The following is a 71,027-nucleotide window of genomic DNA, read 5'->3' as shown; positions in this document are numbered from 1 at the left end:
TCAAAGACAAAGGTCAGTTGAATCTGGCTTCCAGTTTAGTGGACTAGCGAGCGCTAGCCTCCTCCACGGGGAATTTCCAAAGACACCGAATGCATGGTTTCATCCAACAAAATGTGAGCAAGGGAAAGCTCCGGACTCTGGATTGGATCAGCAGATAAACTGCCTGTAACCCGGAAGACATTCTTTACTTCAGAAGCCTCCGGAAATGGTGGAGAGATGCAACTGTCCCTCAGAACAATGTATTCCTTAAACTATAACCCCTGGAAGATTTTACTAGTTACCAAGCACATTTAGATACGGCCATAAGAAAAACACATACTGGCAACAGGTATTTGGGGGAAAGGACGATATATGACCGTGAAGCTGAGCAGCTGGGGATGCCCGGCTTGCTCAGGGCGGAATGTCACCCGCTTCCTGGAAGCCGAGCAGCTGGGAACACCCGGGCCCACTCAGGGCGAAACGGAACACCGCCTGCTTCCCTTTTCCGTTGTCGCTCCTTCCTCCTCCCCAAAGCGCCCGTTAGTTGGATGAGTCCTTTGTGCTTGGTTAACTATAAACTTTACCCTCCTTCTTGTTTGTCCACAAGCCAGGTGACTGATGTTTGACCTTCATCGGCTCTTCTGTGGGTTATTGTTTCTATCCAATAAAAGTGAGACTGAGGAGTTGCTCGGGGCAGTGGTCTTGTCGACTGTTGTCCCCTCCTCCCTTTCTCTTGCAGCTGACTTGTTTGTGCCTAATTCTTCTCCCGTTTGCCGCCGACTGGAAGTGGCAGAGAGAGCTTGCAGGAGCTCTTTCTGTTTTAACACTTGGAAGTCCTTATCCACTGGGCTGCTGTGCCCGAGACTGGGGAGGAGAGATGCAAAGAAGGGCATGGCCATGGTGGGCCCTCACTGCTCCCCAAGTCCCTGTTCTGGGCTCTCTGCTTCCTGTTTCCGCTGGTCTCTGTACAACTGGATCTCACAGCCCCCAAGCTGTCCTGGCTTCTAACCCGGAGGCCATTCTCCTCCCAACAGGGTTAGGGACACTTGCTATTGCTCTTTCTGAACACTGGCTGGGCCCTGGCTCTGCCACTGGGAGGCGGCCACGTCGGAAAACTTGGGACAGACGCAGATGAGCTTGGACAAGACAGCACTCGGCCTTCTCGTTTCAGTCCCTGTGCTGAGCACAAGTGTCCTCTTCATGGTCTATCTGTGCCACGTTTGTCAGATTTTTGTGGTTTTTGTGGGTGATCTCTTTGTTTCAAGTGGCCCCAAAGCCTAGTGTTTGGTCTAGTGCGCCTAATGGTGAGGAGACTAGGATGTACCTTCCAGAGAGAGCGTGTGCTCGATAAGCTTCATTCAGGCACGAGTTCTCGTGTTGCTGCCCGCAAGTTCATACATGAACATTATTTACTACATAAGGTATCTTTAAACAGAAACAATGCAAGGTCATGGATTGCTCAGCTGCCAAAAATGTTGTTGCTAGAGGCTGGCAGGAACTAAGTCTGCATTTCCCTGGGGAGTCATGGTTCAGTATTTGTTATTTTGGTGTTCTTGGCAACTTTACGGGATTTACCGCCAAAAAAAAGGGGGGGGGCTGTGTTTTCCTTTGTCTACTCAGTGGTTTGTCTTTCCTCCCCATCCTTCAACGGGGAGAGCTGGCTTGGCGAAACTAAACCACTTTCAAGCCTTGCCCTCACCCATTATCCAGTTTTTGTCCAGAAAGTTGCTAATGACTAGTACTGTTAGCTCTGGTATAAGACCCTGCCAAATCTGCAGGCCATCTGCTAGCCCTGTCTTGTCTGTGGCCCAGAGTTCGGAGTGTCATTCTTCTCCCAGCCAGGTTTCTGCACTGGTGGTTACAACTGATCGAATGCACCGGGAACTGTATATCCAGCCATTTCAGACTGTCATTTCTTTTTTCTCTGATGTACCCAATTGCCTGGCCCCTGGGGAGTGGCGGATAGATTCGGAAAGCAAGTGCACTCCATCCTCAGCTCAGTGCTTTCTGAGTCCTGTGCCAAAAGGGGTCTGGCCCCTTCTGGAAGTCCCTTATCACCCCTTTCCCTTGAGGTGCTCCTGGGTCTCTCCCAGCAGCAAGACCTGGTCTAGAGAATGAAGCTGATCTAGAGAACTAAGAAGTCCCTGGGCTCAGTCCTGTGATGCTCCACCGTGTAGAGATTCAGAAGAGGAGGGTGATCCAAGAAATGAGATGTCAAGTTTCTGCAGTTTCTGCATCAATTCCACAGGAAATCGAAATCATCTGTGTGACATCACGAGGTGCTGACAGATCCCATATTAGTCTCAGTTTCTGTGTTCCAGACACTAGGGTTACGGAGGCAAATAAAACAAAGGCTACCCTCCCAGAGCTTGTGTTTTATTCAGATGGGGAGAAAGACAGTGACCCAGTAAGCAAGCAAATGTTCAATGTCATGTCAGGTAGCCATGAGCGCTATGGAGGAAAACAGCATGGCAAGGGGCTGGAAGGAGGAACGGCATGGGCGCATGGGCAGGGTGGCAGTAGGGACAGCTGCTCTAAGTGGGTGGTTATAGAAGGCTGCCCTCTGAGATGACATTTGAACCAAGACCAGTCTGAAGTGAAGGACTGGGCCAAGCATATACATGGGGGGAGGAACAGTCAGATCAGAGAGGACAGCCTGTGTGAAAGCCCAGAGGTAGAAGTGGGCCTGGTGTGTCCGTGGAGGAGGAGGGAAACCAGGGTGGCCAGAATTTAGTGAGCGGAAAAGGAGTACATGAGGTTGGAGATGCAGCTGAGGGCTGCAGGGCCTTGTAGGATTTTATTCCAAGTGTGATGGGAAACCAGTGAAGAGTTTGGGTACGAGAGTTAGAAGGTCTGATTTTGCGTTGTTATCTTGGCTGTCTGACCTGTCCACTGAAGCTCTCTGCTGTCTCGGCACTGAGGTAGGGAAGGAATGGCTGTGCTTAGTGGGTCAAGGACAATGCAGGGAAATCACCTAGAGTCTTAGCTTTAAGAGCATTTAGGTCAAAATAAGACTCTTCTCTTTCAAACTTGACTACATTGGAACCTCTGAGATCTTATTCCCCAAGGAAATTGCTAAGTCAAGTTTAATTAAAATGACTTCCACTATTTTTCTTTGATTTTGCACTGTCCTTCTGGGGACTGCAAGCGCGAAAACCAAACCAGACCAGACCAAAACTCCATAAACTGTTAGGTCCATTATTAAACGAAACGAGACTGAGACAAAGTGAAAGTTATTTAAAGCTTTATTTTATGATAAGTATTAGAAGTTAGACTGATCGGTCAAGGGAACGAGACTGAGACAAGGTGAAAGTTATGCAAAGCTCTATTCTATGCTAAGCATTAGAAGTCAGACTGACCGGCCAGGGCCATCTCTGAAGAGAGCGACCACCCCCAGCTTACAGGCTCAAGAACTGACTGACTGACTGGTTGGGGCTGCCTCTGAAGAGGGCGACCCCTCCCCATCTTACAGACTACCTTTTATAGAGCAAAAGTCTGGCCACACATAGGTGGCCAATGAGATTGTAGTCATGTTAGGTCACACGCAGGTGGCCAATTGAATTACAATTTACCCTATAGTAGCTGTTTGAACTAACCTATTACTCTGGTCAGAATTGGTGCTCAAGGTTGGCGCCCACACGGTGGGGTTTACGTTCTTTGGTGGTTAGGGTATAAGGATGTGTGTTTCTTACTGATTGGACGTCTCCACCTGGCCCGACTCGTCCTTGTATTCTGGGCTCTGTTATCAAGAACTGGCCGACCTGGCCTTGTATTCTGGGCTCTGTTATTAGGAACTAGCTGACCATATTTTACTGGTTTCCCAGACTTGCTTCGAAGTAAGTTTCTCTGGGGGGAGGGGGACAGGGTCAGTTTAAGTTTTACTGCACAAACAGGGGCACCTGGGTGGCTCAGTGGGTTAAAGCCTCTGCCTTCAGCTCAAGTCATGGTGCCAGGGTCCTGGGATCGAGCCCTGCATCGGGCTCTCTGCTCAGCGGGGAGCCTGCGTCCCTTCCTCTCTCTCTGCCTGCTTCTCTGCCTACTTGTGTTCTCTGTCTGTCAAATGAATAAATAAAATCTTTAAAAAAAAAGTTTTACTGCACAAACAACAAAATGGCTTTTAACCAAGATGGAGTTGCTCTGGCTAAATAGGTCCTTGCAAAACCAATTTAGTTCCTCCAGAGACTGATAAAACCGTCATCAATCTCCTCATCACCAATTCCTAAGGACAGACTATACCACCCTTGGGACTTGGGCAAATTCTGTTTGAACCACTGGTTTTATTATTCAACAGAGTATTCTTTACTTCTACCCAACAGATGACTTGCCTTCTATATGATACGTTTCCATTACTGGCTATCTGTTCACTGAGAGAACTTCATACCGGAGTTCACGTTCATTGCCTGGCCCAGGGCTTATGTAATGAAAAGTCCAGAATCAGCATGAGACCCTGTGACTTTAGAAGCCTGGGCCGGACCCCAGGAGTCTCTTCCGGGGCACAGCACGTGGGGCAGCTCAGGTGGAGGCCCCTAACTTCTGGATGGGAAGGTGTACAAGCTGGTGCAGTGCCCAGAGGTGCTTGAGGCCATTGAGGATGGAGACCCCCCAGGGTGGACAGTGATCCTCCTGCGCACACTCTGTCCTCTCATGCTGCATCTTTGAGTTCCAAATTTGTTTTTAAAATTAAAAACAAATTTGTTGCTAATGATGAAAAAAGGGTTTAAATATATATATATATTTTTAAATATACATTGTTAGTAAACCGTCTTACAGTGGTGCCCCGCCGCACCTCCCCCAGGCACCCACAAAGGGGTGTTATAGGAAGGCTGGTGCACTGAGGGCGCCCTAAGTGGAGTACCGAGCCGCAAGGTATCCGGGTAGCTGGCTTCTGGCCTCGGCGATCCCAAGTGGGGTTGCCACACGACACAGCTTCACTTGGGTTTGCACTTCAGCTTAATTCCAATTTCAGTAACAACGAATAAAAAATATAATTAGCGAATTTTACACTACAATTAGTATCTTATACTAGGAGTCGATTCATGCTCATCTGAAACTCGAATTTAAATCGGGGTTCCTGGTGCTGGCTTTGGGCTGCTAAATACGACTGCTATCGTGGGGGGCGGAAGGTGCGGTTCGGGCCCCTAGCTGTGGCTCGGAAGAGAGCTCCGCCGGCTCCAGGAGGTGGGCGGAACGCCACAAGTCTCGTGAGAACGGGAGCCGACTAGGGGCGGGCCGGAAGTGTGTTGGGCGCGGCTGGGCGGGGCCGGAAGTGTACTAGGGCGCGGACTGGGCGGGGCCGAGGGACAGAGAGGCGGAAGTGGTAGCTGCTCGGGAGTGTTGTTCGGCTGCCAGGCCAAGCAAGGCCCCTCACTTGGGACCGAGTTAGACGAGTAAGAGTAGCAGGACCCTTCCAGTGATTTGAAGTACACGCTGTTGAGATTAGACCCAGAAGCAACGTAAAGGAACAAAACTCTCCCGTGTAATAGTTCAAGTTATTCAAGTTTGGGCTTGTGTCCTCTCTCCCCCCAGTATATAGTTCAAGCTTCATGGCGAAGGGAAAAAGAGAAGGCAGCGACTAGGTGACCTGCAGTCCTACTTGTTACAGGCTGAAGAGTGACGCCCAGGATTTAAATATCTCCTTGATAGTAATCCCAGTCTCACCCCAAATGGAGCATCTCCAGTTCCAGTAAATTGTCTTGAAGTAGAACAAACAAAAATAAAAATTTTTTCACAATTTTTTTAAATGAAAATGAGAACTATTAAGGCTAAATAAAGGGGATTTAACCATGTTCTTCCCTGATCGGGAAAGGAATAAAACACTGCAGAGAGAGTGAAAGGTATTTTACAGTGTTTGGTTAGGTAGGGAACTAGCGAAGTGGGAGATGAGCCAACAGAGATGAGCAATATACACTCCCCAGTCCACTGTTATTGGTCCTGGAAAGTCAGTCCACTTTAATCTTGGATATATTTCGTTCATCTTATTCTAAATCTTTTTAAAATTGCAGTCACTGTTGTTGTCCTAAATACTGCTAAAATGTACCCCTTGTTTAGACCATATTTTAAGAAAATAGGTATGAGGGCATTCTTTATACCATTCATATCTATCTTGGCTTCTAAGATTTTTGACTTAAAAAATCTGTTCTGCAATATACAGACAGAAGAATAAGACATATATACCAGCATAATGAGTAATTATAAAGCAAATATTTGTAAAAATAACCTCCAAGTTCAAAAAATAGAATATTGCTATTGTGAAAATGAATAAAGGAAATCTTATTCAAAATAGAGTTAGTAGTGGGTGGGGAGGGGCACCTGGCTCAGTTTGGTAAATGGAGGACTCTTGATCTTAGGGTCATGAGCTCGAGACCCATATTTACGTTAAAAAAAAAAATTGAGTCCAGAAGACATGAAGGGAAAGTGCTCATGCACGACCACTCTCACAGCCTACATAGTCCTGCACGAAGAAAGAATAGAAGAAGGAATATTTCCTGATCCCTCAGAAAGAGCAAGCTGTGCTTGCCTGCAGTCAACGAGAGGCCACCACCACTTCCAACTCTCCTTTTCCTCCAATGACCTTTTGTTCAAACCAATCTCTCCCCAAATCCTTCTTTCTTCCTATAAATGGATATTCTCCTCCTTTGTTCTCTGGACTTGTCTATTGGTCACCATAGTTTGCAAGTCCTGAGTTGCGATTCTTTGCTATTCCTGAATAAACTCATCAGGTAACCTTCATTGTTAAATTTTGAAGGTCGACACCATCATTCTAAGAGCCCCCTGGCCTCTCTAGAAGTGACCACTCTCCTCTAACTTTGGTGTAATAATTACCACGTGTGTGTGCAGCTCTATTTTAAAAAATTTTGTCTTTTAAAAATGTCACATAAATAGAATCAAACTAGATGTATTTTTTGTTTTGCTTCTTTTAGTTAAACGAGGCCACTGATAGAGATGGCTCTAAAGCTTTGGTAGCTTATATAGCCAAACTGAAACCTAGGTCAGAATCAATGCATCAGAACCCGAGAAAATGAAACTTAAGGACAACCAATCATAGCCAACCAGACTTTCCCAAATAAGGTTACTGTGTAAGCTATAGCCGATCAAATAATTTCCTTGCTTGGCTTCTCAGTCTTCTCTAGAAAAAAAGATGTTCCCTAACTCCTGTGGGTGGAGCACACCTAGCTGCTACTTTTGGTCTGGAGCTGCCTGATTCCAATTGGTGAAGGCTGAAGTAAATTCTTGAAAAATGTTACTGTGCCTCAGTTTATGTTTTAATGCTTCTTTACCCGATAGTATATAAGTTTTACCCATGATGTTTCACACTGCAGTAATTTATTGATTCTCAATCCTGTATATTCCAGTGAATGAAAACTACAGTGTTTTTATCCATACTGCTGTTGTTCCCTGTGTGAGTTGTTTCCAGTTTTTGCTTATAATAATGAAACTATCCATATATTTAGCCACATTTGTTTTTGTGCATTTATATGCCTTTTTGTTGGGTTTATAACTAAGAATGGAAATGTGTGGTCAATATGCATATGTTAACCCTCAGTAGATAAGCCAGTTTGGGAAAGTTTATGAGTATTTCAATTACTCCATTACTCATCAATACTTGATATTGTCACTATTTTAAAATTTAAATTTTCTAGTGACCATTTAAAAATATTTCCCTATGACTTAAATTTATGTTTTCCTGATTATTGTTGAAATAAGAGTATTTTTTCATAATGTTGATTGACAATTTGATATTCTCATTTCTGAAGTACTTGGCCACGTCTTTTCCTCATTTTAAAAACTGAGTTGTTTATCTTTTTATATTGGTTTGTTGGAATTTTAAAAATACATTCTCTGTATTGATTCTTTTTCAGTTACTTGTGGGACAATTGTGTGTTTCATCTTTCTACTTTGGAGAACTTTACGATGATAAATTTAAATAAAATAAATACATATTATCTAAAATACATAAAATAAGAGAAATAGAGGAAATAAATAGCTTGTTAAAATTATGAAATAGTATAACTAACATCTAAAATATCTGTAATTATTAAAGAAAACTACAAAAACTGGGTCTAAGTTGTGATCTAGTTTTGTTTTCTAGGTGAGTGCTATAAAACACTCAAGGAAAAGATAATTCTAACCTTACACAATATTTTTACATGTATAGAAAAAGAAGTCATACTTGATAACTCATTTTATTAGCATATTATAACCTTGATTTAAAAAAAAACAACCAAGAAGACAAATTATAAGTCAATGTCATCTAAGAACTTAATATCTATATTTTAAAAAAACACAGAATAACAAAAAACCCAGCAAAGGCAATCTAGCAATGTATTTTAGTATATGTGCTGCCGAAGCGAGCACTAGCAATGTATTTTAAAATGTATCTCGACCAAGTTGAATTTATGGTAGGAACACAAGAATGTCTTAACAGAAAGTTTTTATTGTAGCTCACTATATTAACATATAAACTTCAAAATGTATTAAAAAAAAACAAACACAAATGGGGCACCTGGGTGGCTCAGTCGCTCAAGCATCTGCCTTCAGCTCAGGTCATGATCCTGGGTTCCTGGGGTAAAGTCCCAGGTTAGCCTCTCTGCTCAACCGGGAGCCTGCTTCTCCTTTCCCTCTGCTGCCCCCTGTCCCCGCTTGTACTCTCTCACTCTTTAAAAATCTTTAAAAAAAGATTTTGTTTATTTATTTGAGAGAGAGAGAGAGATCACAAGTAGGCAGAGAGGCAGGCAGTGCGGGGGTGAGGGGCGTGGGGAAGGGGGTGCAGGCTCCCCACTGAGCAAAACACCTGTTGCTGCGGCTGGATCCCAGGACCCTGAGATCATGACCTGAGCCAAAGGTAGAGGCTTAACCCACTGAGTCACCCAGGTGCCCCAAATAAATAAAATCCTTAAAAAATAAAAATAAATTTAAAAACCCAGTAAAAAACAGTGTTTGGCAAAATCCAACATCCATGTAAGACGAAAAGAAAAAAAATCTTAGCAAACTAGGACTAGAAGGGAATTACTTTGTTTGATGGAGTATCTAATAAAACCCTACAGCAAAATCATTCCACAAGGTGAAACAATAGACGTTTACCCTTAAAAATTCAGAAATGAGACAAGTACACCACCATCATTTAACATGGGAACCTCTATTCAGTGTTGTAATACAAAATTGTAATGCAGCCCAATAAGTTGTTAACAAAATGGTTATAGGGATTGGGAAGAGCAATTATTCACAGACAGCATGAAAAATCCCTAAGGGATCTATAGATAAATGATAAGAATTATTAAGAGTTCAACAGGTTTCTACATATAGATACATAGACCAAAATCACATGCATTTCTATACACTAACAACAAACCATTAGAAAACAACAAAAAAAATTTTTAAGTGACATTTTAAAAAGCAATAACAATAAAAATTAGGCAACTAGGAATAAATCTAACAAAAGATGTTAAAACATTTATGGAAAAATCCTATGATTTTATTTTATTTTATTTTTTTGGGGGGGGTCCTATGATTTTATAAAAGACATTTTAAAAAGACCCAAATACTGCTCACCCTAAAGGAGAACTATATCGTGTGCATAGGTCAGGTGAATCTGTATAAAAATGTCAGTATTTTTCAAATTAATCTAAAAGCTCAATGCAGTTTCAATAAAAACTCCTACAGGACTTTTCATAGAACTTCACAAGTTCTATGAACCTACCTAGAGATATAAGAGAAAGATAGCCCTAAAGATTATTAGGAAAAGGTGGAGCCATTATTCCATTTTTCCAATAAATTCAAATCCCTGCCTTAATTTCCTATAGATTAAGAACCTAATATGAAGAGCAAAATTTCCAAAACCTTTTCAAGTACATACTTAAACAAGACACACAATTTATACATTTAACAAAATGTACTATACATCTAACAAAACTTTCTTCCTTAGAAGACTCTTAAAAATGGGGAAAAGCCACAAAATGGAAGAAGGCATTTTTAACACATCTGAACAAAAAGGAGTTAATCACTATATGAAGAACTTTCACAGATCAATGAGAAAAATATAAACAACTCAATAAAAAAGCAGGCAAAAGGTATGAATAGGCAATTGACAGAAGAGAAAGTGTGAAAGATCCATGAACATTTGAAAAAACATTCAACCTCGCCTGTAATCCAGAAATGAACATGAAAGTCAAAGCATCACATGCCAGCCGGATTTGCAAAACTGGAAACATTGATATACCAAGTGTTTGTAAGCACGTAGCCTATCAGGTATACATATACACTGCCAATCTTAGTAGAAATTAGTATGCCCACCTTGGAAAGCAGTTCAGTATTAAAGATCTACATGCCCTATTCAACCATTGGCAATTCTTCTATGTATTCTACCCAGAAAAACGCTTACACGTGTGGTGCACAGATATAAACTAGATGATTTATAGAAGTATCATTTTAATATCAAAACAACTGGAACTCCTTTATCCTCTGTGAATAAATAGATGAATGTTTTAGAGTCATCCAATGGAATTTTTATGTATGTATGTATTTTATTTTATTTTTTTTTGAAGATTTTATCCACTTATTCGAGAGAGAAAGAGAGAGAACAAGTCGGGGTGGAGGGAGAGGCAGAAGGAGAGGGAGAAGCAGACTCCCTGCTGAGCAGGGAGCCCTACTCAGGCCTCAATTCCAGGACTCCAGGATCATGACCTGAGCCGAAGGCAGACGCTTAACTGACTGAGCCATCCAGGCGCCCTATATTTATTTATTTTAAAAGATTGTATTTATGGGGCGCCTGGGTGGCTCAGTGGTTTAGGCCACTGCCTTCGGCTCAGGTCATGATCTCAGGGTCCTGGGATCGAGTCCCGCATTGGGCTCTCTGCTCGGCAGGGAGCCTGCTTCCCTCTCACTCTCTCTGCTTGCCTCTCTGCCTACTTGTGATCTCTCTCTGTCAAATAAATAAATAAAATCTTAAAAAAAAAAGATTGTATTTATCTAACTGAGAGATAGCACGCACAAGGGGAGAAGCAGAGGAAGAGGGAGAAGCAGGCTCCCCACTGAGCAGAGGTCCTGATGCGGGGCTCGATCCCGGGACCCTGAGATCATGATCTGAGCTGAAGGCAGACGCTTAACTGACTGAGCCACCCAGGCGCCCCCACCCAGTGGAATTTTATAGAGCAGTACAAATGAATGAACTAGAGTTGGGGTCAGCAAGCTATCTCTTGCAGCCAACTCTGGCCCAACACCTGTTTTTGTACAACCGAAGAACCAAGAATAGTTTATAAAGATGAACAGTTGCAATAGGAAACATTAACTTTGATGTTAATCAAAAAGAATTTCAGTCTTCTTGTTATTAGACTTAGACTACAATTTCCATCCTATTATTATTATTATTATTGTTATTATTATCTTTTGAATTTCATCAATAAAAGTTTTGTGGCAATTTGGCTTCCTTCTTGTTATGTAAGTACGTAATACCCTCAATTTTGCCTCTTGCTTCATAAAGCCTGTAATACATATTACCTGGCTTTTTACAGGAAAAGGCTTGTCGCCTTTGACCTAGCGCTACCTATATCAACAGGAACGTATCTCCCAATCACAGTGTTGAGCAAAGAATTCAGGTTGTTGGAGAATAGTATAGTGTAATACCACTTACATAAAGAACAGAACCGTAGAACGGTACTCTATGTCACGGAGACAATCACCCACTTGCTGTTAAGCATAAGAAGATTCACAAATATAAGAGAGGGTTGAGGCAATCAAGGAGAGGCACGTGGGGGCATTGTCTCTATCGATGATAGTCCATTTCTTAAGCTACAAGGTATCTGATTATTCAATCTTTCCGTATTCATATATGTCTAAAGTATTTTATAATAGATTAAAAGCACAAAGACATCAGATGAGGGAGGGATTACAGAGTCTCTTTAAGGACTAAACTGTGCTTTTTGGCAGGTCCCTGGTCCCCATGCCCTGATTCAGACCTTTCTTCAGGGTCTTTGGAGAGCCGATGGTTGTGTTGGGGTCATGAGATGCCCCTGCTATGGCCCCGGACAGTGTTTCCATCTCGGGCTGAGGAGGGAGCATGCACGCTTCTAAATGCTGCTGGAGCATCTCTGAGCGAAGGGTGCCACGGCAGCACAGGGAACAGAGAATGCACTGGACTCAAGTGAGAGAAAGCTTATTTGTGACCCTGGGGTCTCTCTGAGCCTGGTTTCCTTTTGGGTCCTACCCCATATTGCTAGAGGCTGTGCTTAGCCTGTCTCTGAGACCAGCCTGACACAGAGCAACCCACCTGGTTCAGGAACATCAGACACACTCTCACCAGCATATATAAAGCCAGGGAGAGGCACCCAGGAGGGAGCCCTGCTCAGTGCCCCCACGGCTGAGCTCCTAGTTTATGCTTAAGGCTGGGGTTGGGGAGTGGGAAGCTACCCAGACCGGATGCTCCTGCCGTCAGCCCAGAAGCACAGACCACCAGCTCGAGTCTGCACTTATCATCCCACTGGCTTTGGTCCCAAGGTGCCATCATTGGACTGCTTTATTAAATTAAGACTCATTCCTTTGGACTGAGGCCAACCTTCTCTTCCAACGGGAGTGTTCCTAGGGTAGCAGAGAGGCTGATAAAGAAATTTGAACTAGACTACAAGACTAGGGGGTAAGGCCACTCTATATGGTGCTGCAGGGCCAAAGGAGAGCTCAAGGAAAGACACACTTGGAAGGGATCATGGGTCCTTGGCACTGGCAGGGACAGGAAACCTTCCAAGTGCCTAGGCCACATGGAGGCTTGTACATTGGGCTGCAGGTGAGCCTGTGACCCTTGGGACCATAAGCCAGTGTGTGCAGAGCACGGGGAGGCTTGGAGAGGGTGTCTGGGCACCAGCACACAGCAGGTGCATGGGTCAGGCAGGCTGCGCAGGGCTCCAGGCTCCATGTCAGGGGGGCTGCTGAAAGGATTAGCACCAGACCCAGGCTATCACGCTGTAGCCCGGATGCCCGTGCTTGTGTAAGGACGTATTTAGCTAGAGCGACTCCATCTTGGTTAAAAGCCATTTTGTTGTTTGTGCAGTAAAATTTAAACTGACCCTGTCCCCCTCCCCCCAGAGAAACTTACTTCGAAGCAAGTCTGGGAAACCAGTAAAATATGGCCAGCTAGTTCCTAATAACAGAGCCCAGAATACAAGGACGAGTCAGGCCAGGTGGAGACATCCAATCAGTAAGAAGCACACATCCTTTTCCCCTAACCACCAAAGAACGTAAACCCCACCGTGTGGGCGCCAACCTTGAGCACCAATTCTGACCAGAGTAATAGGTTGGGTCAAACAGCTACTATAGGGTAAATTGTAATTCAATTGGCCACCTGCGTGTGACCTAATATGACTACAATCTCATTGGTCACCTATGTGTGGCCAGACTTTTGCTCTATAAAAGGTAGTCTGTAAGATGGGGAGGGGTCGCTCTCTTTGGAGGCAGCCCTGACCGGTCAGTCAGTCAATTCTTGAGCCTGTAAGCTGGGGGTGGTCACTCTCTTCAGAGATGGCCTTGGCCGGTCAGTCTGACTTCTAATGCTTAGCATAGAATAGAGCTTTGCGTAACTTTCACCTTGTCTCAGTCTCGTTCCCCTGACCGATCAGTCTAACTTCTAATACTTATCATAAAATAAAGCTTTAAATAACTTTCACTTTGTCTCAGTCTCGTTTCGTTTAATGACGGACCTAATGCTGGCATCAGCCCCCCTTCCCCAGCCACACACTGCAAACAGCAGCAGGGCCCCTTTCTCCCGCCACGTCCCTCCAGCGCCCTCTACCGAGAAAACGTACTCTAAAATAACCTTGCTCGCTGTAAAGTATACTGAAGGGAGGGCCAGAAGTTCTGCTTTAGGAGGGACACAAACTTTGCACAAATGCAGGACATAACCACACTGACGTGGCTGGGGAGACAAGGTGCCCATCCCACTAACTTTGGAAAATAACCTTTGGCCTGGACCCGGTTGGGCTAAAGATGAAAGGATCTGCAAATATCATACTCTAATTAGTAAATTCATTTCCCAGAGGGGTTGCCACTTTTTTTTTTTAAAGATTTTATTTATTTGAGAGAGAGCGAGAGAACGAGCAGTGAGAGAGAGAGAGAAGCAGACTCCCCACTGAGCAGGAAGCCTGGTGCAGGGTTTGATCCCAGGACCCAGAGATCAAGACCTGAGGTGAAGGTCAGACGGTCAGACGGTTAACTGACTGAGCCCCCACGCACTCCCAGAGGACTGCCATCCTGACATTGCTCCACAGGTGTGCCGGGGTTGAACAAGTAATACAACGATGACAGGGGTGGGCCAGGTTGTCCGCACCATAGCAGAGGGAAGCAGCAGGTGCACGGGAAAGAAGGCTAGGATGGATCCTGAGGGCTGGATTGGAACTTCAGACAGCCGCAGGGAGCTCCATGTAGGCACAGATGAGTAGATACAGAGACAGCGTCAGTCTGTGGACAGACATACGTATGTTCCCCATACACACACCCACCCAGCCCTGTCTGCCAAGAGGTTCTGTTCGCAACAAGCACACTCAGTCCTTACAACTTAGTTTCTAAATATCATTCTCTCGGAAAGGAGTGAGGGCGCCTTGGGGACACAGCAGGAAGAAATACGAGATGAGCCGGGAGCGTCTTGTAGAGCCAGAAAGGGAAGGAAGGGCTCAAAAGTCAGAAAGACGGGGGCACGTTCAAGGGACTCCAGGACCAACCTGACCGAACTCCCGGATGGCCCAAGTTGGAGCAGTCTGAGCCACAACATAACATGGTATGGGATTATAACCCGAAGTATAACATGAGCATACACGAATTCATGATGGCTGAGTAAATGAAAAGTAAGAAGGGAAGATAAATCTTTCTAGAAGAATTCCAAGTAATCCATGTAGAGACTTCCCACTCGGGGAAGTGAGCCTTGGTTTGGTCCCACCAATCTTCTTCTGGGTAGGCTAGATTTGTTTCCAGGGAATAGACCCTCAGCCCTTCTTCGGGGCAGAGCACAAAGTCGTGACTGAGAAGGCCGGCATTCTAGCCTATTGTCACCCCGTTTGCTGTGAGCCCCAGGATCCGCCACACTCCTCCGGGTGGAAGGAGATGCTGAGTGAGCCTGGGGAGACACTCTGTGCGAACCCTGGTTGGCAGCATTATTAGAGACAAGGAGACCACTAGTCCGAGGGAGCTCCTGTGTTGGGGGGCCCCTACCTACACTATCCAAAATCTAAGCCCATAAATGCCTCAAGGTTTCAAAATGAAAATGATAAGGACGACCGCTCACAAACAGCCAGCGGGCCTTTAAACTACAGCCACTCAACAGTTTCCTGACTTGGCTTCTCGCGCCGGTCTCCGGAGGACTCCTGGGCACTGTTGGCCGGGCGTGGCCCGATTCGCGTGCATTTGTGCTCAGATAAAAGTGTGAGTCTGTTTCATATGCCTGAGATTATCTTGTGAGGGTTCCAGTCCTGTTTCTGCCCTTGGATGTTGGCATTAGCTGCCCCTCCCCACCTTGCTGTCCACTGAGTATCCGTAGGAGGAAAGGGACGCTGGTATGTCGCCAGCCCAGCCCAGGGCTTGAGAAATGCCCCTGGAGGGAATGGATGGCAGGAGTCCCCCGGCTGCGTCTGAGCCCCTGGGAAGGAGAGCAGGTGGCCAGCTGCCGGGGTCCTCCTCTCCACCATCAGGGAACTGGCTGAGCTGGAGAGGCCTTCCAGATCATTAGTGCTGGGAGAGAAAAGCCTTCCTGAGCTCTGGCTGCCTGAGCCTCCGACTCCTCTGCTGACGCACTGGGAACAGGACCTCTGCTTGTCCTTCTAGAGATACGTTGTGGCCGCCCTTCCCACGGGGCCCGGGGCTTCTAGGGCCTACAGCTCTCTTCTTTGGGGGAAGGGTGCTTGATTGATTAGAGAGAGTGGGGAGAGAGGCAGAGGAGAGGGAAGGAGGGAAAGGAGAAGGAGGGGGGGAGGGGGAGAGTTGTAGTTGTTGAATACTTCCACAAAGCAGACCAGACAGCCTCCTGGGCCTCATCACTCAGGCCCTTGTCCCCTGGGGCCAGTGATGGAGGGGAAGAAGCAGGTGTCCCTTCGGTCAGGGGCGATGCAGCCTGGCTCTCACAGGAAACTCCTCCAGCCCCTGGAAAGTTCAGCAAAGTTTTCAGGCCTTTGGGTTGCAGTGGGGTGGAGGGTGGGTGCGGGAGATCCCTGTCCTTGGGGTCCTGGCTCAGCCTGGAACCTCCCAGAAAATCCCCTCTGAGGAATTTGGGAGATCTGTATTGGTTGGCATTCCTACTATCTGCTGTCCCCCTTTCCCTGCTTGTCCCCCTTCCCTCCCTCCCTCGCTCTCTCCCTGCCTCCTTTCTCTCATTCGTTCATTCCGTCACATACCCAGTGATCGTAGTGCACTAGCAGCTTTGGTGGGTGGCAGACAGGACAGAAAGGAAGACTGGAACCAACCTTGCCTTACTGGGCCAGACACCATGTTCAGCTTTTTTTTTTTTTTTTAAAGATTTTATTTATTTATTTGACAGAGAGAGATCACAAGTAGACAGAGAGGCAGGCAGAGAGAGAGAGAGGGAAGCAGGCTCGCTGCTGAGCAGAGAGCCTGATGCGGGACTTGATCCCAGGACCCTGAGATCATGACCCGAGCCGAAGGCAGCGGCTCAACCCACTGAGCCACCCAGGTGCCCCCCATGTTCAGCTTTTTAAAAAGATAGATGATCAAATCCCCACCACAACCTTGGAGATTATTGCTCCCATTTTAAAGATGAGAAAACTGAGGTTCAAACTGGGTAATTGGAAATGCTGCTCCTGTAGGCCCATGCACGGCTGGAAGCTGAAGGCAGTCATTCATATTGTGGCTGGTTTGTGTCACTCTCAAGCTCTGGGTGACCGCCCTGAGATCACCCCCCCCCCCCCTCCGCCTTGGTATCATTTGTCTCTGGGGCCTTCCTGCTACTCAGCCCACAAGGGCACTGCCCGTGGGTCAGGAGGCAGGAACTTCCTTGTTCCTGCCCCAGGGGCAGGGATCTGAAGTGTGGCGTGCAGGAGAGGGGGATTTCTGGGCACAGACGCGCTGTTGCTCCTTTCACAGTGCCCACACACCTGTGCTCTCTCCCATCACTTCTAGAGGACAGGCTGCTGCCCTCTCCCCTCACCTACCTGTCCTTCCTCTCCCAGGGCTGCACCAGCCCTCCAAGCTTCCAAGGACAGTTCTCCAGGACACCTTGTCTCCTGAGTTCCTTACTGAGCCTTTGTGTGGTCAGTGGTGGTCCTCATGTGCCTTATACGCAAGGCCTCCCAGCTTCTACTCAGCCCATGGTCTCAGCTCCCTCCTCCGCAAAGTGAGCCCACAGTGTGGACCTGAGCCCACCTCCCACGTATTCGCAAGGCGGGGGTCCTCCCGTAGTAGCCAAGCACACACCGTGACCCTGGCCCCAGCAAGGACGGGTGGACAGCGACCTGACTGTCCTAGCCAATAGCAGCCACAATTAATGTGCCACAAATTGTCAGCATTACCGCAATGAGCCCTAAACTTTTTGAGGAAGAAGTTGTATGAAAAACCACTTTCCAGGAGTGACTGCCAACACCCACGGGGAGTAAGGGCGCTCGCCAGCATGGGTGGGTTCTGCAAAATCAGGGGGAGGGGCTGGGCACGGGGAAGGCTGTGGCCGGAGGGCCTTCTGGGCCGTGGGCACCTCCTGGGACCTCTTTTCTCTGAGAAGGACCCATAACTCTCTCTAGGAGCTGTGTTGGGTCCTTGGAACCTAGACCTCCACCCCCACTGGCCTTGCCTGTGACCTCAGCATCTCTGTGATTGACACTAAGCAAGCAACGGTCCTCCATGGAGACCGAAATGTGAGTGGACATCCTGTACTGCCCAACTCCCTCTTTCCCACCAGGCCTCCTTCCTCACCCCGCCATCCCCACTCCTGCTCATTCCTGCTCCCCAGCAGGGAGCCCCGGGGACGGTGGGTAGGCTGCTCTGGACCCAGAGCACAGCTGCAACCTGGGACCTGGCCGAACAAAGCCTGTAGCTCAGTGAGCAGAATCCATCACCACCTTCTGGACTGCCCGCCTCTGGCTCAACCAGCTCGTGCCCTTGAGCTTTCTGCTACCACTTTCCCTGCGCCCTGCAACTCCAGCTGGGTCCTGGGCTGAGGTCGGACTTGACTCAGAGTTTGATCAACAAAGAATGGCAGAAGGCATGTTCCTCCTGGAGCTGGCAGGGGCTTGGGAGAGCAGGAGGCTGGCCACGGAGGAAGTATGGCCCAGAGGCCGGTCCCATAGGTCATGGTGACTCGTTCCAGTCTGGAGCCCACACAGCAGCCCTCAAGTGTGTGGAAGGCTTGTCCTCTCTGCCCCAAGGTGCGGGCTCTTGCCCTGCCCCATGAGGTAGGCCGGGGTGGGCGTGTGTAAGGAGACTGTGCCTTCTGGTCACAGCTTTACCTGGGAACAGGTGGCAGGACCGGCTGGGAACATTTGACTTGATTTTTCATTTATTTCCTTATTCCTCCTGTGGGCCCCTTTGAAGTCCCTGCTCCACCAACCACAGTTAATCTTGATGAACAACAATGCGCTGGGGGCCCCAGATCCTAAGGGCTCAGTGCCAGTGTGGGAGGAGCACAGACATTGGCAGAACGTTCTGGGGCAGGACGTTTGGGCCCTTCTTGGCACTGCCTTCCCCGTGGGGACATGTCATTTTCTAGGGGAGTAGAGGTAGGGTATGGGACCTGCCGTTGCCTAGAGGGCATTTTAGCTTCACCTAACCCCTAAGACTTGACCTCTTCAACTGTGAGATGGGCAGATAGAGGACAAGATCCCCTGCACGGGGTTGGCCAAGGACCCAGAGAGGAGTGCACGCACGGTGTCAAGAACGGGGTCTGACATTGTGCTCAGGAGGTCGCCAGGGTCTGCCAAACATCTTTGTTCCTTCTCTCTCTCTCTCTGTCTCTTCTTTCCTTCCTTCCTTCTCCAGGGCCCGTGCTCTAGCTCAAACACCTCCCCCACTGTGATGTGGGTAACCGTAACTCTTGTCCATTTACAAATATTCAACCCCAACTTCTCCCTCCCATCCTTTCTCTCTTCAGCCCCTGACAAGGGTTGACATTTGAGGGAGAGGGTCATTTTTCAGGAAAAGCTTTGTTCTGCGGTTTCCAGAGGGTCCCCGGAGGAGCATTTCTGACACACCCCCAAGAAGGCTGGCACCTCTGGGGGTGCCCAGGAGGCCATTCCCAGGACCACAGCCATTCATTACATGAGTGTAATGAATGTATGCCTTCATGTTGGTGGCTTTTAAAAATAAGCTTGTTATGCACAAATAACAAACCTCCAGAAATTTGCATCGTTAATATTTTGCAGAGCTAGATGACTTACTCCGAAATGAACCCCCTCATGGAATCACCACCAGTAGCCCACATTACCAGCACCCCAAAGCCCCATCCCTGTCCCCCGACAATCACTTTCCTGCCTTCCTACTCCCCAAAGTTACCATTCTCCCATCCTGTGACCTCAGAGGCTAATCTGGCCTGTTCTTGAGTTTTGTACACATGCAGGAAGGCGGCAGGGCTCCTCTGTGTCCCCCCTCTTCTGCTCAGCTTTATAGTTGTGGGGTTCAGCTATGCAATAGTGGCTCACAGGGACGGGCTCATTTTCCTGGCTTGGTTTATAATATTATTATTTATTGTGTTTATTTCTTTATCATTTATTCATTTATCATTTAGGTATTGTGAGTCTACCTCTCAGACATTTGGGATGTTTAGGGAAGCACTTTTTTTTTTTTTGAGATTATTTATTTATTGAGAGAGAGAGTGGGAGGAGGGGCAGAGGGAGGGAGAGGAAGAAAATGTCAAGCAGATTCCCCGCTGAGTGCGATCTCACCACCCTGAGATCATGACCTGAGCCAAAATGGAGAGTCGAATGCTTAACTGACTGAGCCACCCAGGCGCCCCTAGGGAAACGCTCTTATGCACATTCCTGTTTATGTTCTTGGTGTTCATTTCAGTTGGACGTAGTTCTGGGAGAGGAGCACCTGGTTATAGGCACACACTCAGGAGAGCCGGCTATTAGATTGTCAAGAATTTGCAAAGTTCTGCCCCATTCTGCCCTTCCTTCTCTTGCATTCCCGGGTCTCCCGAGGTTGTATCTATAATGGTGGGAATATGGCACAATGTGATGTACCTTCTCTCTTACCAGCTCCAAGTTCAGTGATAACTGTCCATGTTGGTAGCATGACATCAGTCATAGGGGAGTTTTTACAGCATGGAAATGTTACAGATTGAGGCTTAATAGATTTGTTTGGCTGATGGGCTAGGATGAGCCTGAAGGAAGTGACGGAGAACATGCTGGTAATGCACGATGGGCTCAGAAGGGTTCCCCTCTAAATAGAGCAAAGGAACTTAGGCTATATTTCTCCAGTTTTGTAAAACTATGGACTGATCAGGGGAAGAAGCTCGTTGTTCACACCACTGACGAATGAGTGACGTTCAATGTTGTTTCTCTTCCGTGTTACTCTTTAACATCAACAAAAATATTAACCCAAAGATAATTTTGGTGCAGCTGCACTCCCAGAACTAGTTAGGAAGCGCTGATCAGCCCGGCACTGGCCGAGGGCGTGTCGTGCCATAGCTGGTCCCATCAAACCATTCTCCAAAGTGGTCTCGCCGATTTATACATCTGCTGGTGGGTTTTTAAACAAAATTCAGTTGTACTTTGTACTCCTATCCCAGGACCAGCACTTTCCTAGAAACTAAGGTTATGGCTGAGCAAACAAGCTGACATAGGCTTGTTGATAATTATTGGCAAGAGATTTCATAAGCAAATATTACTTCCATAGGGCCGCTATCTGAAGTGTGAGCCCGTTAGGGCGGTGGGTTGAAACTGCAACTACTTGGCTTCCTGGTGGGGGCTGTACTCTGAAGGCCCCACAGCTTCAAGTTCGAGTGGGTACGGGAGGCAGCAGGCGCGGGGCAGGGTCAGCCTGTGAGTGCTATGGGGTAGGCAGTAAAGCTGGGGCGTAGAGAGCTGGGGGCATTTCCATGGGCAGATGTGTCCCTCCTGTGCAGGTGTCCTATCCTCCATGCCTCAGCCCCACTGCCCACCTGGAAGGAAGCCTGAATCAGGCTGTCGCTGGGGCAGAAGTTTCACTTGAGGAAGCTCTGCTCCCCTCTCAAGGGAACCCCTCTCTTACCGGTTCAATTCTCACGTCTTGTATATCACTGCTCAGATCTAATCTCAATAAATTCTTTTGTGCACTGACATCTGTGGGCAGCACCGAGTGGCCCATAATATAATGAATAAACATTGTCCAGAAATGCACACAAGCCCTTCCGAGGCTTGTGAATGTGTCTGTTGTTCTTGCGGCCGGGGTAGACATTTCCTGCTCTTTCTCTAATGCAGAGGTCAACAATCAATCACAAAGGACTTCTCGCTGTGCAACTCCAAGAGGCAGGCTTTGCATTAGATGTGGACTGTACAAAGAAAAACTTCAGACTCCTTCTGAGTTCGTGTGCAAAGAAAGAACCAACATCCATGAAACAGGGAGATGAGCCAAAGGCTTGAATGGGAGATTGTCGGCACTCTACAGTCACAGACACAGGAAGGGCACGGGGTACAAAAAGTCAGAGTGGGGCTTGAAGGAGTGGTTAGGAAAGCTGTGGAGTCCCAGACACCCAACATGTGAGAATGACCCACGGACATGTACAGAGAGTTTCATGAGCTCCTAGAGTTGGACACAGTATTTTGCATAACTAGGGATCAACATTACCCTGGGGAGAACACGGACCCATGGTCCAAAATAAATTTTAGATAAAGTGGCAGACTTCTACCTTTGACTCCTAGCACCAACGCCACACTGGGTGGCAGTGAGTTGGGGGAACTTCCTCTATCACCATCCACCTGGAGGTCCAAGGGTCTATTCTACTGACAGTGCGCAGAACGGAACTTCTGATCTACCCTTCCCAGTCTGCTTCCTCCAGTCTTCCCATCTAGCAACATAAGTCCCTTCTTCTAGCTTCTCAGGCCAAGCACCCTAGCAGCGTCCCCTTCTCCTGATGCTACATTCCCTGGTGATGTAAGCAAACCCCATGGTGACCTCCTTTAAAACACATCTAGAATCCGGGGCACCTGGGTGGCTCAGTGGTTTAAGCCTCTGCCTTCGGCTCAGGTCATGATCTCAGGGTGCTGGGATCGAGCCCCGCATTAGGCTCTCTGCTCAGTGGGGAGCCTGTTTCTCCCTCTCTCTCTGCCTGCTTCTCTGCCTACTTGTGACCTCTCTCTGTCAAATAAAAAACAAACAAACAAACAAAAACACACCTAGAATCCAACCTCTGCTGCCATTTCCCCACTGTTGCACCCCAGACCAAGCTGTCACATCTCTCTTGCAGATTACTGCTGAGCCCCCACAACTGTCTCTCTGCTCCCCTCCTGTCCCTCCTTCTTAGTCTATTCTTAGGCCCCTCCAATGACTCATCCCTCCCCCAGAATGAAAGCAAAAGTTCTCCCAGCTCCCTGAAAGGTCCCCAAATCCCCGATCCCTATAACCTCTCCCTTAATCACTTTGTTCTAGCCAGGCCCACCTTGTGGAGGTTGCTAGAAGATGCCAGGGTGGGGCAGTGTGGGGGCTTTCCCAGCCTCTCCCAGAGCTGTCATGGACGGTGACCCCTCCCCCATTTACAGGGCACTGGGACTTTTCGTGCCTTTTCCCACACATTCTTATCTCTCCTGCGGTAGTAACTCCCTGCTCTCTTGTCTGTTGTCCTTGGGGGCCAGGGACCAAGTCTGATGCAGGTTGGTGACCCACAGTACTTGACAAGGGCCTGGCCCAGAGCAAGTGCTCTGCTGAGATTCTTCAACTGAAGGGAGCTCTGCCTCCCCTCACTCGCCTCCCTCCATCTAGTGCAAGTCAGGAAGTCACAGTCTGCCTAGCACCTACCAGGGCAGGTCTGGGCAGGCCAAATGTCCCCTCTGTGCTTAGAGACCTCGCTTTTAAAATAGTATCCAAGGAAACATTCAGCTCTGAATGTGTCTGATTTTTTGGTTAGCTTATTTCATGGGAGCAATCTCAAAACAAAATATTTCCAAATATCTTGGAAATTGCTCACTTCCGACTCTCCATCATTTCCAAATAACCATCAGGTTCTGGTTCATCTACCAGGTCCCCATCTACTTTGCCCACCACTTCCTCATTCTACAAGTCATGTTCTGCCTTTGTGTCCTTATAGTGGCTTCTGGCATTCGTGTTGCATCCTGTGGCCACTTCCTTGTCAAGGTGCAACTTCCTTGGTGACCAAGAAATGGTGGTTAAGAAACACGTGGGTCTGGACTCACCTGGGTTCACCTGGACTCAGTCCCTGGAGCCCTCCAGGGCCCCTGCTGTTGCATACTGATGGGCAGAGCACATCACTTGTCCTTAGTCACTAACACTGTGAACGTCAGCTCTTAGGGAAGAGACCACGTGGCCACATGGGTTCTGGGAAAGCTTCTCCTGTAGCCCAGGGAAGTGAGAGGGAGAAAGCATTGTAGAACAGAGATAAAACCTGAGAGCTGAGAGGCAGCTGGCTCAGAGATAGATCAGAAAGTGCCGAGGACAATGAAGAGTCTGCTATGAGAGGCCACTAGAGGACTTGGGGGCTGTGGAGCTGAGGGAGAGGACAGGAGTGATGAGGGACAAAGAGATGTAGTGGGAGGATGAGGCAGAGAGAGATCTGGAGATGAGAAAGAGCCAGAAGTCCAACAGGGAGAGAAGGAGGGAGCAACTGAGTTACAGACAAATAACAGGGCAGAACAAGGGATCCGAAAGACAGATGTCCTGGGTCAAGCATGAGCGGCATGCTGCCTGGTTCGGCTTCAAGAGGGAGACTGGGGGAAGGGGTTCCTACTCTGTGCCCAGTCCTACCCACTCCTCCTGTGTCCCAAAGCCCCACTCTCCCACTGAATATTGGGATGCTTAATTTCTTTCTTTAAAAAAAAAGATTTATTTGTTTATTTTGGAGAGAGAGAGTGAGCAGTGGGGACATGCAGAGGGAGAGGGAGAGAGAATCTGAAGCAGATTCCATACTGAACATGGAGCCCAACATGGGACTCGATCTCACAACCCTGAGATCATGACCTGAGCCAAAAACAAGAGTCAGAGGCTCAACCAGCTGAGCTTCCCAGGAGCCCCTGGATGTTTAGTTCTTAAGAGTTCAGAGATTTTTCCTCTTTTTGTTATTGATATTTAGTTTGATTTAATTCTGATCAGAGAATACGTTTTGTGTGATTTCGATTTCTTTGTTTGTTGAAGTTTGTTTTATGTTCTAGGACATAGTCAGTCTTGGCAGATGTTCTGTGGGAACTAGAGAGTTATATTCTGCTACTGTTGGGCAGATGGTCCATAAATGTTGCTTATCTCTTGTTGGTTGATGGTGCTGTTTGGTTCTTCTGCACCCTTGCTGACTTGCTGTCTCCTTGTTCTTTCAGTTGTTGAGAGAGGGATTTGACGTCTCCAGTTATAATTGTGGATTTGTCTATTTCTTCTTTCAAGTCTATCAGTTTTTTAAGGATTTTATTTATGTATTTGAGAGAGAAAGCATGAGAGAGCAAGTGTGAGCAGGGGAGAGGGGCAGAGGGGAGGGAGAGGCAGTCTTCCTGCTGAGCAGAGCGCCCCGAGGCAAGGCTTGATCCCAGGACCCCTGGATCATGACCTGAGCCGAAGGCAGATGTTTAGCTGACTGAGCCACACAGGGGTCCCTAATTTTATCAGTTTTTTTTTCTTCATGTATTTTGCAGCTCTGTTTTTTGGTGTGTATACGTTTAGGATTGTTACCCTTTTATCATTAGGTAATGTCCTTCTGTACCCCGAACCGTTTTTTTGCTCTGAATTTGACTTTTTCTGATACTAATACTCCTACTTTCTTTTTATTAATATTTATATGATGTAAATTTTTCTGTCCTCCTACTTTCAACCTAGTTACGTTGTTATATTTTTCCATGAGTTTCTTGCAGACAGCCAATAGCTGGGTTATGTTTTTTAAAACCACTTTGCCAATCCCTGTCTTTTAATTGGAGTATTTAACCTATTTATATCTGATACAATTATTGATATACTAGGGTTGTATCTGCCATTTTATTTTTTATCTATTTTCTCTGTACATTTTTCATCACTTTCTTTTTCCCACTGTCCTGTGGGTTACTTAAACATTTTTATAATTACATTTTGACTTATCTACGGTGTTTTTGAATGTATCTCTTCATACAGTTTACTAAGTGGTCACTCCTGTGGCCAGTTTGCATACATGATTTATCACAATCTACTGGCCTGTTAGGATGAGTAAAGGACCCCAAATATGTCCATGTCCTAATTCCTGGGACCTGTAAATATGCTGCCTTAGGTGGCAAAAGAGACTTTGCAGATACGATTAAAGTAAAGATCTTGTGATGGGAAGAGTATCCTGGATTAACCAAGTGGGCCCAATGTAATCACAAAGGTTTTCATAAGAAGGAAGCAGGGGATCAGGGTGAGAGACAGAGGTGGGAACGTGGAAACAGAAGTGGAAGTGATGTTGGGCCAAGACTTAAGGAGCTCAGTCAGCCTCTAGAAGCTGGAAAAGGCCAGGAAGTGGTGTCGCCTGAGAATTTCCAGAAGGAACGCAGCTATATGTTCTTTAGCCCACTGAGGATGACCTGAATCTCAACATTTAGAACTTGAGGCTGATAAATCGGTGTTGTGTTAAGCCATGATAGCTGTCATCCCCAGAGTTTTAAGCTGTACTTGGGAGGAGTCGGGGGAGATGAGTCTGTTCCATCTTGACCCAGAACTGGCAGTTGGACATGTGATTTTGAGGTGCTGGTGAGACTTGCAGGTTGAGCTGTCCTGCTCATGGTTGAGCACATCTCCATCAGACTAGACATGAAATCTGGGTGGGCATTATAGTTCCAGGAGTTTTCAGCACAGAGAGTAGTTTAATCTAAGGGGCGAAGTCCTTCAGGGGCAGAGTGTAGGGAGAAGAGAGGAAGGACAAGTAAAGAAGCCATGGAAGCACTTGGGCTCCATGATTTTGAGAGTCCCTTGGGGACAGATGGCAGTGGGGCAGCCAGAGGCGGGAGGATGGTCAGGAGCTGAGACAGGAGCCCAGGGCCATCTCATGACCATGGAATGGAAAGGGCCGCATGGGCATGAAAGAAAGGACGAAGGAAGGCTGAGTGCATTTGGGCACCAGATGGCATCCAGGGAGTGAAGAAGAAGGGGGCATTTGAAAACACACACAAGTGTTGACATGGAGAGATCGGGAGCAGAGCCCAGCCTTGCCAGACTGGAGTGAAGAGAAGACCATAAGGGAGCTAGGATTCCAGAGAGGAAGGAAGACATGAGGAAGAGACAGGAAGGATGAGCAGAGAGAAGCTCTTTGATTGCCGAGTTTCCTTTACAAATGGGGTAACATTGGGCAACATCGCTGTTGGTCAGAGCCTTGCTCTCCTGTGTCCCCAGCCCCCACCCCTCAGCTTCTTCCAGTCTTCCCTCAAACACCATCCACACCAAGCAGGTGACTGAACTTTAATCTTTTCCCAGATGGATTTCTCTGGTAGTTAAGAGTCAAGACTTTGCTGAGGATCAAGACCTGCTCAGTGGATCAGAAAAAGGGGGCATCTTGGGGCACCTGGATGGCTCAGTCAGTTAAGTGTCCAACTCTTGGTTTTGGCTCAGGTCATAATCTTAGGTCTCAGTGTGGAGTTTGCTTGAGATTCTCTCTCCCACTCTTCCTCTGTTCCCCCACCCACACAATCATCCTCTCTTTAAAAAAAATGTCAAATTGCACTTGTTTAAAAAAAAAAAAAGAGGGCGCCTGGGTGGCTCAGTGGGTTAAGCCTCTGCCTTCGGCTCAGGTCATGATCTCAGGGTCCTGGGATCGAGTCCCGCATCGGGCTCTCTGCTTGGCAGGGAGCCTGCTTCCTCCTCTCTCTCTCTGACTGTCTCTCTGCCTACTTGTGATCTCTGTCTGTCAAATAAATAAATAAAATTTAAAAAAAAAAGAAAGAAAAGAAAACGGGGCATCTCGCTTGCCATCTCTGCCCCTCCTTTCACTCAAAGCGAGCACACAGGAGGTTAAGTGTGAGCAGACAGAGTGCCCAGGAGCGAACCCCAGGCTAGTGTTCTCTGTAGCCTTGGGAGAGCACAAGTGCAGTGATATACACTCGTGGGGTTAAATGCCACAGCTCACGTGCCAGCACCTCCTACAGGGTTTGTGCTAGTTTTACCTCTGGTTTCAGCTGAACAAGAGTAAGGGGAGGGAAGAGCAGGAGTGACTCTAGAGCTGGGAAGGAGAGGGAAGGAGGAGATGGAAGGGTGGGGTGTCCCTGGAGAAGATAGCCCCTAGAAGGAGCTAGAGAGAGCGGTCCCAGGCTGCCAAGGCCCCTCTGGGCACTCCAATGGGCCTTTGGCTGCAAACTAATTCACCAAGATGAGAAAATCTCTGGCCTGGAAAGGGGGGTGCGTTAGGATTTGGGAAGCTTTGCCCCCCCACCCCTTCCACAATCCTTCCAGCTCATCACTGGTATTTCTCTGCTGCTCTCCTGGTGTCCCTTCTCCTTGTCTTTGGAAGCTGATATGGGCTGTAAGGGGAGGGAAGAGAACTTTCAATAGAAGGGCGGGGGGCGGGGGGGAGGTTCCTAGCTTCCCTGTAGGGGAGTTCTGGGTATGGGAGGTCATGGAGGAATCTCTTCTCCAGCCTTTCCTATCAATCCCCTAGCTGCTGTCCTCATCCAGATGCTCCTTAGCACTCTAGGCCCTCATATGCTAGATGCTGCCCAAGGCAGGGCGGGGTCAGGACAGGAATGTCCCACCTGCTGGGAGGTCTCTGCAGGGCACAGGATTGCGGGGAGGGGAAGATGGAGCAGGCAGGTGTCCCCCCCACACCACACTGGGGCTCAGTGCCCCACTCACTCTCAGGGTCCAGCTTCCTCCTACCTCCATGGGGATGAGAAGGGTGCCAATTAGACTTACAACCAAAAGATTTTGGGAGGGAGATTTAGACCTCTCCTCCTGTTTCTCTTCACACTCACCCAGTGAACAATCCCTCAGTGAGGGTCTCCCCTGGGCTGCACTTGAGGATCCAGAGATGGGTCAGAGGCAGCCCCTTCCTCCCAGAGCTCAGTGTCAGGGGAGGGGTGCGGGGAGATGGGTCAGTGTCACAATCACTGTGACAGAAGGACACACAGCCAGGGTCAGCGGGCTCCCTTTGGTGGGGCACCCGAAAGGAATGTGGACCCGTGAGTTTAGGAGGGAGTGAGGCCAGAGCTGGAGATGGAGAAGGAAGCTAAGGAGAGAGAGAGGCAGAATGAGAGATGAGGGAAGAGGCAGGGGTCAGGGACAGAGACATGGAGAAGGAGCTGGAGAGCAGGCCAGGGTAAGACTGAGACTCTAGGACACATGGGCAGTTGAGGGCAGCCACACGCTCTGTTAGAAGGAGGGGCATGTAGGAAAAGTAACTCTGCCATTGTTTTGGCTCCGGGGAGCTGTTCCCCCCATGGCCAGAGCTCCCAGCAGCACCTTCCTAGGTACCTACACATGGGATAGAGACTCTCAGCACACACAGCCCCTCCTGATGGGCCAAATGTGCCTAGAGGCCACTGCCTGCTCCCCTGTAGCCCCATGCCCAGGCGGGGCCCATGCAGCTCATGACACTCACTCATGTCTGCAAATATGACCCACAGCTTGCCCGTACTGAGCACTGTGTAAGCATCTCAGACATCAGATTTTAACTCTGCTCACTTCATACGGTAGGTATTACTTGTATCCTATTTTTACACATGGGGAAACTGAGTTTCAGAGAGGTTAAGAGACTAGCCCAGGCCAAGGTAGCTATCTAGAGTGGAGCAGGTTCCAACCAGATGTCCAATCCAATCTCCTACACCTCTAACTATATTTCTCCTCACCCTCCAGTCCACCAGGCTGTCCAGTGCAGAAGGGAATGAGAGGGTATGGGGAAGACGTCTGCCTGGAGCAGGTCAGGGGGCCGGCCACTCTTGGCCTGGGGGATCTGGGGAGGAGCAGCTCCAGCTTTGCCGGGGAGATGGAGGAAAAGAGAGGCTCCTAGCTCCCCTGGGGACCCACCCAACCCCTTCTCAGAGATGGCGTGGCAGGGTTGAGGGGGCAGCCAACGGAGTTGCCAGAATGCAGCCCCATGGGAGGGATAGCCACAGGGGCCCCCTGGCTCAGGTGTTTCCTGCCTGGGGGTTTCTCTGGCAGGAACCTCATTCCTTCTGGGAAGAAATTTGCATGGCTGGCCTTGGGCCAGCAACTGTCACCCTCCAGGCTGCCCTTGGCTGGCACCTTCCAGGAAGACTCTCCCTGGGCCTGGCCTGCTGCACATTCTCATCTAGAAGTGGTAATTAGGTGCTCATGGAGTTTGGATTTCTGCCAGGGAAATAGGGGTGCTGACCTGGCTGGGAGAATTGAAATCTTGCACCTGGAAAACCTAGGACGTCTCCACTGGCCCTCGGACCACTGGGCAGAATGATGCTGTGTCCTTGGGGAGGTCTGCGGGGAGCTGGCCCGAGAGGGGAGGGTCCAGAAGGGCAGAGGGTGCTGATTACGAGGAGAGGGAGCTGAGGGAGGAGAAGGAGGAGGAAGAGCGCTGTCCAAGGACATAGAAGCTCTTTGTTTCTGTGGGTTCTTTGTAAATTGGGCAACATTTGGCAACAAGACGTATTAGTTAATAAAGCCACCATTTTCCTGCCCGCCACCCTTCAGCTCGGCCCCCACCACTCACAGACACTCCTGAAGGCTCACCGGGGCTTTTGACCATATGCAGGGGGCTCACTTGGGGCCCAGTATTCTGGGGACCTTGCTCTGGAAATTGTGACCATCGCTCTGGCCAAGAAGCAGAGAGCTCTGAGTCCACCTCGCCCTCGGTTTTGCTTACTTTCTGCTCTCTCTTCCGGATGGTCAGCAAAGGAACGATGGACAACCATCAGGAACCGCAGGATAGGAGGCAGGGGTCAGTGGCGGATTTCTAGATCTGACCGGTGGCATGGCCACCGACAAGTTGCTTTGCCCGGTTCTCCCCATTCAGAAAGCAGGCCTGCTGAGGCACGTCACGGTCCTTCCACGAGGATCAAGAGCCACGGCTGACATGTGGAGGGGGCTGAATGGTGCCTGGAGCCACAAGGGGGTCAATCCCTGTGGGTTTTCCTTCTTGCTGAGGTCAAGAGCTAGGGCTGTCCCTGGATCTCAACCTCTGCGTGCAGAGCTCTGGGAGAGTTCTGGGCCTCCTTGGGGAGCACAGCCCGGCTGCGGGCTCAGGGGAGACTCAGGGCCGGCAGTTCCATCTCTGCATCTTACTCACTGAGTGACAGCAGGCAACCCTCAGTTTACCCGATTTTAGAGCAGTAACCGTGACTTCCAGAGCTCTCTGAGCCATGAGAGACAAGCCATGAGAGAACTTTGAAGTTCAAAGTGCCAGCCAAATGCTTCGGGTTATTATCTTGTCTTTCTCCTAGGAGGGCACCCTGTGTCCCATACAGCCACGCTGACCTGGGCACGCTGCCCGCACACAGTGACAAGCCTGGGCCGTGATGTGCTATAGACTGGCTCTCCAGGAGGTAAACATGCCCCGATTCACAGCATTTGCTCATTTCCATGGCGTAAATACTCCTACCATGGATGAGGTCAAACTACCAAAGGTTTAACAACCCGCCACAAAATTCCCGAATATTTAACAAGTGCCTGTCTAGCAAGCGAGTAACCTCCCACCATCGGCAGGGGTGGGCAGCCCGGCTGGTGGTCTCCAGTCGGCCAAAGACCCCCCCACTGAGCAGATGTCTGAAGAACTCCTTTCCTTCTTTATTTCTTCTAGAGCTGGCTCTGCCCAGATCCACAGCTCCTTCCCAAAGCTCTTCTTGGGGTTTGAAGCTAGAGGACACTGAAGAGGGCAGAGAGTGGGGTTAATTGTGCTCCTGTCGGGAGGGGGCTTTGCTTGGGCCAGTCCTTGAGCTGGCAAAGGGTCCCTGTGTGAATTTTGGGGGTGGAGAAGGAGTGAGGATGTGGGAGAAATTTGTTGGCTTCCCTCACCTGCCTGCCGCACACCAGTCCCCGACATTAAACACTGATTTGTCTCATCAGCATCCTTCTTCGCCATGCCACGATCTTGGCATTGTGAAACCTACAGCCTACTTCCTTGCAGGCTCTGTGAGATCTGGCCCAGCTCCTGTTCCCTCAGAAAGCCATGTAGATTGATGCTGAGCCCATGGGCAAAGAGGGCTCTGTGCACACAGGCTCTTGGGAGGCCTGGCTTCGCCAGCCCTGGGTCTCCCCATCTTTCAGATTTGACAATGGCAAGCAGGATCCTTCACACTCTGTCCCTCCTCCATGCTCCTTCACTCGTTAGCCAATATTGATCATTGGGTGTCTATCACACGGACAGCGCTAGCTGGCCAGAGAATTTGAGGACCCCTCTGAGGCTGTTTATTTGGAGGATTTGGTGGAAGGTGGTAGGAAATCTGAGAGCAGGTGCAAGGCTGGGTGGGGGGATGAGTGCATTTCAGATGCACTGAATTCCAGTGCCCACAGGACCTGCAGGGGAAGCTGCCCAGAGGCAGATAGACACCTGGTGTGGAGCTTAGGCCAGAGGAGGTGACTTGGTCAATCCTTCTTCCAAGGAAAGGCCCAGGCCAGAAAACCCAGATTGACCCTTTGTGGTTCTTAGTGCTCAGGTCACTGAGTACTCACGCTCCCAAGTCCTTACTTGGCTGTTTCCTCTACCTGAATATTTTTCCTGTAGAAATTCAGCCCTTTCCCCTGCTACCCAGGTCAAATATTATTCCTTGAACCTTTCTGAAACCTTCATGATGGGAACTGGTCAGTCATTCCTCCTCCTACCCTGATTTTGTATATGCTCCTGTGTCTGCGCGGTTGAGGGGTATGCCTATGCTTGCCCCCAACCATTTGGCTGTGCTGTGAGCTCTCGAGGGCAAGGACAGACCCCTCTTCTCCATGTCCCTCCTGGAACTCACCAGGTCTGGCACGAACAAATGAAGAATGAATGTTGATGATAGTTCTGTCGAACTTCATTGTCTCCTGGGTAGACTCCAACTTTCTGTCCACCTCCTCTGCAGATGGCCTTGGAGTAGCCATGCTCTGCAAGTGTCCAGCTGCAGAGTGCAGGATGAGCACATCCCTGGCCTGGGAATGGGCCATGCCCTACAGACACAGCATACAAGCAGTCTGTCCTGTGACTCGACCTATCCCGGTCCTGCCTCCAAGGCCTATCCCTGGAGCTCAGCCTCTTGATTGTGGCCCCAGGTTCTCCGTGTTCCTGCCAACGCTGTAACAGACATAAGAGGCTCCGAGGCCTCTCACTTTACAAGGCACCCTTTGTAAAATTTGCATTGAGAGACAGACACATGGGTGGTGACATTTCTAAATTCTTTAATAATTGTGGAAGGGCAGAGCCGAGTGGCTAATTTAGGTACCAAGATGCTTCAGCACTCCTGAGAATTAGTCAATTTTGTATTTCTTCACTATTTTTGAAATCGCTTATTGCAATTATCGATGAAAGCAACTTGTAACGTTGTGACACTGTGTTTCCAAACAATAGGAGGGGGCTGAATCTGTCACCCCAAACCCCGGCTGGTGATTCTACTGCTGACCCCGAGGCAGGCAGGATACCTGATCAGACCCTACTCTGCGACTTGACAGTCTCCATACCTGGGGCAGAGGGGCCCCACCGCCTCCCTGAGGGTCCCCAGCCGTGGACGTTGACTTTGCTTCCAGTTGGTTAATGATACACAGTGTGGCCCTGGAGATCCTCATATGTGAGCCGCTGTGCACCATGGGAGTGCATTTACAAGGTAAATTCTTAGTAGCAGAATCCTAGGTCTTACAAACACCTTCCTGAAATAAGGTCAGCTTATGTTGACAAAATATGACATTTATCAAAATGAGGTTCTCATGTCCCACCTCATACTGCCACGAAACAAAACAAAAGAAAACCGACACAAGTGTTAAGACAGACTTCTGGCTGGCAAATGAGGGGACAGGGTGACAGCCATTGGGCCCTGGGCGGTGGTTGCTTCCTCTGAGACCTCTGGCTCTGTTTTCTGGGAGCTGTATTGTGGTCTCAGTGGGGCAGGGAGAGACCCGAATGGGTGGCCCAGGGCAGTCTCTGGGCAGGTAGCTGGGTCCTCTGCAGAGCTCTGGGCTGGCCACTGGCCAAGGTGAAGTTGGTTCCCAGGCACTTCTGACTCATCCGCGAAAGGAAAGGTGAGCCTCAGGGTTCAAATGATCACAAATGTTGACCTTGGGATCCCTGCTCTGTGTCCAATGGTCTAGGAGGCTCTGAGACCAAAGAAAGGACAAGACTCGCAGGCCACGAGTCCCTAGGGACTTGCAGCGCGCTGAAGAGAAAGACCATCCCAGTCCCTAGTCACCAGGCAGCACCATCGGAGACTCACAGAGGTGGCCTGTGGGCTGGGTTTCCTCTCTTATGGCGCTAAGGCTGCTCGGGCACCGGTCCTTCTCCCCTCCCTCCCCTGTTCCCCCTCTGCCCCCCTTTCTGGCCTCAAGGAACTAGCGGAGGAGGGGTGCGAGGGCGCCGGGCAGGGGATGCGTATTGGGCCACAGGGCGGGGCAAACCCCGTGAGGTCACCAAGCCGGGGATAAAGCGGGGCAGATCCGGTGCCGGTGGCAGAGCCTTCGTTCGCCAGAGTCGTCTCAGGGACCCAGAATGAAGCTAGTCTTCCCTGCCCTGCTGTTTCTCGGGGCCCTTGGTGAGTGCAGGTACCTGGGAGCGCGCCCCGCCAGGCGGGCGCCCTTGGTCTCCGCGCCCGCTGGTTGGATGCCTGCGTCCCCTCTATCCCCCTCAACCATCTATCCCTGCGCCCCGCGGGGTGGGCGTTTGCGCCCCGACTCCCCATGCCCCACACCCTTCCATCCCCGTGCCTCGGCTCCTGCAGCCCGGAGGCGGCCGGGTCCCGCCCACCTGCGCAGGGAGGAGCCAGAGTAGGGCTCCTCTGAGCGGGTCCAAGCGTCCCTAGAGCTCCGCAAACGGACCCTGTCCCATTGTGTCCCACGGGGACCTTTGGTACCTATAGTACTCTTGCAGGCTTTTTACGTGGGAGGCAAATGAGACCCGGAGACCGTGAGTGACTTGCCCAAGACACACAGGAGACTGGAGTTCAGAACCCAGCTCCTGCCAGGACTGTGTAACTTGGGCAAGGCAGAGCCCAATTTAAAAAAAAGTCCAGCTGTCTTCCCAGAAGGGCAGAGGTAGTGGCGCAGACCTTCCTGAGGGGACCCCCCCCTTCAGAGAGTCTAAGAGAGAAATTATTGATTTCTGGTTTTAAATGCATCCAAGCTAGGACTATCTGAAATAGTTTCTGGGGTGTGAGCAGGGCACTCAACAGTCATGCGCATTGGTGACTGGAATGTGTGAGGGCAGGGCTCCCGGCAGTTGTGGGGTGTTTGTGTGACAGTTATCAGTGCCTTGGCAGTTTGTGGGGGGTCGGAGGAAAACGACAGATGTCCCCTCCCTCCCTGGGCTCCTGCCAGCCTGGGTCAGCCTGCTCCTGGCTTAGAGCTTGTACTCCCAGCTGGGAGAATCATGGGTGGAAAAGGGCCTCAGAGAGCACACTGAGCATACACCCCCAACCTTAGGGACCCTGTCCCCATCTTCTGGTTCCCTTCTCCAAATTCCTTCTTATGGGTCTTGTCATCCCTATCTTCTCTGAGGCAGGATTGGGTCTGCCAGGACCAACTGCTCAGGACCAGCTTGCCTTCTGCTCCCTGACCTGTGTGTAGCCGGCTGGGAGCACAGTACAGGGTTGGGGTCACCTGAGAGAGACCAAGAAGCAGGAAACCTTGCTTTCCTAGAGGAGGTCATGGGCTGTGCTGTAGGATCTGGGCTTAGAGTTGCACCCCTAGGTTCCATTTTGAGGATTCACTTGAATCTTCGGTTGCCGTGGACCCCTGCTCTAGGGGGGTCCTTGCCCTGCTCTCATGGGTTCCTGGTTGGTAAAGGTTGGGTGGGGTGAGAAGAGTAGCTCCATCCCAGTCCCTGCCCTGGAGGTCAGGACACTGCCTGTCTGTACACAAGCAATCAGGGGATGCATACTTTCAAGGAGATTCCATCCAGGCTCGGGGGGCAGCATCTGAATGGCTGACAGAGTTCAGGTGTGGGGTTGGGGATACAGGAGGGGGCAGCCCCAGACCTGCTTCAGAGAGCACGTGGTCTTGAGGGAGATGCATGGCTTCGGAGGTGGCTGGGGAGGGATGAGTGAGTAGTGCATTCTGACCCTGCCCCTGGTGTTTGGGGGACTGGGACTGCGAATCTTGAAAATCCCCTTGGTGGTCCTTTATATAGTCTCCTGGTTCAGCCTTTCCCAAGGGAAGAAACCAACTCTGCCTGTGGGTTCCCCATTCCTGCTGCTGTTCATGTCCTCTCCCACCTTGAAGCATGGTCTTCTGTTTTGCCTTTCCTCTACACCCTTTGGTCGCATCTGTCATCAAGCTAATTTCTGACACCACCTCACGATTCCTGCCCCTTGTCCATTCCCAGTATTTTTCTACTTGGTTCCCTGCCTTCAGTCTACCCCCTCCCCATTCTTAGCAGAGCTCTTATCTGCTCTCTTTCAAGAGAGAGCTGTACTCCCTCTGGAATAAGACCTCCTTGGACCAGCACCGAGGGCTTTCCACGATCTGACCCCAAACCCTTTATGCACTCCATCTCCACTGTGGTCTGTCTCTAACCTGACCAACCTAAATGGGCGGGCTAGCTCTGTGGTAAGAGCAGGAGGTTTTGTGTCTGACTTTGTAGGTTGAAATCCTAGACCCAGTACTTCTTAGTTGGGGGGAACTTGGACAAGCCACATAACTAGCTAAAGCCACTATTTTCTCACCTGGGAATGAGGGTGTCAGGAGCACTCACAATACAGGGGGTTGGGAAGATTGATGGACAGAGAAGGCGTGAAGTGCTGAGCAAAGCGCCTGGCATAAAAGGTGCTTGCAACATTGGGGCCATTGTTCTCACTTTCCTGGACACCTTGATTACTGGCTGAGGTCATGGGGACCTCACTTCTGGTTTGGTATTGTTTCTTCTAGAACATTCATCATACTTAACTCCCTCTTTTTTGACTTTCTGCCTCTCCAAATGGGAGGTAAGATCTAGTCCTCTCTGCTTACATGTTCCTCTGTATGACACACAGTACTGTGTATACAGAAGGCATCCAGTAAATGCTACTGGGTCACAAGTGGCTGAATATGACATGGTTGGTTGATTTTTTAAAAATATTTTATTTATTTATTTGAAATAGAGTGTGAGAGAGAGAACATGAGCAGGGGACAGAGGGAGAGGGAGAAGCGGGCTCCCCACTGAGCAGGGAGCCCGTTGTAGGGCTTGATCCCAGGACCCTGGGATCATGACCTGAGCTGAAGGCAAAGGCTTAACTGACCGAACCACTAATTTTTATGGCAGTACAGTTCCATGAGAGCGTCATGCTAGATTACATCCCCTGGGATTTTTTGGGACATGGCTGGTGGAGAAGGATTGTGGCAGCATGCCCTTGAGCCCCTTCTGACTCTGCCTGGGTGCCTCCCCAGGTCCTCCCTGGGAGCCTCAAATACCTTGGTGGGTCTGATTATACAGGGGATGGTTCACGATTATGCATGGGTCTGATTATGCCGGAGATGGCAGAGGGCTGAGTGTTCTACTCTAAAGCACATCCAAATGGGAAGGTGACTTTTGCCAACAAGTGGGTTTTGTTAATTTGTTTTGCAATAGCTTTATTGAGGAATATTTTACATATCCTCCAATTCACCTATTTTAAGTGTACAATTCAGTTATTTGTAGTAATTTTACCAAGTGGCACAACCATTACTGTAAATCAGTTTTAGTACATTTCTTCTCCCTAAATGAGTTTCTTCATGTCCATTTATAGTTACTTCTCATTGTCACCCCCACATCAGGCCATCACTAATCTATTTTCTGTTTTGTAGATGTGCCTTTTAGGAAATTTCATACAAGTGGAATCAAGCAATAGGTAGTGTCTTGCATCTGTTTTTTTTTTTTTTCCATTTAGCATAAATGAGGCTCATTTGTATCACGGCCCATACCACTAGTTCTTTCCTTTTTACTGCCAAATAATGTTTTGTTGTGTGAATGTACCACGTTTTCTTGAGCCATTCACCAGTGCCTGGACTTTTTAGGTTGTTTCTAGTTTTCTGGGGGTGTGGGTGGGCTTTTCTGGATAATGCTGCTATGAATATTTATAAAGTAGTCATTATGTGAATATATCTTTTTCTTTCTTTGGGGTATATATCTAAGAAGTGGATTGCTGCGGGTCATATGGTAACTCTCTGTTTAACATTTTGAGAAACTGCCCATCTATTTCCTAAAGTGGCTCCAGAATTATACAGTGTAAAAGGGGTCCCATTTCTTCACATCCTTACCCATACGTTATCTTCTGTTTTAGTTATTATAACTAGTTCCAGCAGGTGTGAAATGAAGATCTCATTGTGCTTTTAATTTGCATTTCCCTGATGATTAATGATGTCGAACATCTTTTCATGTGCTTATTAGCCATTTATGTATCTTCTTTGGTGAAATGTCTGTTCATATATTTTGCCTATTTTTTGATTAGGTTATTTGTCTTTGACTGAGTTGTCAAGGTTCTTTGTAAGTGTTCTCTCCCAACCTGTTGCTTTTGTTTGTATTTTCTTAACTGTCTTTGAAACACAAAAGTTTTGAATTTTGATAGGCCCAATTTATCAATTTTTTTTCATTTATGGACTGCATTTTTGGTAAGTAAACTTTGCCTAAGCCAAGGTTGCAATGTTTTCCCCTTGTGTTTCCTTCTGAAAGTGTAATTGTTTAACTCTTACACTAAATTTAATGATCCAACTTTGAGTTAATTTTCTGTGTGTGGTGTGAGGTAGGGTTCTAAGTTAATCTTTGTATGAGCCTATATGTGTGCTAGCACCATTTGTTAATAGACTATCCTTCTGCCTATGAACTGCCTTAGTGCCATTAACAAAAATCAATTGAATGTAAATGTAAGGGTTTATCTCACTCAGGACTCAATTTTTTTCATTGATCTCTATGTCTATCTCTATGCTAACATCACACTGTTTTGATAACTGTAGCTTTATATAATGTTTTGAAAATAGGAAGTAAAATTGCTCCATATTTGTTCTTTTTCAAAACTGTTTTGACTATTGAATATAAATTATATGGAAAAATTATAAATATAAGTCATATAAAATTATTTTGTCTATTTTATATCAATTTATTTATTTTTTCTATATACATTTTCAAATCTGTCTGCCAATTCCTTCAAAAATAAAAAAAGTGGCCTGCCAGAATTTTGATAGAATTTGTGTTGATTGTATCAATTTAGAGAGAATTACCATCTTAACAATATTGAGTTTTATGAAGCATGAAAAAAATATTTCTCCATTTATTTAGAACTTCTTTCATTTCCTTCAGCAAAGTTTTATAATTTTCAGTGTACCAATCTTGCATTTGGTTTGTTAAATATTTTTCTAAGCATTTAATTACTTTTGATGTTATTGTGAGTAAAATTATACTCTTAGTTTCATTTTTGGATCATCCAATGCTTATATGCAAAAATATGATTGCTCTTTGTGTATTGATCTTGTAGCCTGTGACCTTGTTTTACTTGTGTATTAGTTCTAATCGCATTTTGTGCACTCCTTAGGATTTTCTACATAGAGGATCATGTAATCTGCAAATAAGGGCAGTTTTGCTCCTTCCTTTCCAGTATGGGTGTCTTCTGTTGCTTTTTCTTGCCTTATTACTGTGGCTAGGATCTCCAGTATTATGTAGAATAGGGAAAGTGAGAGTGGATACCTGATCTTAGGGGAAAGCATCCAGTCTTTCATTATTATAATGTAATGTTCACTGTAAGTTTTTCAATGATGTGGTTTTTAAGGGCTGTGAGCAAATCTGGTCTAGCTTCCTTCTTAACTGCATAGATTCTACCAACAAAGCAGTCTTGGCTGGAGAACCAGTCTTCTTGATACAGGGTGAATGGTGGTAACTCAGGCACACTGACCCATTTGGTACACCACTTACTACTACTGAAAAGGAGTTGGGTGTGTTATAGTTGCCTTGGCATCATCTGGGGATATTCTTGTCAAAGCAACAGTCTAGAGGGACCTGGATTCTAGGCTGGATTTTGCCACCGCTGAGCAGACAATCACTCAGCTTCCTCAAGAACTAGTTTCCACCTTAATAAAACAAGAACAGTAATCCCTTTCCTGCCTACCTCTCGACTTCAAGTGGGTCAACGCAGGTGGGAGAACCTCACAAAAGGATGCAAAGGGTCATCATCATTTTTTAGAGGTAGGAAATGTGTCAGTTACAGGAAGGAAAATAATCCAGAGGCTCTGACCATCTTCCTTCATTTATTGAGAGTCACAGCCCTCTGGCCAGCAGAGAATGCCTATTAGACCATCAAGACATCTGCACCCGAGGACAGTGGCCTAACTTTGGCACTGAGTGGAGAGGAAAGGGGAGGAACAGAGAGATGGAAGAGTCTGGAAAACACTGTCATAGGGTGAGGTGGTGTCTTCTCTGGGAAGTGCTTGAACCCTGACTCCTTGGTTTCTCTCTCCCAGGACTGTGTCTGGCCGTGCCTAGGAAAAATGTTCGGTGGTGCACCATATCCAAAGCAGAGTTGGCAAAATGCTCCAAATTCCAACGGAATATGAAGAAAGTGAGGGGCCCCACAGTCTCCTGCACAAGGAGAACCTCCCCCCAAGAATGTATCCAGGCCATCAAGGTAAGTCATTGCCGTGTGTTCGGGTGGGACCAAACTGAATGGAGGGAATGAAATGGAGTGAAATAGAAAACATGTTTTCCCCCACTTCTTCTGCTTTTCTTTTTGGGTACCTGTAAGTTGGGAGTGCTCCTTCCTTATAGGACACAAGGCCATTTTGAAAGCAGATATTAACATTTCAAAGTTGAGAGACCAAAGGTGGGGAATCTGGGGTTGCAACACAAATTGTTAATAAGAGTTGTTGCAAACACAAAAGTTGTCACATTGGATGAACAGGCAAAATCAGGGTTCCTCTGAAATATAAAACCTCCAGAAGATCATTACTGCTGAACCCTGAACAAAAGTAAGATCAGCTGGTCTGTAGTTACCAGATCACAGGACTTGGGAATGGCTGGCCAGGGCACCAGGCATTGGAAGGACATTTGTGCAAAACATACCCAGAGAGAGAGAAAAGGGAATCATGACTTCTGGATGATCACAGATTCCTTTTGTTTTTTTGAGATATAAGATCTACTGAAATAATTTTTACTCATTCACTCAAGATATATGTTCTGTGTCCCTTCCCTGTGCCATAGTTGTGGGCACTTGACTCTAGCAGAGTGGGTAAATTGTGTCAAAGTTTCTAATAATATATAGAGTTATCAGAACAATATGTAGGGGGAAAAGATCTAGCTTAAACAATGTTTTAGGCTATTGTTTTATAACTATGGCCTGGGGGAAAACAGTACCAGCATACCTTGTTCATTTAAAATGCAGAATCTTAGACTTCATTCTAATCTATTCAAGGGACAGGTTAATTCTCAGAAATTTGGAGGACAAGAAGACAAGAGCGCTCATAGCTTTTAAGCAATGAACAAAATTGTGAAGTAAACTGACAGATCAAAAAACATAAAAAATTGAATTTATAGTCGTTAGAAACATGCAACCAAAAAATTTAGAAAGCACCAGAATGAATATGCACCAGCTCTGATAAGGGGTTCCTGCTTACTGTTCACTCTATAAAGAATTAATTCAACCTGGTCAGAAAGGTAGGGTCCTATGTGAAAAATAATATGAACCAAGCCTTAGTAAGAGGGCATGCATAATTACTAAAAATACAAAATGTTCCCCTTAGTAACCAGAGGAATACACACCTAAGCAATCTGTTAGCACTTGCATTTTCTAAAGTAATAACAATAAAACGAAAGCCTGTCCTGCTGGTGATTTTATAGCAGAACTGATCTTCCTGGTTGGTGGGATTCTAAATTGTCATTACAAACCTTCTGGAAAGCAGAAAAACGACAATGGCCAGGGCCATGAAGATAAACATGCTCACCGTCTGAGTGATTCCCACTCTCAGATGCCTACCCCAAGGCAACATGTCATCAGAAGGAAAAAAGAAATCTATGAGGACAAAGCGATCCATAAAAGCATAGATATCATAGCAAAAAAATTAAAGTGCCAAACATTTGGAATTGGAATTATTGGATAAGCCATGGAACAACCGCACTATCATAAAATATGAGGAGGTCAATGAAGTCAATAAAAACTGCAGAAGTAAGAAAATGTCATGCGATTTTAGATGAGTAAAACAGTCCACCAAATATTGTCTCTACCAGATTGCCAATATAATGGTGCAGTCATTAATCGGTTGCCTTCTGCTCAGGTCATGATCCCAGGGTCCTGGGATCGAACCCCGCATCAGGCTCCCTGCTCGGTGGGAAGCCTGCTTCTCCCTCTCCCACTCCCCCTGCTTGTGTTCCTTCTCTCGCTGTGTCTGTCTCTGTAAATACAAAAAAAAAAAAAAAAAAAAGAAAGAAAAAAAGGAAATAGGTAAGTATATGAGAAGTAATATGCCAAAGAGAATGCACGTGGTTTATTAGGATAATTTTAAGATAGCATAATAGTTCTATTTTCTATTTGATAAAAAGGAACTTAAAAGAACCAAATATAGAGAAAAGATGGGAAAAGCATCTAGAATAAACAACTTTCGATATAAATGACTGAAATTAATGAGTGATACGGACAGGGGGTTTGTACAAAAAAGAGAATATAGCAATATGGCTGGAAGATCTTCCAGCCACAAAGACCTGTGACATCCTGGAATCCAGTGTCCTGAGTTAGGGTGGGTTCTCTTCTGAAGCTTGGCTTGCCTCTTTGCTTTCAGGCAAACAAGGCAGATGCTGTGACCCTGGATGGTGATTTGGTGTATGAGGCTGGCCAGAACCCCAACAAACTGCGACCTATAGTAGCTGAGGTGTATGGGACCCAAGCAGGTGAGTTCTCCCTGGAGACCCAGAAGCTGGGGTGGCTCTGGCCTTGGCCCTGGGCTCCATGCAGTCAGAGGGGCTGCGTTGTAGAGGTGGGGTCTCGGATAGCATCCCTCTTGCAGGGGTCAGAGTTCCTGGGCTCTTTGGGCCAGATGCCCACCCAATTAGGGAGGACATGTGTGTGCTCCCTGGGGGAACAGAGTGGACCAGAGGAAAAGGTAGCCTATGACTCCCGTTTCCACCCGGGGAAGGTCAAGGTGGGCTGTTTTCCTTCCTCTAAGGCTTTTAATTATCCGGTTAAGAACTTTCAGTTCTCTCTGTCCCTTTGCAGAGCAACGAGTCTACTATTATGCTGTGGCCATAGCCAAGAAGGGCACCAACTTCCAGCTCAACCAACTACAAGGCTTGAGGTCCTGCCACACAGGCCTTGGCAGGTCCGCTGGATGGAACATCCCAATGGGTATCCTTCGTCCATTCTTGAACTGGGCAGGGCCACCCGAGCCCCTTGAGGAAGGTGAGATGTCTGGGGGATGGAGGGCCATCTCTGGTGGGGGTCTCCAGCGCAGCTGCACACACAGGCCACTTGGTACACATGTGTGATGAGCCCAAGGTGGGCCTCACTGCACCAGCGGCCCTTGGAAGGTGGCAGCTGAGTCTGCTGTTGGCCAACGGCATCTCTAAGCTCCCAGCCTCACAAAGAGGTTGTCCAGCAAGGATAGAGGAAGTGGCTCTCTGCCCACAGGAGCGACACAGGGAGGTGTGATGAGCTGTGGCTGGGCTGACTCACCCCATGTGGTCTGTTTCTCTGTGTTTGACAGCTGCGGCCAAATTCTTCTCCGCCAGCTGCGTGCCCTGCGCGGATGAGCAACGGTACCCCAACCTATGTCGCCTGTGTGCGGGGACAGGGGGAAATAAATGTGCTTGCTCCTCCCAGGAACCATACTTTGGCGACTCTGGTGCCTTCAAGTGAGTGAGAAAGTCCTCTTCTCCTGAGTGCCACGTGTCCTCAGCCCAGGAAGCCTTTTCTCTGGCCCCAAATACAGCTCAGCCTCCTGGCCGGGCCCATGGAGCAAGTCCAGTTCTCCCACTGCCGTGTAGACAGAAGCACTAAGTAGAAAGAGGGCATTGATTTTGCCCGGTGAACATGCCCCTCCAGTCCCCACCCCAGACTCCCTCATGGTGTCCCTCACCCCTACACCAGTCTGGTGGTGTCCTCAAGATACTCAGACTTTACTTTCTGGTGTAGAGTCTTCAAACCCTTTTATATAGAAAGACCCATTTTGCCCTTTCAACCCCTAACACAGGAGATGAGGGGGGTGGTCTCTGGCCAGCACCTGAGCCATTCATCTTCACCATCTACCTGGACATGGCTCTTGCTCCCTCCCCAGATGGGGTGCTCCAAAGCCTCAGAGCCTTGACCTCTGTGGGCCGGACACCCACAGGAGACAAACCTCAGGACCCTGTTCCCCCGGGAGGCACAAGGAAAAAGTTGGGGAGGGCAGCTTTGTGCTGACCCTTCCCGTGCTTTCTCATTCCACAGGTGTCTGCAAGAAGGGGCTGGAGATGTGGCTTTTGTCAGGGACAGTACAGTGTTTGGTAAGAGGCGGGAGGAGAGCCTTGGGTACTCTCTCCTTTTATTTTATTCTCATAATTTTGAGTACTGAGCTAATTGGATGCCTCATCTCTTGGCACACAATTGTTGGGGTTCCCTACAGGACATGCCTCTTTTTATTTCCTCTTTTAAACAATCATTTTCCCTTAAATCCCCCATACCCACTGCCTTTCTTTTCCTCATAGAGAGCCCTGCCATGGTACTTGACACAGGTCCTTCGAGATGTATGGGGTCTTACAAAATGCAGAGCGCCCCTTGTATTTTGGGGTTCTAAGACCACAGACGTTTCAGCATTAGAAACCATGCTGCTGCCCAGATTTTCCACCCAGCATTTTGTTCCAGAGATTTATCTGTGTTTTGTGCCTGTCTAGTTCAGTGGTTCTGTCTGTTGAGGAATGCTCCATGGAATGTGTCTACCGGATTCGAATGCTTTCATTTTCTTCTGTTCGTTAGTAGGATTTTGCTGTAGTTGTTGTGATAGATGGCATCTGTCAAGGTCAAGACCTTTACCAAGTTCTCCATATTACTAGTTTTCTGAAACTAAAAAAACAAACACAAGTAGATGTTGAACATTCACGTACTTGTTCTGCATCTATTAAAATTAAGATGATCTCACGGCTCTTCCTTTCCTCCATTAATGGCATACATTGCTTTAGCTTTTTGGATGACTGACCATTCTTTTGTCCATGGGATAAACTGACAAACCTTAATCCTGATCTGCTAGATTTTAAGATACTCTGTTAGACTGAATTAGCTAATGTATATTTGAGACTGGTGCATTTATGTTCGTAAAGACGAGAGGCCTATAATTCTCTGTTGTACTTCTCTCTCTGATTTTGAGATCAAGGTTGTACTAATCTCATAAGAGGAGTTGGGCAGGTTCCTGTCACTTTATATATTTGGAAGCGACGTATATACGAGATACATTAGCACTTCCAAATTGGGCTGAACTCCCTCATAAAAAGTCTTCCCCCTTCTTTTGATAGCACCCAGTTTTAGGAAGTGATTCAACTGTATCTCTTGCCGTAAAAGTGTTTGTAATTTTTATTCTTTCTAGAGAGGTGGGTAAGGCATCTCCCCCTGGATGGCTAGCTGGGTTGCCTTTGCCACCTGGCCCTTTTCTGGGCAGAGTTGCCATGGAAACAGATGGGGTCCGGTTCTGCCTTCTTGACCAGCCAGGCAGCAGTCTTGATCCCGGAGCAGCCTGTCTGACTCAGAGGAACACTGGGCTAGCCCCCGAGGCTTTCTGGGCATTGTCATTCCTTTTGGAATGTTCTGGAGCAATCCACTGCCTTTCTCACCGCCCAGTTTTGTAGAGTGCCTCCGATGTCTCCTCTGGGGGAAGCTCATGGTTAGTGCCTCCAGTAGGCTCATCTGGGTTCCCCTTCACTTTTGCCCTTCGTCCAGAGAACCTGCCGAACAAGGCTGACCAGGACGAGTATGAGCTGCTTTGCTTAAACAACATTCGGAAGCCAGTGGACGCTTTCCGGGACTGTCACCTGGCCCGGATCCCTGCTCATGCTGTTGTGGCCCGAAGTGTGGATGGCAAGGAGGACTTGATCTGGGAGCTTCTGCAGAAGGCACAGGTATCCACCCCTCATCCCCCCACCCTCCTCACCTGCTTGGATACGAGTGGGGACCTGCTTTCCTTCCCTAATTTCCTGCTGTCCCCGAAGTCCTACCGCACAGCCTCTCTTCCCAAAAGGTGACAAATTCAGTGAACTGCCTACCTCGGCGGTGCTCCAGACAGCAGAAACAGTCAAGATCTCTCCAGCATTACTGATGAACATTGTCTCGTGGGCTGGAGCAGAAGCAGAGGGAGGATGGGACAGTATTCTCAGGACCTTAAGGTGCTGGGACCCTAGCAGCTTTCTAAGGAATAAGCCACAGCTGAGCTCCTGCCACAGGGAAGGCGCCGGTCCCTACGCAGGAGGAACTGAACCAAGGATCAACCCCCGGGTCTGGATACCGGTTTTCAACATGCTGTTTTTCCTTTCCTCTCTATTTACCACTGAGACTGTGATTCTTATTCTTCCTGAATTAGGATAAGTTTGGAAAAGACAAGTCATCTTCGTTCCAGCTCTTTGGCTCCCCCGCAGGGGAGAAGGATCTGCTGTTCAAAGACTCCGCCCTTGGGTTTTTGAGGATCCCCTCGAATATAGATTCTGAGCTGTACCTTGGCTTCAACTTCATCAGTGCCTTCCAGGGCCTGAGGGAAAGTGAGTGAGGCCGGGGCAGGCTGGCAGCAGGGGTTGCAAGCTGAGGGGGAGACCTTCCAGGAAGGACCCTGCACTCCCTTCTCAGGCAGTGCAGCCCTGCTCTAGAGCGGTCACTTCTCCACTGGAGGCAGAGGCCAGTGTCCTGTCAACCAAGCCAGGGCATGATGAACCCCCTAGGGCCTGGTGAACACCAAGTCTGGGCTGGGGTCCTGCACCTGCGGGGTGGGGGAGGGGGGGATACCGCAGTGGGCCAGCTCAGCCGTGGCTCCTCTCCTGGGTGCATGCACAGGTGGGAGTTTGGGGGTGGGGGGAACCAGAACCCTGCACTGTTGTTAGAGGTGGTGACTGCCCTAGGGGAGTTCAGGGATGGGCTCAGCGTCCCCTAAGCCATCTCCTGGGACTGCCACTGTCTCTGTGTCCTGGAGTTTGTATCCCGTGGGACCGAGACATTAGACAAGTTATTGCACTAAGGCTCGAAGGGTGGATTAGAAACCGGGGAAGTCTCCAAAGGAACGGAAATGAGAAGCCCCGGTTATGAGCGCGCCTGGAGAAGGGGTTGTGTCTGGGAAGGGGGCGGAAGGGCAGCAGGTTCCCCAGGCGCTTCTCTGGGCTGGCGAGCGGCGCCGGGGGGGTGTCCCCGCTGGGCTCTGGACCCCACTTCGGCCTTGTTCCCGTGCGCAGAGGCTTCGGAGGCGGCTGAGCGGCGCGCGCGGGTAGCGTGGTGCGCGGTGGGCGCGGATGAGCTGCGCAAGTGCGAGCAGTGGAGCCGCGCGAGCGGCGGGACCGTGAGCTGCGAGTCGGCGCCCAGCGGCGAGGACTGCATCGCGCTGGTCCTGGTAGGGGCGCGGGCTCCGCCGGGGGTGGTCCGGGGCCCCAGGACGCTGCGCACTCCGTTCAGAAATGCTTCTGGTAGCCATTCCACCCCCCCACCCCCACCCAGCCCCCTTCAAAGCGATTATTGCAGGGGACAGAGGAAACCTAGACAGGTAGCATGTCATACTACTAGCAGAGCTACATCGCGGTTCAGGGGTTGAGAGCTCCCTACCCCCGGATGTCTGAGTACTCCTGTGCATCCCGGATTGCACCTGTTCTATAGGCTTTGAGTCCTTGTCACTTGCGGGTAGGTCGTGGCCATTTTCCCTAGTGAACATAGTCTCAGGAAACACTTAAAAAAAAAAAAAGTATCTTTCCTGTGTCTGTGTGTCTGTGGCTTGGTTTAGCCATGATCCTATTCTGCTTTGTCCCTTTATTTCATATTATCTATAACGCGGTGGTGCCCCATCCGTGAATAGAAATCTTCAGCCAGTTATTTTTAGGAGAGTTGTCAAAATAAATTATTACTGAGCTGAAGAGGGAGTTAGCAGTCTTGATCAATCCATGTTCCAGTGTTGGGGTGTGGGCTCGTTTATTCCCAGGGTGAGGAGGCAGATCAGTCATTTTGGCTTATTTGTTAACATCTTTTTTTTTTTTTTTAAAGATTTTATTTATTTATTTATTTGGGAAAGAGAGAGGGAGAGAGAGCACAAGCAGGAGGAGGGGCAGAAGGAGAGGAAGAAGCAGACTCTCTGCTGAACAGAAAGCCCCACAGGGCTTGATCCCAGGATCCTGGGATCATGACCTGAGCGGAAGGCAGATGCTTAACCAGCTGAACCACCCAGGCACGCCATGTTGAACAGCTTCTGTGTAGCGCTTTGAGTGTAGTGCCAATGGGATGAGACTAGACCAGGCCGGTTGTTCCCATGCATTTCCTCCGTGAGTGAGGCTGGTCCAGGAGGGTGTCCCAAGAGTGCTTGGAGGACAGAAGTCAGTGCTGCCTGTGCCTGGTCTCTGTGCTGGAAGTGACAGCGTGAAAGGCATAGAGGGCTGGTAGAGAATCAGTAGTGACCATAGTCTTTCCTTGGATGCTCTGTTCACACAAACCCCTGTCTCTTTCTGCTGCTTTATTGGAACACCTGACTTTCTCTGACGTATAGCCATGCTCCGAGAGACCCTAAAACAGGCAGGATGGGAGAGAGCCTCTCTGTGTGCTGCTGATGATTTGCTTTGGTTTTGCAGAAAGGAAAAGCTGATGCCTTGAGCCTGGATGGAGGACTTATCTATGTTGCGGGCAAGTGTGGTTTGGTGCCTGTCCTGGCAGAGAACCAGAGTAAGTCCGGGGAGTGTCCTCTCTGGTTTATTCCGTCTGGGCCATGGGAGGAGTAAGCCCACCGGGTGGGTCCAGGTGGAGATGCTGAGATGGGGGATGCGTTCAAACAGGAGAATCGGGGGAAAGAATAAAGGAAAGAGGCTTTTACCCACACAGTCTGCTGTGTTGAGAAGCACGGATTGAGCATGGACAGAGCATAGATTGGCATGGATTGGCTTCTTCCTTCTCATTTTAAAAAAAGGTTTTAGGGGCACTTGGATGGCTGAGTCGGTTAAGCGTCTGACCTTGACTCCGGTCATGATCTCTGGGTCCTGGGATGGAGCCTTGTGTCAGGCTCCATGCTCAATGGGGAGTCTGCTTCTCCCTCTCCCTCTGCCCAGCCCCCCAACTCGTGCTCTCTCTCTCTCTCACAAATAAATAAAATCTTTAAAAGAAGATTTTAGTATGGTATACTATACATACAGAAAAATGCCCATAGGCATGCAACTCGTGAATTTCACAAACTGATACGTCCCGGTGTGCTAGCGCCTAGATCGAGACACAGCAAATTCCACGTGGTCCTGGGTGCCCTCCTGCCACCAGCCCCCTTACTCCAGCCAGGGTAATGACCCTTGACCTCAGACAACACAGAGCGATTCTGCCTGATTTTAAACCTTGCATGTGAGGCATGTACTTTGTATGTCTCTCGCTCAGTGTTCTGTTGGTGCTGTTCCTCTAAAGGATATGGACTCTCGTGGCTGTGCGCTGTTCTGTACCGTGACTGTGCCGTTACTTGTCCCTCTTAAGGCAGAGAGGCATTTGAGTCACATCCAGCTGGTGGCCGTTGTAAGCGAGCTGCCGTGAGCATCCGCGAACACAAGGATGGATGCCTTTCTGGTGCCCGGGGCTGCTGCACTGTCCCTTCTCCTTGGGTTTGATCCTGCATCGTTGAGATTTTAAAAGTTTGCGACTTCGCCACAAAGCTCAGCACTGAACCACATTTTGCTTGTTTTTGTCCTTTCAGAATCACAGAACCCTAATGACGCCGGTTGTGTGGATAGACCGGCGGAAGGTGAGTTGGAATCTGTTCCTTTCTGGGTGGAGGTTAAGTCCTCATTGCCAGAGGGGGAGATGGCAGGAACTCTAGAAAAACTCACAGAAAGGGATGCAGCTGGAGAATCCTGAAGTTCTTTCGAAGGTGCACATAATTCATAGATGCGTAATGGTAACGAATGTTCTGCTGACCTTCAAACTTGGTCGAGAACTTTCATAATTGCTCACTGTGTTCTGATCACAGGGCAGGAGGGTGGTTACATCCCTGTCTCGTATGGCTGAGTCAGGGTAGGTCCCCAGCCACCGCTTAAAGGCTCAGCTTGTCTTCTTCCTTTCATAGCCTAGATTGGCCTCACCTTCACATAGAACAGTCGCTTAAGTTTCTGACAGTGGCCAGATATCTGGGGGATATCCCTGATTGGTGTGGCTCCTTGACTTGTTATGGCTCAGGCTGCAGATAGCTGTGTTCGAGTCCGATGCCACGCGCCCCCTCCCACCCCCTCTTCTGTTGTTCAAGGGTACCTTGCTGTGGCCGTTGTCAGGAAATCAGACCCCAGTCTCACCTGGAACTCTCTGAGAGGCAGGAAGTCCTGCCACACCGCCGTGGGCAGGACTGCGGGCTGGAACATCCCCATGGGCCTGCTCTTCAACCAGACGGGCTCCTGCAAGTTTGGTAAGGCATCCTGAGGGAGTCGTGCCTGCGTAGGCGCTCTGAGCTGTGGGACCTCAGGGAAGGGGGGTGGCGGGGCTGACTGTGGCCCGAAGGCCTTTCTTGGGGTCAGCACATTGTCCGTATGGCAGACCAGGCAGCACGGAGTGGGTCACCCCGCCCCAAGATAAAAAACTGGAGGACCAATCAGCTTCTCTGCACCCTAAGAATAGATACAGGTTCTGAGAAGTACAGAATTTTTTTTTTTTAAATCTTTTGACGTGTTCGATCCAAATTTCTCCTAGACGCTGGCTTCCTAATTTGCGGAAGGGCACCTGTTTGCCTCAGGAAACAGACCGCCAGGAAACCAAATTAAGAGCTCAAGGGTTCTGGCTCTGCCTGCTTCTTGGGCCTTCTCTCCCTGCATGCCCCATGTTCCCCCCGCCATGCGCAGGCCGTGTCCCACCTGCCGTGGGCCTGCTGCTGTGAAAATGTGTGGCATGTCCTCACCGGGGCTTGCCTCTCGTGCAGGTGTCTCCTCAAGGAGGACGCCGCTGCATTTTGAGTGGATTTGGGAGCCCGGCTCGGGCAGACTTCCATGGGGCTCTGCTCCTCATTGCTGACGCTCGCCGTGGTCATCCTTTCCCAGCCCCGTGGCTGCCTCCGAGCCAGGACGGGGGACCTTAGCAGGTGCTCCCCGGGCATCTCCCGAGGTTGACACATGGTCTGGTTCTCCCGGGGGCAGGGCCCACATGAGTCGGATAGTGGGTGCTATAGCTGCTCATCGAGGCAGGACCTTCTCGTTCCCAGAGCGTCCTCTCGCCTTCACCCATATAAGTCCATGTTAACTCCTAAACGTGGGTCACATCACATGGGGCGGGGGGTGGTTAGTCGGATCAAGTTCTTTCTCATGGAAGTGAAACCCAGAGATTAGATTGTCCGGAGCTACTGTGATAACCTCACGGGATCAGAGCCTGGGCTTCAGACACAGAGCAGTGATCTGGGTGGCTGCCGTGCTCAAGGTCCCTTCGTGGCCCGTATATGTCACGACTGGAGGCCAGGTGCCCACTTCAGCAAGCCATGTGCAGAAGGAAAGAGAAGAAGGGGAGAAAGGCCTGGGCCAACTGTCTTCGAAGGGTGTTTCTAAGGAACTTGCTGGAGAGTTCTGTACTAGCCACAGGGCATCTGGTAAGGCCAGTCTTTATTCTAACGGACTGGATGCCCAGGCAAAAAGCAGGGTTTCTGTTTCTGAGGAAAGGGGACATCAGATCCTGGAGGGCAGCCAGCAGGTTCGGCTGTGGGTTACTGTCAAGTTCATCAGTTGAGTCTCAGCCCGAGGCTGTCACAATGGGTCCCTCTGCCCAGTCCCAGACCCTCTTCTCCAACCCATGGCCAGAATTCCTGTTAGTGCCTCCGGTGTGAAGCTCTTCTGATTTCTGCTGGGCCCTCGGTGGGTGGCAGCACCAGGCGGTGTATGACAGCGAGGGTGTGGTGTCTGTGCCAGGTCACGGAACAAACCCAACCCAAGCTGCATGGCCTGCTGGGTAGAGAGGCCTCTCATCTCGACTCAGGTGGGAAGCACTGACTCCCGTGTTCCTTCTCCCCAGATGAATTCTTTAGCCAGAGCTGTGCCCCTGGGTCAGACCCAAAGTCCAATCTCTGTGCGCTGTGCGTTGGCGACGAGAACGGTGAAAACAAGTGTGCGCCCAACAACAATGAGAGATACTTTGGCTACACTGGGGCTTTTAGGTGAGTTCTGCAGCTGAGCCTACCCAGGGTGGGGCCTCGTCCTTCATCCCTCATCCTTCAGCATCTTGACAATGCACTTCTAAGGAGGCAGACACGACCTGTCACAGCAGAGCCACAGGGCGGCCTGGGGGCCCACAAAGGGGCTGCACCCATCAGGGCCCCTCCACTCCTTCCCAAGGCTGCCACGGGGTTGCTGCCGTGGGGCTGCATGACCTCAGCTCTGCCGGGCCCCTCACTGTGGCCTGGGACCCAAGTCAGCCTCAGTGGGCCTCAGCATCATCCTCCTCAAAATCAAATGGGTGGTGTCTGTGGCCTCTTATGTCCTTTCTATGGTTCAATTTTATGGGCAAGAATTCTCTTTCCTGTAGCCGCCACCCTCTTCACCCTCACCTCCCATCAGGGTTGTCCTTATATCTCACAGTTTACTTTTCTCTCTGATTTCAGCCTTAGAAATGGCAAAGACAAAGCAGTAGTGCAGTGTTATTTTCCACTAGGAAAGTGAAAGGTAAACCAAAAAATATTTTTTTAGAATTCACCAGTTATAACCACTTAGTGATCCACAGTAATTATCCATAATTAAAATCGCAACCCCGTTCCTACAGAGGTCGGCTTCTCAGGGGTCCTCCCCAATCCCTTTTTCTCTATTCACCAAGAATATATTGCACTTGGGGCTCCTGGGTGGCTCAGTCAGTTAAGCGTCTGACACTTAATTTCAGCTCAGGTCTTGATCTCAGAGTTGTGAGTGCAAGCCCTGCATCAGGCTCTGCACTGGGTATGGAGCCTACTAAAAAAAAAAAAAAAAAAAAAAAAGCTATTGCACCACCAGATGGCGTTATGGATCTGACAAAGACAGTGGCCAAAGTGGGGTCTTTGAACTTCTCACTATATAAATTCAGTAGCCCTCTCTCCCACAATGGGACCATATAGATGTAACTTTTACTATAGTGTGAGTGACTTATGAAAATATTTTGTGAAGGTATGAGAATATCTTTAAAAGACTAAGGATTTGCAAATGGAAAAGCTGTGATGTGATTCTGCTCAGAAATACTGAGTAGACACTGAGAAAAACCCAGAGGAATCCTGTGGTTTTCTCTTTTAAACTCACGGGAAGGTATTCCATTGGGAACACCTACACCTTAGCGTTCCTCTTTATACAAGAAGGAAATGTTTTGTCTTTTGTCTAAACTGAAAGTTGGACCCAGAAGTCCTAGCATGGCTATATTTCTAATTAACATTCTTATATTGCAGGTTCTTAATTTTCACTTTTAGCTATTTTTCTGCTGTCTTTCCATTATAGAAGAAGTTCTAGCCTCTCCTGCAACTCCTGTGCCTGTTCCACTCACAAGCACAAATTTCACCTTTCAGCATATTTATTTCATGTTCAGTGCTTACGTTATTATGAATGTGTAAATATTCTCATATCAAACATGTGGTGTAGTAAGGTTGTACTTCTCTTACAGTACAAAGTTTTTGTTTACTCTAGAGTTAATAGGTGTCTTATTTTTTTTTTTGCTTCATTTTTTTGCTTCATTGTTTCATTTTTTTTGCTTCATTTTTTGTGTCATGTTTTTTTTACTTCATGGGCTTAAAAAAAAATCACTAGTTCATCTAAAAACCCATAGTCAGTAGTGTAAACCTCCTAACAATACATACCCAGCTGAATGCTGGCTCTGGTTCATCAGATGCTGGGGAATCTTGCTCTGGCCGAGTCCCGACTGGTGTTTTCTAGGCCTCCTGCACAGCTGTCATCCTGGGATTCCCCTTGATGATCATTCTGGGATTTCCCTTCACAATACTTTATGTTAAATTGCCTGTTTCCTGGATTCCACATCTTTTGCTTTCTTGGCTTTGTTGGCACAGAACACATCTTTTTGAGAAAGGCTGAACTGACATTGCTGTTCTTTGAGGATTACATGTCTGAAAATGTGTTTGCACTACCTTTGAAATGATGTATAGTTTGGCTGGATGACTAAGTGTCAGTTGAAAAACATTCTCCCTAGGGATTTTGACAGGATTTTCCCTGTCTGGGAAAGGACAGCATTAGCTATTTTGACCAATCCTGTCACTAAAAACAAGCAAAAATATTGGAATGGTCTACACAGGCACACACACGCACACGTTCTTAAAAATATCAAATAAATAACAAAGCAGTAAGATTATTAAGGGAGACTAGGAATTCAGAGAAATAAGAGTTCGCTTTGTCCTGAGGACATTTACCTGTCGTGACAAACTTGAACACAGAGGTTACATACAGTTTTAAGGTAGGAGTGAATCAGAAGTAATTTCCTCACCTCCTCCTGAGGGCATCAAGCTGTTGGATGCTGAGGAAAATGGGGGAGAATGCATACCAGCCCTGAAAAACTGAAAGCATGAGCCTTCTCCTGCATGCATTTGCAGCTCAAACTTATATCCCCTAGAATGGTGCAGAAATTCTCAACGAATGAATATTTTTATTTATTTATTTATTTATATAAAGACTTTATTTTTTTTATTTGGCAGAGAGATTCACAGTGAGAGAGGGAACACAAGCAGAGGGAGTGGAAGAGGGAGAAGCAGACTTCCTGCAGAGCAGGGAGCCGGATGCGGGGCTCCATCCCAGGATCCTGGGATCATGACCCTGAGCCGAAGGCAGATGCTTAACTACTGAACCACCCAGGTGCCCCTAAACTCATAAATATTTTTAAAAGTGGTCCCTGACTAGTGGTCCCTCTAGAAACCTGCCTGAAAGACAGCACCTTGAGGATAGGCCTCAATGATTGCTCAAAAATCCTATCTTTTTTTTTTTTAAAGATTTTATTTATTTATTTGACAGAGAGAGAGAGAGAGAGATCACAAGCAAGCAGAGAGGGAGGCGGAGAGAGAGGAGGAAGCAGGCTCCCCACTGAGCAGAGAGGCTAATGCGGGGCTCGATCCCAGGAATCTGAGATCGTGACCTGAGCTGAAGGCAGAGGCTTAACTCACTGAGCCACTCAAGTGCCCCCCAAAATCCTGTCTTGATAACAATGAGCAGTACACAGTCAGAAATCACTATAATAATATGAAGCAAACACACAGGGGGAAAGTTACTAGAAGCAACATCCAGCAGAAAAAACAAGGTAGTGTTTTTTTTCTAAAAGAATAAATATCAGGGTGCCTGGGTGGCTCAGTGGATTAAGCCTCTGCCTTCGGCTCAGGTCATGATCTCAGGGTCCTGGGATCGAGCCCCGCATCGGTCTCTCTGCTCAGCAGGGAGCCTGCTTCCCCCACCCCCCCGCCTGCTCCTCTGCCTACTTGTGTTCTCTCTCTCTGTCAAATTAATAAATAAAATCTTTAAAAAAATTTTATTCCCTCTCCTGTATTGTCTCTCTATTTTCTGAGCATAGTTAACTATTTTTTGCAGTCTACATTTTTTTCTGTCTTTTATTGCAAAGATCCAGTAGTTTCTGGCCATTTATCCATATTTAAGAATAAACACAAACAATGACAGTTAGTTCTGCATCAGGTACCATGTCTTGGCTTGGTTATGGGCCTCACCTATGGGGCAATTGATTTGTGTCATTTCACTGTGGGGCATCCCCATGTCAGAATCTATAGGAATTTTTCTTAGATTGATCAGCTTTTCCAGAGAAAGAATCATCCTGTATGATTCTTGGGAGGCTGAGTGGGGGAAAGAGGTTATGATTTAACCTTACAGAATATAGGTTTTCAGTCCACTCTCTGACATCAGTGTTGGGCCTCTGCTCTCCACTGTGCTTGGCTCTTTGTCTCTCATGTAATTCAGGTTCAATATCTTGTGAACAAGCCTTCAGTCTCCTGCCAGAGGGTGGGGTGTGTGGAGCCATCTCCCAGCCAAATGGAATAGCAGGGCACATAAGCCATGTTTATACACACTCTATCCAGTCCTCCCGTCTTAGCCAGATTCGTGATGCCTGGTACTTCTAACTGATGAACCTTTCTGGAGTTCTGTAGCACACATCAATTTTCTTCTGGGCTTCCCTCTCTTCCAACTTCCATTTACAGCTGTCTCTGCCCTGCTGGATCAATTACAACTCATTGGTTTGCTCTCCGCCTTCCAAAAGTTGTCAGTACTACCTTCTATCTTCCCCTCCTGCCCTCCTCTGACTCATGGTTTACAGCTTTAAAAAATCTCATTAAAGTTAAAAAAAAAACCCAAAACCCATCAATTTCACTAATGTCATTTTATTGGGACTCTGGAAGCAGGGAAGATTCATAAATGCACGTGTTCAAGCTACCATTTTAAACTATATGTTCCTGGAAATGTTTGTCTTTATCTATTCTGCATTTACTCCCTTGTTTCAGTTTTTGGAATCTATATTACAAATATTTATGAAAACCCTAATAGTTTCTCGTTTGTGGCAATGTGTTTATTTTCTGGAACATTTTAGGTGCCTGGCGGAGAGGGCTGGAGATGTCGCATTTGTGAAAGATGTCACGGTCTTGGATAACACAAATGGTAAGCGAAGTGCTTCCCTTTCGCGTCTCAGTATTCAGATTTGCAATTGGGAAGTTATTCTAACCTTTCCTAGGCTTTGGATCAAGTTACTTGCAAAATTCTTTACTTAATTATGCCACGTGGTATGTCTGTGAGTGTCACATTGATTTTGAAACCGTATTCCCTCTCTCTCTCTCTTTCTCACACACACACACACACACACACAAACACACACATCCCAGCCATACACAGTAGCAAATGTCTCCGTGGCTTTGTCTAGTCAACCACAGAAGTACACCATGTCCCTGTCCTAAAGTTTTGAAAAAAGTAATAAGGGGCCTTCATTCAGACCCATGTGAGCCCTCTGTCTGGAAACTCCTTGGGAGTCTTTGGGAGACAAAAATCACAGGCTGGTACCGATAATGGAACATGAATAGTAATTGCCAACTTCTGCACCCTGAGCCATCTGGCCTCCCTCCAAACTGCAGCCTTCTCCTGGACCCCTACCTGGCCCCCAAGGCAGACATAAAAACTTGGAGTGATCTCAATCTCAAATAGACAAAGCCAAGAGAACGGATAAAGTGTTTGTTTTTGTTTTTGCTTTTTTTTGAGGGGAGATGGGGTAGAAGGAGCGAAGCAGGGGCCTGAACATTGGATCTGTGTTTGCACATACACAGACACGCCTAGAATTCTACTTCAAATTTATGAAACATTAATCCGAGTGATCTCTGGGGATCGATGGATGTCAGGTTTTTTTTTTACTGAAGTGTAATTAACATACAGTGTGGTATTAGTTTCAGGTGTACAGTATAGTGATTTAACAATCACTGTACATGACTCAGTGCTTATCACGATAAGCATACTCTCGTTATCCTAGAGCCATGTCAGATTATGGTGTAAGTTTCTTTGGGATTTTACAACTATTTTTTTAAATTGATAGAACATACTCAATAAACTTACAGAAGTTCCTATCCTTTGTCTGGTTATACACTGAGAGCCTTTGAATATGAAAGGAAGGAGAAAACAATTTCTTCTTGACCATAAACCAGATGTTCCTTTTCTAGAACTCACTGGAAAATAGGTGAGGGCGTTCTTTTTAAAAAAAATTAACAGCTCTGTTGAGGTACAATTCATGCTATAAAAATATGCTCATTCCAAATGTGCGACTCAGTGGTCTCTAGCACATTCATGGAGCTCCACACCCACCAGCCCAGCCCAATTCTAGAACACTCTAGAACACCCCAGAAAGTACTCCTGCCCCTTTCCCCACTCCTCCAGAGCTGCCCACCACCAGTCTGCTTTCCCTCTCTGTAGATTTGCCTGTTTTGGACGTTTCATAGAACTGGAATCCCGTGGCCTTTATCGACTGGCTTTTTTCACTGAGCATCATGTTCTCAGGGTTTGTCCAATCACTCCCTTATATTCCTGGATCCCGTCCCCTAGTGTGGAAACAGTCCTGACGTCTGCTATATTTGGAGTTTGTATAGCTTGTGCAAACAGCTTCCTTCCCTCTCCCTTATGTCACTGTGACCTGCATGTGTGCATTTCAGGAGAAACCAGTGGACCCAAAAAGGACCTTTACTGAGTGGGGCAGCCCCATGGCTGATGCCTCCTTTCTTTCTCTCCCTAGGCGAGAACCCTGAGGCCTGGGCTAAGGATTTGAGGCTGGAGGACTTTGAGCTGCTGTGCCTCGATGGCACCCGGAAGCCGGTGACGGAGGCTCAGACGTGCCACCTGGCCATGGCTCCGAACCACGGTGTGGTATCTCGGCAAGAGAAGGCAACACACTTGAAGGAGGTGCTGCTCGACCAACAGGTGTGGATCGCCAGGGCCTCCTGCCATCTCCCAGCTGCACGGGCTGCTGCGAGGCGGGGCAGTCACAGCGCTAGAGGGGAAGCCGCCCGTCCGGAGCCCGTCTTTCCCGTCCCTCTGCTTGAAGCCGGTTTCACGCCGAGGAGCTGCCCAGAGTCTCAGTAATGGGGAAAACAGAGGGCTCCGCACGTGTGATCTCTAGAGAGAACACACTCAGAACTTCTGTAGTTTGAAGGCTATCTGTGGGAAGTGGTTTGCAGGAAACCGTGCAATTTCCTTAAAGTCTGTGATTCTCTTTTAGAGCATCTAGATTTTGTGTTAGAACACCTCATGTCCAGGTGTGATTTAAAGACAGTGGCCCTAGGGGCGCCTGGGTGGCTCAGTGGGTTAAAGCCTCTGTCTTCGGCTCGGGTCATGATCCCAGGGTCCTGGGATCGAGCCCCACATCGGGCTCTCTGCTCCGCGGGGAGCCTTCTTCCTCCTCTCTCTCTGCCTGCCTCTCTGCCTAGTTGTGATTTCTCTCTGTCGAATAAATAAAATATTAAAAAAAAAAAATAAAGACAGTGGCCCTAGAATGGTAATAATGGCTACAGCAACCTCACTGTGGCATGCTCACTGGTGCTGGTAAGAGGGGGTTCATCACCGAGGTGTGTTGCTCTCGCCCCTTGGATGAGGCTGAGAGACCCACCCGCCCAAGGCAGTGACCTGATCAAGGGCAGAGATGATTTCCAATGCAGATTGCCTGTCTGTGAGAGCTGGCCTCTTGGAATGCTGTAGGTGATCAGCTTTTGGGGGAGTTCTCAGAAATCCTCAGCTGTCACCTAGCCACCCAGAGATTTTACGGGAAGAGGCCGCAGATGGACAAGGAGGGAAAGATGGCGGGAGGTGAGATCAGAAGTAGGGAGGTGCCCAGTCCCTACCTGGTGTGTCTGTGCCCTGTGAGGCACGGGCCGCTGGAGGACATGGCGCACGGTGGGGCTCAGCCAAGTGGTGGAAGGCGTCCAGAACTCAGCTCCTTTCGTTCTGTGGGCTTCCCAGGGCTGAGCCTGGATGGAAGAGGTGTCTTTGTCCTACATTCTCCTGTTTCCCTCGGCCACTCTCTTAACTGTCTGCCTTGTTACTACAGAATCAGTTTGGAAGAAACGGCGAGAAGTGCCCAAGAGACTTTTGCTTGTTCCTGTCTAAGACCAAAAACCTTCTGTTCAATGACAACACGGAGTGCCTGGCCAGACTCCAGGGCAAAAACACATATCAAGAATATTTGGGATCAGCGTACGTCACGGCCGTTGGTAATCTGAGACAGTGCTCGAGCTCCCGTAAGTGCGACACCCCTGGGGAAGCCAGCACGTGGGAAGGGTGGCGAGGTTGCTGGGCTGGGTGGCATCTTAGGAATGAAGATGGGAATAAAAAAGTCATGGCGATGTGCTTTCCTGCTGCCTTGGGCAGTTACAGTGTCACTGATGAGATGAAAGACTTAGAGAAAAATCAGGCAGTAGTAATATGCTAAATTTTTATAATGCTGAGTGCCCGTCCTGAGTTTTAGAAACTGATGACACATTTTATCCAGTAGAATGAAGTGTGTGTACATGTATGTTGCTATATGTAGATGTGCGTGTACACACGTACATACACATACATGTGTGTGTTTGTGTAGACACGTATGTATTCAGAAAGGACAAATGCTGGTCTCCAGACAGTTACCATAAATGCCAGCCATGGAAAATACAAAGTCTTAGAAAGCATCTTAGCCAGAAAAATGAACTGAAAAATGATTTATGCCTTGAAGAACACATGTAAGGTACTGCTGAGTATCCTAAGACCCCAGGCGGTGATTCTAACACTGCTACCTCGCCTATGCATGGGGTCAGCCAGAATCCGAATCCTGGGACCTCATCAGACAGCTGGAGACATCGGGGTGGTGGGGGCCCCAGGGTGGGGTGGGGCCCAGAAGCTCTAGTATCAGTCCTTCACAGCTAGGCGCTGTGTCCCCCCGCAACACCGCCCACCGAGGGGACACTGGGCTGTGTTTGGAGGTTTTTTTGATTCTTACGACAGAGGCGGGTGCAGCTGGTGTCTGTGGGCAGCAGCCATGGTTGCTGCTGAACAAAGCAGAGAACAGCCCAGCCAACCAAGGGTTCCCCAGACCCCAATGTCAATACCGTCGCCGCTCTTTAGCAGGGCAATTGTGATCAGGTGGTTCCAGGACTCCATTCTGAGAAAGAGGCTGCAAGGCTATTCGGTGCCCAGAGTGTGTGCCCCTTGAGGGCAGGGCCCGTGCATCCCTGCAGGAACCCCGGCACTCAGCACAGTGCCTCACACCAAGCGGGCCTCGGGGAGTACTTGTCAGTGCCTGAGGGCACGAGGAGGTGACCGCTGCTGTGGACAGATTTGCATGATCTCTCATCCGAGGACCATCTGTGCCTTGTGAACTTGACTGTAACAGTTGAGTCAGTTAGAGGCAAAAGGGGGTGGGGCCTGTGTCGCTCAGGCGAGGACAGGAAGTCACCCTCGTTAGTGAGGCCCAGAGCCAGGGGGCCACCATCAGGAGGAGGCTCGGAGGGCCAAGGTGAGCAAGCACGGGCCGCAGGTTGGTGGGAGAAGGCTGGGGAAGGTCCGTGTTTCAGTACCCTCCTTGACTCATATTTTGGTTAAAAAAAAAAAGAAATCGGTTTCTGACTCTCCTGCTTTGGTGTGTCCCACAGCGCTTCTGAAAGCCTGCGCCTTCCTGAGAAGATAAAAACCCGCCAGAAGGTGGCCTGGCCTCCCTTCCTGTGGCACCTCCGCCCCTCGCTGCTCCCGGCCCTTCCTGGGGGGCACTGGGCCTTCTCCCACCCCGGCCAGTCATCTGCTTTCCCAACCCCGTGCTGTCATCCTCGCAATAAAATAAAATGAGAAAGGCTGTCGATTTTCATTCCTTGTAATGCATCATTCATCTTTTCTAGATTTTATGCTGAAATCATGGGTCTGGTCAGGTGCTGGGCCAGCTGGACGGTTCTTTCTGCATTTTCCAGGTCCTGTGCCTCCTCTATCCTGCAGGCCCTGGAAGCAAAGGACAGGCCCAGTAGCTGGTTTCCCCAAGGGCATCGGCTGGTTGTTCACTAGTTGTTTGTGTGTGTGCTTGTGTATGCGTGTGGTTCTAGGGCAGGGGGAGGGAATAGGGAGTAGGAATCAAGGCATCCTAAGATGTGAAAGAAACTGGATATCACAAAGATTTTTGAGTGTTTGGTATTTTAACTAAATTACGTTGGTACAGCAAATGTACAAATAGTACAGGCATCATAAGGAGAGGTAACAGCCTTCTGTCCCTTTGTCTTCTGACTGGTCTTATTGTCCCCCCACCTCTGGCTAACCTCAATTTGGTTGTTTTTTCCCCCACTTTCCTCGGCCCAGCTCTGGAGAGCACGGTTCAGGCAGGCTGCCCTCTCTTCCTTCAGCAAGCAGAGTGGGCTGGTTGGGCCACTCTCTCATTCTCTCTGCACCTCACTGTGATTGGGTTCTAACCTATTCTCTTTCCCAAGTGGTTCTGGAAAAGGACGCCCATGCCCTCCCAAACCACCAAGGTTCTCAGGGTTTCCGGATCTCTTTCCCCGAGCCCAGGGCCGCTCCTTGAACCCCGTTCCTTCAGCTTCCACTCGTCATCCTCTCTGGCCTTCCTTCCCCCGCCTTGTGGAGGACCCATGCTTTGTCCTTGACGTGTGCCTCCCCTGCGACTTTCTTCTCCAGGGTTTTTCTTCTGACCCCGAGAGAACCAAATGACCGGATCTCCGCTGCTAATGCAGACTTTCTTCCAGAAACTGGAGCTCAGTGGTGGCCAGGTACTAGCTCTCTCAGACTGCTAACTCTTCCTCAGGAAGGGAACATTCTCTTGCTTTCATTTTTTCCATTACCTCCCTGGACCCAACAGGCAAACCCATGCCAACGGGGTGAAGACAAAGCAGCCGCCAGACAGGGGTGGCCAGCAATGACCACCACCAATGGGTAGGTAGCTTTGCTGCAACTTACACCAGGCTCTGAAATCTGCCAGGAAAGGACATGTATTCGGGTCCCCTAGGCTTCGGATGAAAACTCACTTTTTGCTACTATGAATTATGGCCCAGATACGCCGTCCCTCATCACTAACTTGAGAACGTTTTTCAGGGAGCAACATTTAATGCTGTTGTCATGTTCATTACAATACTAGCCCCAGAAAGCATAACATTTGGACTTTCTCGTATGAATAAGATACAAAGGAGAAATTAAAGCCCCACCAGTGAAAAACTGTTTCTGGCCATAAGCTCATGCTAAGTTCTATCAAAAGCCTAGCAGCCAACACAGTTCTAACAAAAGCCTAGCACCTTACCCAGTTCTATCAAAAGCCTAGCAGTTTACCCAGTTCTATGAAAATCCGAGCAACTTACCCAGTTCTATGAAAATCCGAGCAGCTTACCCAGTTCTATGAAAATCCTACCAGCTTACCCAGTTCTAAGAAAATCCTACCAGCTTACCCAGTTCTAAGAAAATCCTACCAGCTAACCCAGTTCTATGAAAATCCTACCAGCTTCCCAATTCTATGAAAATCCTACCAGCTTACACAGTTCTATCAAAAGGTTAGGAACTTACCCAGTTCTATCAAAAGACTAGCAGCCTACCCAGTTCTATCAAAAGCTTAGCAGCTTACCCAGTTCTATCAAAATCCTAACAGCTTACCCAATTCTATCTAAATCCTAGCAGTTTACCCTATTCTATGAAAATCCTACCAGCTAATCCAAATCTATGAAAATCCTACCAGCTTACCCAGTTCTATGAAAATCCTACCAGCTAACCCAATTCTATAAATATACTATCAGCTTACCCAAATATATGAAAATACTACCAGCTTATCCATTCTATAAAATACTACAAGCTTACCCTGTTCTATCAAAAGCCTAGCAGTTTACCCACTTCTATCAAAAGCTTAACAGCTTACTCAGTTCTTTCAAAAGCTTAGCAGTTTACCCAGTTCTATCACAATCCTAGCTGCTTACCCAATTCTATGAAAATCCTACCTGCTTACCCAATTCTATGAAAATACCACCAGCTTACCCTTTTATAAGAAAATACTACCAGTTTACGCAATTCTATGAAAATACTACCTGCTTACCCAAATCTATGAAAATCCTACCAGCTTACAGAATTCTATGAATATCCTACCAGCTTACCCAATTCTATGAAAATACTACCAGTTTACCCATCCTATAAAATCCTACCAGTTTATGCAGTAAACTTTCAAAAGGCCAGGAGTTTACCCAGTTCTCTCAAAAGGCTATCAGCTTACAAAGTTCTATCAAAAGCTTAGCACCTTACACAGTTCTATCAAAATCCTAGGAGCTTACCCAATTTTATGAAAATCCTACCAGCTTACCCAATTCTATGAAAATCCTACCAGCCTACCCAATTCTATGAAAATCCTACCAGCTTACCCAATTCTATGAAAATCCTACCAGCTTACCCAATTCTATGAAAATCCTACCAGCTTATCCATCCTATAAAATCCTACCAGCTTACGCAGTTTTATCAAAAGGCTAGGAGCTTACCCACTTCTCTCAAAAGACTATCAGCAGTTCCACCAAAATCCTAGCAGCTTACCCAGTTCTATGAAAATCCTAGGAACTTACCCAGTTCTATCAAATGCCTAGCAGCTTACCCAGTTCTATCGAAATCCTAGCAGCTTACCCAATTCTATGAAAATCCTATCAGCTTTCCCAATTCTATGAAAATACTACCAGCTTATGAAGTTCTATGAAAATACTACCAGCTTACCCATTCTATAAAATCCTAGCAGCTTACCCAGTTCTATCAAAATCCTCGCAGCTTACCCAGTTATTTTAAATTTTTTTTATTTTCAGCATAACAGTATTCATTCTTTTTGCACCACACCCAGTGTTCCATGCAATACGTGCCCTCCCTATTACCCACCAGCTGGTTCCCCAACCACCCACCACCCGCCCCCCGCGCCTTCAAAACCCTCAGGTTGTTTTTCAGAGTCCATAGTCTCTCAGGGTTCACCTCTCCTTCCAATTTCTCTCAACTCCCTTCTCCTCTCCATCTCCCCATGTCCTCCATGTTCTTTGTTATGCTCCACAAATAAGTGAAACCATATGAAACTTGACTCTCTCTGCTTGACTTATTTCACTCAGCATAATCTCTTCCAGCCCCGTCCATGTTGCTACAAAAGTTGGGTATTCATCCTTTCGATGGAGGCATAATACTCCATCGTGTATATGGACCACATTTTCCTTATCCATTTATCCGTTGAAGGGCATCTTGGTTCTTTCCACAGTTTGGCGACCGTGGCCATTGCTGCTATAAACATTGGGGTACAGATGGCTCTTCTTTTCTCTACATCTGTATCTTTGGGGTAAATACCCAGCAGTGCAATTGCAGGGTCATAGGGAAGCTCTATTTTTAATTTCTTGAGGAATCTCCACACTGTTCTCCAAAGTGGCTGCACAAACTTGCATTCCCACCAACAGTGTAAGAGGGTTTCCCTTTCTCCACATCCTCTCCAACACCTGTTGTTTCCTGTCCTGCTAATTTTGGCCATTCTAACTGCTGTAAGGTGATATCTCCATGTGGTTTTAATTTGAATCTCCCTGATGGCTAGTAATGATGAGCAGCTTACCCAATTCTATGACAATCCTAGCAGCTTACCCAATTCTATGAAAATCCGAGCAGCTTACCCAGTTCTATGAAAATCCTACCAGCTTACCCAGTTCTATGAAAATACTACCAGCTTACACATTCTATAAAATACTACAAGCTTACCCAGTTCTATCAAAAGGCTAGGAGCTTACCCAGTTTTATCAAAAGCCTAGCAGCTTACCCAGATGTATGAAAATCCTAGAAGTTTACCCAGTTCTATCAAAATCTTAGCAGCTTACCAAATTCTATGAAAATCCTAGCAGCTTACCCAAATCTATGAAAATACTACCAGCTTACCCAATTCTATGAAAAAGTTACCAGTTTACCCATTCTATACAATACTACCAGCTTACGCAGCTCTATCAAAAGGCTAGGAGCTTACCCAGTACTATCAAAATCCTAGCAGCATATCCAGTTCTAAGAAATCATAGCAGCGTACACAGTTCTATGAAAAACCTACCAGTTTACCCAGTTGTATGAAAATCCTACCAGCTTAGCGAGTTCTATGAAAATCCTACCAGCTTACCCAATTCTATGAAAAAACTACCAGCATACCCAGTTGTATGAAAATACACCAGCTTTAGCCAGTTCTATCAAAATCCTACCAGCTTACCCAATTCTATGAAAAACCTACCAGCTTAACCAATACTATGAAAATACTACCAGCTTACCCAATTCTATGAAAATCCTACCAGCATAACCAATTCTATGAAAATACTACCAGCTTGCCCAATTCTATGAAAATACTACCAGCTTAGCTTATTCTGTGAAAATACTACCAGCTCACCCAATTCTATGAAAATACTACCGGCTTACCCATTCTATAAAATCCTTCCAGCTTACGAGGTTCTATCAAAAGGTTAGGAGCTTACCCAGTTCTATCAAAATCCTAGCAGCTTACCCAGTTCTATCAAAATCCTAGCAGCTTACCCAGGTCTATCAAAATCCTAGCAGCTTACCCAGTTCTATCAAAATCCTACCTGCTTACCCATTCTATAAAATCCTACCAGCTTATCCGATTCTATGAAAATCCCACCAGCTTAACCAATTCTATGAAAATGCTACCAGCTTACCCATTCACAAAATCCCACCAGCTTACGCAGTTCTATCAAAAGGTGGAGCTTATCCAGTTCTATCAAAATCCTACCAGCTTAACCAATTCTATGAAAATACGACTAACTTACCTAATTCAATGAAAATACTACCAGCTTACCCATTCTATAGAATCCTACCAGCTTACATAGTTCTATGAAAATCCTAGCAGCTTAACCAGTTCTATGAAAATAATAGCATCTTATGCAGTTCTATGAAAATCCTAGCAGCTTACCCAGTTCTTTGAAAATCCCAGCAGCTTACCCAGTTCTATGAAAATCCTACCAACTTACCCAGTTCTATGAAAATCCTACCAGCTTACCCATTCTATAAAGTCCCACCAGCTTATCCAATTCTATGAAAATCCTACCAGCATAACCAATTCTATGAAAATACTACCAGCTTGCCCAATTCTATGAAAATACTACCAGCTTAGCTTATTCTGTGAAAATACTACCAGCTCACCCAATTCTATGAAAATACTACCAGCTTACCCATTCTATAAAATCCTTCCAGCTTACGTGGTTCTATCAAAAGGTTAGGAGCTTACCCAGTTCTATCAAAATCCTAGCAGCTTACCCAGTTCTATCAAAATCCTAGCAGCTTACCCAGTTCTATCAAAGTCCTAGCAGCTTACCCTGTTCTATCAAAATCCTAGCAGCTTACCCTGTTCTATCAAAATCCTACCTGCTTGCCCATTCTATAAAATCCTTCCAGCTTACGTGGTTCTATCAAAAGGTTAGGAGCTTACCCAGTTCTATCAAAATCCTAGCAGCTTACCCAGTTCTATCAAAATCCTAGCAGCTTACTCAGTTCTATCAAAGTCCTAGCAGCTTCCCAGTTTTATCAAAATCCTAGAAGCTTACCCAGTTCTATCAAAATCCTACCTGCTTACCCATTCTATAAAATCCTTCCAGCTTACGTGGTTCTATCAAAAGGTTAGGAGCTTACCCAGTTCTATCAAAATCCTAGCAGCTTACCCAGTTCTATCAAAATCCTACCAGCTTACCCAGTTCTATCAAAATCCTAGCAGCTTACCCAGTTCTATCAAAATCCTACCTGCTTACCCATTCTATAAAATCCTACCAGCTTATCCGATTCTATGAAAATCCCACCAGCTTAACCAATTCTATGAAAATGCTACCAGCTTACCCATTCACAAAATCCCACCAGCTTACGCACTTCTATCAAAAGGTGGAGCTTACCCAGTTCTATCAAAATCCTACCAGCTTAACCAATTCTATGAAAATATGACTAACTTACCTAATTCTATGAAAATACTACCAGCTTACCCATTCTATAGAATCCTACCAGCTTACATAGTTCTATGAAAATCCTAGCAGCTTAACCAGTTCTATGAAAATAATAGCATCTTATGCAGTTCTATGAAAATCATAGCAGCTTACCCAGTTGTATGAAAATCCCAGCAGCTTACCCAGTTCTATGAAAATCCTACAAACTTATCCAGTTCTATGAAAATCCTACCAGCTTACCCATTCTATAAAATCCCACCAGCTTATCCAATTCTATGAGAATCCTACCAGCATAACCAATTCTATGAAAATACTACCAGCTTGCCCAATTCTATGAAAATACTACCAGCTTAGCTTATTCTGTGAAAATACTACCAGCTCACCCAATTCTATGAAAATACTACCGGCTTACCCATTCTATAAAATCCTTCCAGCTTACGTGGTTCTATCAAAAGGTTAGGAGCTTACCCAGTTCTATCAAAATCCTAGCAGCTTACCCAGTTCTATCAAAATCCTAGCAGCTTACCCAGTTCTATCAAAATCCTAGCAGCTTACCCAGTTCTCTCAAAATCCTAGCAGCTTACCCAGTTCTATCAAAATCCTACCTGCTTACCCAGTTCTATCAAAATCCTACCTGCTTACCCAGTTCTATCAAAATCCTAGCAGCTTACCCAGTTCTATCAAAATCCTAGCAGCTTACCCAGTTCTATCAAAATCCTACCTGCTTACCCATTCTATAAAATCCTACCAGCTTATCCGATTCTATGAAAATCCCACCAGCTTAACCAATTCTATGAAAATGCAACCAGCTTACCCATTCACAAAATCCCACCAGCTTACGCAGTTCTATCAAAAGGTGGAGCTTACCCAGTTCTATCAAAATCCTACCAGCTTAACCAATTCTATGAAAATACGACTAACTTACCTAATTCTATGAAAATACTACCAGCTTACCCATTCTATAGAATCCTACCAGCTTACATAGTTCTATGAAAATCCTAGCTGCTTAACCAGTTCTATGAAAATAATAGCATCTTATGCAGTTCTATGAAAATCCTAGCAGCTTACCCAGTTCTATGAAAATCCCAGCAGCTTACCCAGTTCTATGAAAATCCCAGCAGCTTACCCAGTTCTATCAAAGTCCTAGCAGCTTACCTAGTTCTATCAAAATCCTAGCAGCTTACCCAGTTCTATCAAAATCCTACCTGCTTACCCATTCTATAAAATCCTTCCAGCTTACGTGGTTCTATCAAAAGGTTAGGAGCTTACCCAGTTCTATCAAAATCCTACCAGCTTACCCAGTTCTATCAAAATCCTAGCAGCTTACCCAGTTCTATCAAAATCCTAGCAGCTTACCCAGTTCTATCAAAATCCTAGCAGCTTACCCAGTTCTATCAAAATCCTAGCAGCTTACCCAGTTCTATCAAAATCCTAGCAGCTTACCCAGTTCTATCAAAATCCTAGCAGCTTACCCAGTTCTATCAAAATCCTACCTGCTTACCCAATCTATAAAATCCTACCAGCTTATCCGATTCTATGAAAATCCCACCAGCTTAACCAATTCTATGAAAATGCAACCAGCTTACCCATTCACAAAATCCCACCAGCTTACGCAGTTCTATCAAAAGGTGGAGCTTACCCAGTTCTATCAAAATCCTACCAGCTTAACCAATTCTATGAAAATACGACTAACTTACCTAATTCTATGAAAATACTACCAGCTTACCCATTCTATAGAATCCTACCAGCTTACATAGTTCTATGAAAATCCTAGCAGCTTAACCAGTTCTATGAAAATAATAGCATCTTATGCAGTTCTATGAAAATCCTAGCAGCTTACCCAGTTCTATGAAAATCCCAGCAGCTTACCCAGTTCTATGAAAATCCCAGCAGCTTACCCAGTTCTATCAAAGTCCTAGCAGCTTACCCAGTTCTATCAAAATCCTAGCAGCTTACCCAGTTCTATCAAAATCCTACCTGCTTACCCATTCTATAAAATCCTTCCAGCATACGTGGTTCTATCAAAATCCTAGAAGCTTACCCAGTTCTATCAAAATCCTAGCAGCTTACCCAGTTCTATCAAAATCCTAGCAGCTTACCCAGTTCTATCAAAATCCTAGCAGCTTACCCAGTTCTATCAAAATCCTAGCAGCTTACCCAGTTCTATCAAAATACTAGCAGCTTATCCAGTTCTATCAAAATCGTACCTGCTTACTCATTCTATAAAATCCTAAAAGCTTATCCGATTCTATGAAAATCCCACCAGCTTAACCAATTCTATGAAAATGCTACCAGCTTACCCATTCACAAAATCCCACCAGCTTACGCAGTTCTATCAAAAGGTGGAGCTTACCCAGTTCTATCAAAATCCTACCAGCTTAACCAATTCTATGAAAATACGACTAACTTACCTAATTCTATGAAAATACTACCAGCTTACCCATTCTATAGAATCCTACCAGCTTACATAGTTCTATGAAAATCCTAGCAGCTTAACCAGTTCTATGAAAATAAGAGCATCTTATGAAGTTCTATGAAAATCCTAGCAGCTTACCCAGTTCTATGAAAATCCCAGCAGCTTACCCAGTTCTATGAAAATCCTACCAACTTACCCAGTTCTATGAAAATCCTACCAGCTTACCCATTCTATAAAGTCCCACCAGCTTATCCAATTCTATGAAAATCCTACCAGCATAACCAATTCTATGAAAAACTACCAGCTTGCCCAATTCTATGAAAATACTACCAGCTTAGCTTATTCTGTGAAAATACTACCAGCTCACCCAATTCTATGAAAATACTACCGGCTTACCCATTCTATAAAATCCTTCCAGCTTACATGGTTCTATCAAAAGGTTAGGAGCTTACCCAGTTCTATCAAAATCCTAGCAGCTTACCCAGTTCTATCAAAATACTAGCAGCTTACCAAGTTCTATCAAAGTCCTAGCAGCTTACCCAGTTCTATCAAAATCCTAGCAGCTTACCCAGTTCTATCAAAATCCTACCGGCTTACCCATTCTATAAATCCTTCCAGCTTACGTGGTTCTATCAAAAGGTTAGGAGCTTAACCAGGTCTATCAAAATCCTAGCAGCTTACCCAGTTCTATCAAAATCCTAGCAGCTTACCCAGTTCTATCAAAATCCTAGCAGCTTACCCAGTTCTATCAAAATCCTAGCAGCTTACCCAGTTCTATCAAAATCCTAGCAGCTTACCCAGTTCTATCAAAATCCTAGCAGCTTACCCAGTTCTATCAAAATCCTACCTGCTTACCCATTCTATAAAATCCTACCAGCTTATCCGATTCTATGACAATCCCACCAGCTTAACCAATTCTATGAAAATGCTACCAGCTTACCCATTCACAAAATCCCACCAGCTTACGCAGTTCTATCAAAAGGTGGAGTTTACCCAGTTCTATCAAAATCCTACCAGCTTAACCAATTCTATGAAAATACGACTAACTTACCTAATTCAATGAAAATACTACCAGCTTACCCATTCTATAGAATCCTACCAGCTTACATAGTTCTATGAAAATCCTAGCAGCTTACCCAGTTCTATCAAAATCCTAGCAGCTTACCCAGTTCTATCAAAATCCTAGCAGCTTACCCAGTTCTATCAAAATCCTAGCAGCTTACCCAGTTCTATCAAAATCCTACCTGCTTACCCAGTTCTATCAAAATCCTACCTGCTTACCCAGTTCTATCAAAATCCTAGCAGCTTACCCAGTTCTATCAAAATCCTAGCAGCTTACCCAGTTCTATCAAAATCCTACCTGCTTACCCATTCTATAAAATCCTACCAGCTTATCCGATTCTATGAAAATCCCACCAGCTTAACCAATTCTATGAAAATGCAACCAGCTTACCCATTCACAAAATCCCACCAGCTTACGCAGTTCTATCAAAAGGTGGAGCTTACCCAGTTCTATCAAAATCCTACCAGCTTAACCAATTCTATGAAAATACGACTAACTTACCTAATTCTATGAAAATACTACCAGCTTACCCATTCTATAGAATCCTACCAGCTTACATAGTTCTATGAAAATCCTAGCTGCTTAACCAGTTCTATGAAAATAATAGCATCTTATGCAGTTCTATGAAAATCCTAGCAGCTTACCCAGTTCTATGAAAATCCCAGCAGCTTACCCAGTTCTATGAAAATCCCAGCAGCTTACCCAGTTCTATCAAAGTCCTAGCAGCTTACCCAGTTCTATCAAAATCCTAGCAGCTTACCCAGTTCTATCAAAATCCTACCTGCTTACCCATTCTATAAAATCCTTCCAGCATACGTGGTTCTATCAAAATCCTAGAAGCTTACCCAGTTCTATCAAAATCCTAGCAGCTTACCCAGTTCTATCAAAATCCTAGCAGCTTACCCAGTTCTATCAAAATCC

At 47.3% G+C, this 71,027-nt stretch overlaps 2 protein-coding genes across 2 annotated transcripts in view; one reads left to right on the top strand and one right to left on the bottom strand.

Moving 5' to 3' along the window:
- Positions 1-121, bottom strand: part of RTP3 (receptor transporter protein 3) — a 5,007-nt gene extending 4,886 nt beyond the window's left edge. The window contains exon 1 of the mRNA XM_045989864.1: positions 1-121. This exon is cut by the window's left edge and continues 303 nt beyond it. The gene's annotated coding sequence lies outside the window, so the exon portion shown is untranslated.
- Positions 122-33,557: 33,436 nt separating this feature from the next.
- Positions 33,558-60,533, top strand: LTF (lactotransferrin). The gene is made up of 17 exons (XM_045992358.1): positions 33,558-33,695; positions 39,562-39,725; positions 41,869-41,977; positions 42,303-42,485; positions 42,790-42,937; positions 43,512-43,567; positions 44,991-45,169; positions 45,628-45,802; positions 46,484-46,638; positions 47,858-47,948; positions 48,952-48,999; positions 49,498-49,653; positions 51,237-51,378; positions 55,764-55,831; positions 57,441-57,625; positions 58,749-58,938; positions 60,325-60,533. The coding sequence occupies exons 1-17, from the start codon at positions 33,653-33,655 to the stop codon at positions 60,357-60,359; spliced, it is 2,127 nt and encodes a 708-aa protein (XP_045848314.1). The 5' UTR covers positions 33,558-33,652; the 3' UTR covers positions 60,360-60,533.
- Positions 60,534-71,027: the final 10,494 nt, after the last annotated feature.

Source organism: Meles meles, chromosome 20 (genome assembly GCF_922984935.1).
Source record: "Meles meles chromosome 20, mMelMel3.1 paternal haplotype, whole genome shotgun sequence".
Classification (NCBI taxonomy): Eukaryota; Metazoa; Chordata; class Mammalia; order Carnivora; family Mustelidae; genus Meles; species Meles meles.
Note: the sequence above shows the minus strand (reverse complement) of the source record. Positions and strands in the feature narration are given on the sequence as shown.

Excerpts from the sequence above, each read along its gene's own strand:
- LTF (XM_045992358.1), top strand. The coding sequence starts at position 33,653 with ATGAAGCTAGTCTTCCCTGCCCTGCTGTTTCTCGGGGCCCTTG. Across the intron at positions 49,654-51,236 it reads GACGGGCTCCTGCAAGTTTG|ATGAATTCTTTAGCCAGAGC; the intron begins GTAAGGCATCCT and ends CCTTCTCCCCAG. Across the intron at positions 58,939-60,324 it reads GAGACAGTGCTCGAGCTCCC|CGCTTCTGAAAGCCTGCGCC; the intron begins GTAAGTGCGACA and ends TGTGTCCCACAG.